General features: G+C 34.3%; 2 protein-coding genes across 3 annotated transcripts; one reads left to right on the forward strand and one right to left on the reverse strand.

The window, feature by feature from the left end:
* Positions 1 to 2,746: 2,746 nt before the first annotated feature.
* LOC128998384 (uncharacterized) lies at positions 2,747 to 30,725 on the forward strand. Of its 2 annotated transcripts, XM_054424497.1 has the most exons (24): positions 2,747 to 2,939; positions 4,348 to 4,569; positions 5,530 to 5,676; positions 6,365 to 6,502; positions 6,970 to 7,106; positions 8,084 to 8,330; positions 8,687 to 8,872; positions 10,659 to 10,827; positions 11,355 to 11,481; positions 14,063 to 14,239; positions 14,561 to 14,721; positions 15,924 to 16,021; positions 16,856 to 17,006; positions 17,529 to 17,635; positions 18,151 to 18,284; positions 20,384 to 20,510; positions 21,725 to 21,828; positions 22,747 to 22,971; positions 23,563 to 23,690; positions 24,882 to 25,052; positions 26,153 to 26,289; positions 28,113 to 28,203; positions 29,070 to 29,122; positions 30,581 to 30,725. In XM_054424497.1, exons 1-24 carry the CDS (start codon positions 2,748 to 2,750, stop codon positions 30,626 to 30,628), a joined length of 3,477 nt encoding a protein of 1,158 aa, XP_054280472.1. In that variant the 5' UTR covers position 2,747; the 3' UTR covers positions 30,629 to 30,725. The 2 variants fall into 2 exon arrangements, with proteins under 2 accessions (XP_054280472.1, XP_054280473.1); XM_054424498.1 differs by lacking the exon at positions 22,747 to 22,971.
* Positions 30,726 to 31,817: 1,092 nt separating this feature from the next.
* LOC128998790 (cytochrome c oxidase subunit NDUFA4) lies at positions 31,818 to 40,628 on the reverse strand. The gene is made up of 3 exons (XM_054425148.1): positions 40,460 to 40,628; positions 33,289 to 33,435; positions 31,818 to 32,006 (listed from the first exon to the last, which is right to left on the reverse strand). The coding sequence occupies exons 1-3, from the start codon at positions 40,505 to 40,507 to the stop codon at positions 31,950 to 31,952; spliced, it is 252 nt and encodes an 83-aa protein (XP_054281123.1). The 5' UTR covers positions 40,508 to 40,628; the 3' UTR covers positions 31,818 to 31,949.
* Positions 40,629 to 61,046: the final 20,418 nt, after the last annotated feature.

Raw genomic sequence — 61,046 nt, forward strand, 5'->3', positions numbered from 1 at the left:
GTCGCCGAACCCGTGGATGAAACTCTTCTAGCACACAACGCACAACATATCGGGGGTGAAGGTGAAAGGGCCTTAAACGAAGGCGAACCTTCCTCATGAGAAGGTTTCGCCGGAAGTAGAAAACTTTTAGAACCGAGAAACTTTGAGAATACGGGTGACACACAAGTTACCAGACGAAACATAGGGTAGTGGCGGCAGTCTGCCAACCGCGCAACAACTAAAGCTGTGCCCTTGAGCGTTGAGCACGTACACACGGCACAAACCTGAGCGCGCAAACCAGTAGAGTATTATACATCAATGAACATGACTGACAGGGTGTCCACATTCTGCAAAGTCAGGGAAAGTCATGGAAAAAATTCTGGTCATTGAAAGTCATGGAAATCCCCAATGATGGATGGATTTGACGGGACTTAATGCTCTAGTTGGCTGTAGCACCGATTAATGTAGCATTTTTCATAAATTTACAACAATTCAATTTATTACAGTTGTATTAGTTGTTTAGAGTTTTGAGTTTGTAATAGTTCAATACAATCTGTACCTACTTTATCTTATAATTTAATTTAATATTTGTAGGATATTGTTGCAATAGTAGTGTACAATAAATTTGGTTTACTACCAAATTTCATCAAAATCAGATCACAGGTGTATTGTGTAGCTTTCTTTCTACATATCCACACCCATACACAAACACACACACACACACACACACACACCTATACCTGTAGGACGTTGGAAACGGGGAGGCACACACCAAAACTACCAAAAGAGGAGAGTGGGTTTTAACGGTTGGATGGTCATGAAATGTCATAAAGATTATAAGTTATACCAAAATAACATATAAATGAAATACAAATTATATATTTGTAAACTTTTAGTACCAGTTAATATGTGACCAAACGGGGAGACCTATGAGTTTAACACCCACGTACTTAAATGAATAAAGTTTTATGAATTTTATTTAATTGACTTGATTTTTCTGTAGTACTGTATTTAATGTATTTATTTTCTTCTCTGACTTTTCTTTGCTAGTCTCTTCGAAAACCACTATTATGGGTTCAGGGGGACTTAAACAAACGTTTCCACCCAAAACTCAAATTTGAAAACTTTGACAAAAACATACTTTTTCCATATACTATGTATAGGGGAAGAAAATTATAAGTATGTAAAATGTATTAATTTTATGACCAAGAGAAATATATTAAGGTTTATTTGGTAAAATATGATGTACCAATCAACAAATTTATCAAAATATCTATTTTTTTATAACAGGTATTAAATGTGGATACAGAGGAAATACACTCGTAGTGAATTTGGGTGACGGAGCTACCTTCCGACCAGGTGATATTTTGCAACTCACTCTGGTTAATGGCTCCACAACGAGTTTGAAACTAGCTGGGTCCGGGTCTAATTCTCCTACTCCTCTATCACAAGAGTCTGTACATATCCGAATCACTCAGGTAAATTTAGGTTAAGTGTAAAACGAAGGCGTTGAAAATATTAACGGGAGGTTTAATTAACGGTTGAATATAAAGTCATGGTTTGACCTTGGTTTTTAAAATTCACAAATTACATTGTATGTGTTAGGCCCAGCGCACACGATGTGGCTGTTTTCAACAACTGTTGCAAACCAGTTGCGTCTGAAATCAGTTTGCAACTGAAACAAAAGCTTCTGTCCCCACACGGTTTGACTGTTTTACAACTACAGTTACGTGCAATCAGTGGAGTGTTAATTTAAAGTGCAGTTAAGTTGTTTTTAAGGCCTTAAGTGCGCTTACAATGTCAGACTCAGATGAAGAAGATGTTATTAGCTATTATCAATACCGAAGACAGCGAAGGGTACAGAGAGAGCATTGGGTTCACCCTTATTTGAGCAAGAATGTTAGTTCTAGGTTGTTTGTAGCAGCTAGAGAGCTGTCACAGTCGGATAGGAAATTTAAACCTTTTTACAGAATGACAAGACACGTTAAAGACCAAATACCACCAAAACACCACAAAAACGTGGTCTCGTGCAACTGAAGTCTGCAACGCAACTGCAACCGCGGGCCCACTGTTGTATGTGACAGGTTTTCTAGTGTTTTTTGACGTCGCCAACAACCAGTTGGGTCGTGTGCGCCTCCCCACTGCAATACATTGCCGAGGTCACAAAACAGTTGCGCGCGCAACTAGTTTGCAATGAAAGTTGTAAAACAGTCACACCGTGTGCGCTGGACTTACTGATGAATTGATCTGGTGCAGTTTGATACAGCTGTTTTGTGCAGCAACAATACAAAAAATCACTAGTAGCAGAGTTAATATTAAAGGTTAAGTAATAAATGATGATAAAAAAAATTAATAAAGTTTAATAGAAACACTAATTATATCAGCTATAACAAATCGTTGTTCCATTGGTGTGAAAGATTTTCCTGTTATCAAGAAATTTCTGTTATTTTGTATTAAATTAAGAAAAAATGACGTTTTCAAACTTTTCATTGCAATTTTTTGTTGAAAACATTGGAATGCACAGGGCATCAAGCCTGTGCTTGGGACATACCAATCGAGCGAAGCAAGGGGTGAGCCTGTACCAGGACCCAAGACATAACCCCTAAATATCACTTCTTTTTACAGCCTGTCGTAATGCAACTGATCCAGCGACTCACCACATTCTCTTTAATTATTTATTGACTATATCTTGTGTTTTGCAGAAGGCTATCCCAGAATATTTGGTAGTTGGCCCCAGGAAGGTGTGCCAACCTAGCCAAGTGTCTGTTATGGTGGTACCCCTGACTACAGAGGCGTTGTGGTACAACTGGTCTCTAGTAGTCACCGAGGTGGATACAGAAAAGTTGTCTCAGTCTTCTCAACGACAGAGGAAGAACCTTCTTGTTTGGCTAGGTGCTAGAGAGGTATTGCGACTGGCCAGACAAGCTAATCTCCACTTTCTTCCAATCAACACTAGTCTGGTAGGCAATGGCTTAGTTAAACTTTCACACTACTCCAAACATTAAATACCCCAGCCGCAGCAAACCTGCAGAAAGAATTTCCATTTGTCTGATTGTATTTTTACTAAAATATTACTATAAGTAAACACATCAAAATTATTCCATATTTTATTAACCCTTCCCGGACGACCTATAATATGTAAAAAGACAGCAAAATGAATAAAAAATAAAAAAAATAAAAATTATTTTTTTTTACATATGTAATTCATAGAATGTTGTAAATAGTTGATCTAAACAGCCCTTTTGTCCAAAATATTTTTTTTACTTTTTTTTAAATTGTTTGTTAATTTTTTTATTCTTCCAGAAAAAAAACATTCCTAGGTAGTACATCGTTTAAAGATATAATTGAATAAAAGACCGTTTTTACAAATATTAATGTTGTTATATATAATCAAATATGACAATAGATGTCGTAATAATCGGCGGATATATCCACCTACCGTCCGCTATGCACAAAATGATAGCGGATATATCAGCCTATAGTCCGGGAAAGGGTTAAGATAAGGTTTAATGAAGTTTGCTGCTACATGCAAAGTAACTTAAGTTTTTTTAAATGTTAATATAGCTTAGTAAAAAAATGCATAAGCTAGTAAATTACAAAATTTGACCTATGCATAGCCATAAGAATAACATAGAGAGGTGCCTGATCCTTAAGATTTGTATCTGGTAAACATTTTAGTTGTTCAGTACAACCTTGAGGTTTGAGCCATGTTAAGGATTGAACATTTCCTCAAATTTCAATAATGTTTGTAAATTTGGCTTCCAGCCCTACACCAATGTTATAGATCCCTCCCAATAAATTGCTTAACACGTTCGCTGCGGCCTACCGTAATAGCAGTAGCGCAGCACTGGCACTGCTTGCGGCCTACTGCTATATCAGTAGTGTGCTCGCCTGCCAAATATTGCATCTGTCTGAGCCCAGCACTCAGCTGGCTACAATGTGATTGTTGCCAGGCTGTAGCTTGGAATAGGAGCTTTATTTTGGTGTAGGCTGGTACTAAACATTCCCGTAAAATTCCTTCTGGCAATGCTTTTGTCCCGTTTTTGGGGATTTTCTCTATTCAAGCCATATTACAAAGACTCTGGTTATTTATCCAGGCAGTGCTGCTACCTTTGGGTGTTTCAGTGAACTACGTCCACATTCGGGGTAACGCAGAACAAGCACCACTGCTCTTTTGTGATTCGTCTTACTGAGATATTTCAATGCCAATAGCGACCGCTGATTCAGTAGCGCACCGGGGCTCTGCCCGGGCCTCGCCGCAGTTTAGGAGCGTCTGTGTAAAGGTTTTCAGCAGCGAACGTATTTATTTGCTTACAGCTTATTTATAAGTTTATTTAAAGATATTAATGTTAAATTTTAATTTTACAGCTAATGCCAAATATAAATTATCGTATAGAAGTAGCAGCTAGAAACTTGCTAGGAGTTGTTGGACCCTCAGTTGGACTAGACCTACAGTTGGTAGAAAACAGTAAAGATCCATACATTGGCTTGATCATATTAAGTCCAAAAAGCACCCCAGCCTCACAACCCCTTCCTCTGGAAGCAAGGGTAACCTCAGGATGTGGCGTTGTGTGCTTGGATAACTTCAAGGTAATTCACAAGTTTTACAGCACCATTTAAGAATTATGTAATTTCAAATTAAATGCATTCATTCAATTACATTCGCTTGTGTTTTGGTTTCTTTCAAGTTTATGAGGGTGCTATAGTGTTTAGGGAGTACAGCTATAGTGGTTAGAGAGCAGGATTTCTGCACTACTGGCTTGGAATTCAATTCCGCCAATTATCAATGGCAATCCGTAATATGATAATGTTGTGGACTAAATGATTTTGAGCATCCTAATGCTGTTGATCCTCCAATCAAGTAAAAAGGAATGTTTTCAGTTTTCATAGAGAACTGTCTTTGTATTTCATTGAAGCCCAGTGTGATAGCGTAGTCTCGGATCGGTGATACACTTGTCAATGTCTGACTGTTGAATTCATCGTATATTTGATGTCACACAAGTGGCAAAATGTAGATCAGGCTTCGTACCACACCATGGCAACCATAACGCGCAATCGTGAAATTTGCCATGATCTCAGAACATCATCATCGTCACTCGCCAGTTTTTATGCATGGGTTTTGTCCTGAAAACAGCTGTTGGAAAACATAACCTCTCAGAGAAGTTATGAGTAGTGATTGTACCACTATATGTTCCTATATGGGTGGAAACGGGAAAATATACTGGATTTTAAATTTTAACATTATTTTTTTTAGAATAGTTTACCTAAATTAGTATGTTTAGTATGCCAAACAGAAACAATATCATATGTCACTTGTCCAAAATGTGTTTACCGTACTCGTATGGTAATACCACACTTGACTTCATCTCGTGCAGGAACAACGACACTCATCTGGTAAACCCCTATTTTCCGAACTAGTAACATAATATACTATTACTGTTGCAACACCCGTATGCAAATTTAGAGTCTGTTGGGCTACCAACTAAACCACCAACTCAACATAATTGTTTAACCGTAAAATTCTTACAGATAATGTTTTGTATGTTTCAGTATCAATGGGAGGTTACTAAGAACAACAGAACTACGGCCTTGTATTCCAGTTGGTTCAAAGTGACGGTTCCTGGACATTTGCTCCAAGACACTGGTCTCTACAATATCACTTGCATAATGTCTAACAACTCTATCACCTTAGCTCAGGTCTGTACTTAATTATTTAGAAAATCTAAATCACTCTTTTAGTTATATGTATTTATGAACTTAAAACGTTATCATTATGATGAGCCATAAAACTGAGCAAAAGTGTAGTATTTACTGAACATCTCAGTGGTCGTACCTTGGGCTATGCCAGACATTGATTTTGGGACTAAGGTTGTAGCACTAGTCAAATCAACTGGAAAATGATCTAGACAACGGGAACTATCTGCTTGGCCAACGGAATGTAATGAAGCAGACAACGACATAGATATCATATAGTGGAATAGAAGAAGTTGAGTAAACACCTATCAATTATTTAAAAAAATTAATTTTGTGTATACAGTTGAAAATGAGATTAATTGAAATAGCATAAATAACGTTTGAAATATTTTTGAATAAACACAGACTTGAAATTTCTACCATTGACTAACCACAAAAAATTAGATTTCTAAAACGGCTTGACCTTCATCTTGGTTAGTCAGGGTTTTACAGTATTAATCACAGGAACCATATATTTTATAATATTTAAAAATAATATTTTGAGTTACATTTTACCTGGTTGGCACCGTTTCCTGTATTTTCAATTAAATAAGAATTCAATAACCCAACAAATTTGAAACCAAGCTTAGTAATAAATCCTAAACCTATGAATATACATTGTGCTTTTAAAATTTCAACACTCTGTTTCTAGGCAGACGTCCAAGTGTTGGTCGAGCCAGCCAAAATAGTCCTGACTGTAATACCAAAAAATCTCATATTGGGAACTGGACAAACTCTTAATTTGGATGTCTCTAATTCTCTGCAGAATACAAATATTTCTAGTTTTCAGGTATATACTATCTATATATATAAAATAATTAACACTCGAAGGTTGGGCTTGGTAGTTAAATAATGCAAATATATTAATGATGCAAATTTATGGAGCTAAAATGACTGAGCTCAAGTTCAGTGGATAGTTAGTTAGTTTTGGATTTTTTATTCCCTATGTTCCAAACCCTGATATAAATGAAAATCGCCCAATTAAGTTTTAACTTTGATTTTATCATGGTATTTGGTTATTGGCCGAGCTAGTGTTGAATATTACATTTTTTTTAGTATTAGTGTATGGTATAGTGATCATATAGGACTCAGATATAATCCTATGAAGACTCCTAGGATAGGTTAAAAAACAATAAAAGTATCTGTACTGTATAGATACTTTCATTGATATACAGAAATTACTAGATTTAAAAACTTTCTATATCATTCTGCAGTATCAATAAATGTTTTATTTACATTACACAATTTGTTTTTAAGATATTCTGGAGATGTATGACAGTGGATGGGCAGGAATGCGTTGCTCCAGGATCAAAACAATTAGTATCAACAATTTTCAGTTCTGCTCTCTCTAATCCAAAACTGAAGTTACCACCTGGTTCACTTTCTGTTGGAAGGTAAGTTTCTTCAAATCAATTTTTCCTTTAAGTTTGTTATATCAATCTGTAATCCATATTTTTATATAATTATTTTTACGGGTATGTGAAACATCAGGTTCTTAGAGAATAAGTTTATCAATACAGGATATATTTTGATACAACTCCTTAATAGTAATACACTTCAAAAAGTTTCTCATATTCCATTCATTCTGTTAATGTAGCACAAAACTGTCAGGCGAAATCTTGAAACAAATTAAAGTAACCTTTTAATAATTTATTTTATTTTCTATCCAAGTTTCAAGAACTTAAACTATATCATATTACCTTTGTTTTAGCCTGTAGTTCTTGAGTAGGCAAGATGTTTATGTCACCCTACGAACTTTGCCAGCTTGTGTGGCAACTTTAGGGCTCTTCCCAATTTATCTTCTTATCACTCACACCAGAAGAGGTCTTTAAGGTATTTACAAAATTCATAGGATGAAACAAACCTCTTACATACTCAAGAACTACATGCTAAAACAAAGGTAATCCAATAAACATTAACTGGATGATGTGGCAACGTAATTCCGAGTTTTTATTTCATTTGTATTTTATGTAATTCTGGTGGAATAAATCATTATTTCATTATTTCATATAAGGTAAACTATTAAGTCCCAAAGACTCCAAAGTAGAACTGAACAAAACAGCTGATAAACTATACCCTTAGAGATGCAGCCCAGGGTTGCCACCTTAGGTCAGGGACAAATTGGGATATTGCCCCCCTCCGTCTCGGATTAACATAGGCTTAAATACGGGCATAAGGAACCAAAATCGGGACTGTCCCGGCAGAATCAGGACAGGCAACCCTGGTGCAGCCTGCAAGCCGAGTTTTAAACTAACTTCTACGATTGAGCTTTTTCTGACTAGTTTTGTTTGTACAATAGACCAACAGTAGTATGTCTAATCAATGGTCGAGCAATGAGTCACTTTTAATTCTTCATTTCACCCATCCAAAGGTATAAGTGGACAGTGGCAGTTGTGAGTGTACAAGAGGAAGATGTTGTAGCAGTGTCATCTGCAGATGTTGAGGTTATGCCTGGGCATCCTCCCGTCCTGACAGTTGGGCCTCCGTCCATCACTTCCCGGACGTCTCTGTCCTACCTGACTGTCTCAGGCTCTGCCGCAGAAGTGAGACCTGGCTGTAAACTCCAGTGGACGTCTCTGCCTTCTCTCGGGTGTAATCTTCTTCCGTTTGGCAATGCGGTAAGATTTGAGACTATACATTTAAATATTGCAAAAACTTTGTTTAGGGATAATTTTTGGCAATAGAAAGACAATTTTGCCATTTGAGGATTTATGGTGACCATTTTCCAATAATGTAGTAAAATGGATCAAAGTAGGTAAGGTTTTAGTAAAGTTTTGCAACTTTGGCTGGGTGTCTGTACTATAGTGATTTTTTAGATTCTTTCTCAACTGAAGACAGTATCAGTGAATAAACAAAGATGAGTGATGACTACTTAAACCAAATAAACTGCTTGGTGTTGCACTGTCAAATTTTACATTGATTTAAATTAAAATATACCATTTACTTAAACTCAATGAAACTCTGTCTGTATTAGAGTGGGAGTAGCAAAGAGTTGACATCAGGAACCAGGGGAGACTTGACTCTGATGTTACCAGCCAGATTGTTGCAGCCTGGTGCTCAATATTGTCTACGGTTTTCAACATTTTGCAGTGCTGCTGAATACGCTCACGCAGACGTTTTGGTGCAATTGGATTCCATACCGAACATAGAAGTGCTAGAGGTCAGTTGCTGTAATATCTTTATAAAATATAGAAGATGATATTGTTGAGTGTGGCAGATTGCGTGGAAATATAATAATAATATCTATGGTTCTTACCGTCAACGCAATCAGGAGTAATATTCCACTACGGCCGTTTCGGAGATGACTCCATCGTCAGGTGCGTAGTGGTACACTAAACTATAGTCTTGTCACATTTAACACGAGTTTTCTTCATTTGCATTGCGTCAGGGGTTGAATAAATAATACATATACAGGACGGACACACGAAAACACGAATACACGAAAACATTTAGAGCACGTGCACGGCTTGAAAACTGACGACCGACTGTTCAATCCTGGTCACTGCAGGAGTTACGTGGATGACTGGAACAGCTGATAACACGGTGTGCCAACCTTATCTACTCAAATTATTACTTTCCTGTTTGATTTCTATTATTCTCTCAAAAATTGGATTGGCTGCTGAATTTGTTTGGGAGTTAATTACTAAGTTGGGTTCTCCACACTTAAGTTTGTAAACACCTGGCTTTTCCAACAATGGTGTATTCCTATGTTGAGGAGCAGACAGCTTACGTTGGAGGCTATTACTGGTTCTGTAAGCAGTACTTACTGCTCACAACCAGAGGAATGGAGGAGGGAGAATGTGACTCGTATTTTATTGGACAGACTGGTAGGTGCTTTAAAACCAGATATAAAGAGCACATAAGCGCCATTAAGAAACCCAACCCTACTTCAATTTATGCCGAACATATTCAACAGTATTGCCATGATTATTCCGACATAAACAGTTTAGAAATACTACATATTGGCAATAAAAGTCACAAACTTAATTGCATCGAAAATTTCCATATCTACAGCAGTACAGCCAAAGAACCCAACTTAGTAATTAACTCCCAAACAAATTCAGCAGCCAATCCAATTTTTGAGAGAATAATAGAAATCAAACAGGAAAGTAATAATTTGAGTAGATAAGGTTGGCACACCGTGTTATCAGCTGTTCCAGTCATCCACGTAACTCCTGCAGTGACCAGGATTGAACAGTTGGTCGTCAGTTTTCAAGCCGTTACAAGCCGTGCACGTGCTCTAAATGTTTTCTTGTATTCGTGTTTTCGTGTGTCCGTCCTGTATATGTATTATTTATTCAACCCCTGACGCAATGCAAATGAAGAAAACTCGTGTTAAATGTGACAAGACTATAGTTTAGTGTACCACTACGCACCTGACGATGGAGTCATCTCCGAAACGGCCGTAGTGGAATATTACTCCTGATTGCGTTGACGGTAAGAACCATAGATATTATTATTATAGAAGATGATTCTAATACTATATAATGTGAACATAAATAATATTATCCAACACAATCAAACCAACTGATTTGAAAATTATTGAATAGTGAGTGAGTAAGTATTGGTAATGTATGCTCAATTGAGTACTACATCTATATCTGTGTGTCTGAGATGGTAATCTGATATGTTTAAGCTCCTCTCAGCCAACTTGCATCTTGGTATGAATGAAGGCACCTCTTCACCACCTCTTCACACACATGTTCTGATATATTCTCTTTGATTTTGACGGAATATAACCAAACAGGCATTGTTTACAAAAATCAATATTTTTCTAATTAATTTTAAATTAGCAGGATATTTAATTAGTTATTTATAGGATATTTAAACTTTTAAGTTGTTCTATATCATCCAACCTAATATGAGTCATAGGGAAATTAATTTGCTAAATATTTTTTTATACATAATTTACAACTTTTTGTCTATTTGATCTTTATGCTGTCTAGGTATCTCCTGCTCAAGGAGAAGCGTTGATTACTCTTTTCAACTTCTCAACGAAAAGGACTACTAAGTTTGGCAGTGTTTACAGTTTTGGGTATTATCCACCGACAGGCTCGCCTGTTTATGTTTACTCTTCTGCATACTTCCTCTCCACTAAGACTATTCTACCTGTTTGTAAGTTTGTTTGATAAGTGTTAGGTATTATTTTATGATAGCAAACAGACCTTGAATGGATCTAATGTTGAATATTGTATTAATATAAAACAAAATCCTTAATCAGATAACGTAAATTGTGTTAACGAGGTAACTTTAAGTAAACTGTTGTAAATTGTCAGATCATAACATTTGAAAAATTTATTAAGTCGATTATACGCTTTTAAAGTATAATAAAATCAACAATCTTCAACAATCTTCCAGTATATTTGGAAGGAAACCTAAATACTCATTATTATATTATATTTATACTGGGAAATGGATCTAAAAGTGTAAAATTGCTATTACTAAGAACCTATTTGAATAAATGAATCAACAAAGTGGCTAAAACTTGATTAGTCTTCTGATAATTTGTTAAGAGTTTTTAGGTTCTTCAGATGGATTTGATAAGAGTTCCTTCTAGGTAACTTCAATGTTTTGTTTGAAATTCCCAGATTACACCATTCATAATCATTGACAAACCTTACTATTCAACTTATGTGTTACAGTCAGTAATGGAGGCAGCCAAGTTAAGACGTTGCTGAGAGTTTGTTCCGCTCAAAAAGTTTGCTCCTTTAGAGATGGCCCTTTGATCAACACTGCTCTTCCAACCTCGCTGACTCCACAACAAGTCAGGTATAGCTGTGGCGACAAGACACACACACAGCACCATCGATTTTGTTTTTCCCTCCTAACAGAGTTTTTTTAATCTATGGGTAGTCCATAACTCTTCATTTCTTCCAAATATACCGATTATTGAACATCACGAATAACTTTGCAAAACCTTCAAGTACAATAATTTTATCAGAGCTAATCTCAACTAAACAGCCAAAACTGAGATGTATGCTGCAACCTGGGAGCAAAATGTCTGTGTCAAGCTTATTGGGACAGGCTTACTTTAAAAATGGTGGATGGATAGTGTAGAAGTTGACAATTCTTGTAGTAGTGAGATGCACTTTGCTCATGCATTTTGCAATTTAAAAGAAAATTCTTACTATGACTTTGTATGTATCCATAAAAACATATGTTTGAATGGAACTGGTTGAATTTGAGTAAAAATGTATTTTTAAGCTTCAACGTCTTATAGAGAAATTATAAGAATATTGTAGGGAGAGTCAGAAATATATTTATAGAAAGCAATCCGGTAATAGAAAAATTTCGGTAACTTAAAATATAGACTTAACCCTCCTTAATTTGTCCCCGACTTAATTTGTCGCTGCAGCGACACATAACACACTTTGTGTAGTGTTTTGTGTCGCTGCAGCGACTCACAAACACTGTTTACGGCAAGGGCTCTATGACTGACAAAATCGGATTGAACTGGATCGAGTTAGGTATCGTTTTATTTTACAGATTCAGAGCTTTCTCCGGAGGTCTGTCTCTAAGCGCTATTCATTTTAGTTCCGAAAATATTGTAGCAGACAGCTGACGTGCGTATTTGTAAACAGCTTGGTTATCCTCGGACCGATGACTGATGTGTTTTATTACGTTTATCATTGTTTTAGTGTTAAAAATCAAAAGTAGTGATATACGTGGTGCATTATAAGAAGATTTAAGTGATTTTAAAGGGCTGGTTGATGATCCTGAAGAAGTAGGTACTGATATTGATGTAAAAAATCAGCCAGATTCCTAGCTATGGTTAGGCTATGCATTCTTAGCTAAACGCTATGTACTGAAATCTGTTTTTTGCCCATAACTTATTTATTTGCAAATCTACTTCCTTATATTATTATATATTTGTAATCCTCATAAAATTTAGAACAAAGTGGCTATTTTCAAATATTTATAAGCCTATTAGTCCAGTCAATGAATGATCCAAAAGTAGGTGTAGAGTGCGTGAGCAGGTAACTAAGCGATTCCTTCAGAAACTTGTTCAGGGGGCTTAGGGTGTTAACATACCAAAAGTCCTGACTCCTAGGTGGTGAGCCAGGGGATGGAGGGGGAAAAAAGGGGGGGGGAAAGGTACGCATTTTGGGTTTTTTGATTATATCTCGAAAACTATCAACTTTTTGTATACTATAGTAAATTATAAAATTGAAGAAAATTAAATTTTCTACAAGAAAAGTATATAATGTGTTTATTTTGGTTCAACAGATTACGAGTTATAACTTATTTAATTGATATCTTATTAAAATACTCCTTCCATAAGAAATACATGTAAATTAGTATGCGAAATGGGGCGAATCCTATCCGCCCAAAGGAAATATAACTGATATTCTGGAAATATTGACAAAATTTCCAGTAATTTGACACTTTAATCATGAAATTTTGTCAAAAATTAAAGTGTGGGTGAGCGTTTAAAAATGGGATGATTTAAGGGTTTTTTTTATATTTCCAATAAAAAAAACACCTAAACTCAAAATTTTGTTACCTCACCCTCGCCTTAATTTACGATCAATTTTAATGATTAAAGTGTCAAATTACTGGAAATTTTGTCAAGATTTCCAGAATATCAGTTATATTTCCTTTGGGCGGATAGGATTCGCCCCATTTCGCATACTAATTTACATGTATTTCTTATGGAAGAAGATTTTAATAAGATATCAATTAAATAAGTTATAACTCGTAATCCTGTTGAACCAAAATAAACACATTATATACTTTTCTTGTAGAAAATTTAATCTTCTTCAATTTTATAATTTACTATAGTATACAAAAAGTTGATAGTTTTCGAGATATAATCAAAAAACCCAAAATGCGTACCTTTCTCCCCCCCCTTTTCCCCTCTCCACCCCCTGGCTCACCACCTAGGAGTCAGGACTTTTGGTATGTTAACACCCTAAGCCCCCTGAACAAGTTTCTGAAGGAATCGCTTAGTTACCTGCTCACGCACTCTACACCTCATTCCTTGACTGGACTATATAATTTATACAATTTCATTGAGTGCGAACTTATTTTTTTTTGAAAATTTTCCAAAATATTTTTTTTTTACCTAAAAAATTTTTGAAACAAATGTTCCTTAGGTTCTATGTATAATATTGAAGCCCATGATTTTCCAAACAAAATGGTATATAGAACAGTATAATTAACGTTGTTTTCAAGCTTCTCAGATCCGTTTTAATAAAACCTTGCAAATGAGCAAAAAATAGGCAGACATTAAGACCAAAACAAGGGACACTCGGAGGGTTAAAATCTTTTTAAATTTTCTTCATGAAAATTTGAATGTTGTAACTAACCATACTAACACTAAAAAATCATTTCTCTTGTATTTTTTCAGATATTTATCTAGGCTGACATCATCATTAATAGCAAGTGGTGATCCGTTGGAGGCAATGACTTTAGCCACTTCTATCATCAGCACCACTAAAATGTTAAAGGACCAAAGCAGCAACCAACTCCTCACCAGTAGTATCACTGAAGCAATACTTGAGAGGATCAATCTTACCTCTCAAAGGTGAGTTTGATGCTTTGTTCAAGATATGTTGAAATTACAACACAAGGATATAATAGCAATTAAAGACTAATATCAGCTGGATCTTTAACCTAGAACATTTATTAAGAGCACAGCTTTGGAACAAGGACAGCCGGGTCCATTATCAAACCGGAAAAAAAACATTCAGTTTACTCAGGATCGAACTGGCAAACTTCTGGTTACTAGCCGAGCACTACTATAGCCACTTAGCTACCCAGCAATATAAGATAATTATTTTAATTTGTCATTTAAAGTTTTATGACTACCATACTGAATATTTCAGATCCATGTCGGTTTTTTCAGATTGGATAAAGACCCTTCTTCGAGACTGGACGCAATTTTGTTTCTCGACTCCGTGACCAGAGTTCTTCCTCAGCTACAACTTAACGACTCTTCCTTAACAATTGTGGTAGCCTTTCGGGATAAATTGGCCTCAACACCTGCATCCAAGCCTAACCCCTCAGGTCAGACATATATTTATTTTTTGGAGAGGGGAATTCTGAAAACGGATGCCTTAGGGGGTCCCACCCTAAGGGTATGTGGGATGCCTGTCCACCTCCCTCCTGGTGACCCACTAAAAACACCCCTTATTATACTTTCTCTTCCTCTGATTTTGTAAAATTAATTTAGTGTCTACACCAGTAGCCTATTTACTGAAAGTAAAAAATGCTTTTAAGTTTTTAAACATTTTAAACCCCAAAATTTGGAGAATGTACCGCAATTGAACTTGCCCCTTTTGCACTGAAGTAAATGCTAACCAATACTACGATAGTAACACCCACCTTTGGTTATAATAATAAAATGATATTAATATTATTCTTTCTATGTCCTTTGACCAATTTAGATAGGTTGATCTTGAAGCTGTTTATTTGTTGAAGCTTGCTATGTAAATAGTAGTAATACAACTTAATTTACTGTAGCATTAATGATTATGTTATTTTAAGCAATATACATTATTTTTATTCTTTGTAATAGAGCACATTTATTGATAAAGTAATTTTTGTTTTTCTAGCGTGAAATTAACTTCATATTGTTTTTAAATAATCATAGTAGGAGAAGAAATTACAAACATTTGGTTAAATTTTCCATGGCTTCCACGGTCACTTAATGTAGAATTGAAGTCTTCTGGCGACGACCGTGTCAAAAACGATGAAACACTAACACTTACCGACGTTTCGGCCTCGATACAGAGTATCATCTTCAGGGCGACTTGACTCCGCACAGAAGAAAAATCAAGTCACAGATGAAAAAAAGTTAGTTTTTCGTCGTTTTTGACATGGTCGTCGCCAGAAGACTTCAATTCTACATTTGGTTAAATTGTTCATGAAACTTTAAAATTTGTGTATATGCTCCTGGACCTGAAGAATATGATTTAGGAATAATGTTTGCCTGTGTGTGCATATGCACAGCATTTGTGATAAAAAATTAATAAGATAATTTAATATAGATTTCGGTTTTTGGGTATTTTAATAGCCCAGTGGTTGATGTTTTTGACGTTTCAGACTTATCAGCTTTGATTCCTATCCTAGCATACCAAAAACATTTAAAGCGTTAATACTGCTTTACACCTTTGCCATTATTTAATACAAAATGTTACTGTCATAGGCACTAACAATAAAAATGGTATATTTTGCTACACATTATAATTTTAACTGTGCTTAAGCAGGGAGGCTCCAATCTCAGCTAGTTATGGAACCAAGGGTCGTCAGAGAAAAACGGCAGCAGTCAATACCAACGGACATACCTCCGGAGACTCCAAATACAGTAAGTACAAAATGTCTTTTTTAAACCACTTGTTTACCACCAGATTTTCGGCATAGTTTGATTTCTGTATTTTGACAGCTTTGTTTAAAGTGTGCTCTTTATATCTCTTGTCAAAGGACCGCCCTTATTTAACCTTTAAAAAATTATTGCAGTCATTGGATGGTTTTTACTGGTTCTTTTTATCAAATCACCACGTCTGTTTCTTTTATACAAGCTAATCTAATTTTAAAGAGGTTCTAAATGTTACTATTTCGCGAAGTTCTTACATTTAGTTTTTTAGCGTTAGAGACAATTTTCACCATTTTCTGCTAAAATATATTCATGTTTTCTTTGTGAATTTTTAGCAGGATTTTTTGCTTTTTCAAATTATCAATGATAACAGGACTGAATCCAATGGATGCTGCAATATGCTTTAAGACGTTTCTTTCAGATAATTTTTATGTTATTCAATGTTGTGTTTATTTTTCAACAACTGTGACATGATCATCTTAACAATGGTTTAAACATTCAAGTTTTGTGTGATCTGATGATGATGTATCAACATCAAAACGCTTAGTCTATTCCTGGAGCAGAAGAGTGAAAACACAGTGGGAGAAATTTTTATCAAATTTAACATCATATGTCAATGTGATTTGAAAATCACATAATGAAGTTATTGTTTATCTTAAAATGTAATTATATAATATCAATTATACTTTGTACTTTAATTATACTGTATATTTTGTAATAAAAGTAGGATAAGAGTTGTTTAAAAAAACAGTTGTTACACTGAGAACTTGACAAATAAAGGCCTGTTTATTTATTTTTTAAGTATAAAACTATTTTATCTCGCAGGTGGAAATTTGGCTTAGAACTTCAGAAGCTGCCATTCTTAGCTTTAGCCCAAGTAAAAGTCTAGAAGAAAAACAAAAACTGTTGACTAACCTGGACGGTTACATAGCTGGACTGTGTCAGTGGCTTCCAGATTCTCGACCCATCTATCTTGGTAGGTCTATGAACATTAGTAAAATGGTAGCAATTGCCATGATTGGCAGTCAGAAGTAAAAATTTTAACCATACTGGAATTTGATCATTTACATAATCGAAATGTGTGTGTTGTATTGGCCTCAATTGTTACATTTTGCCCAGAAACTAAAATACCTTGTTACAACAATACCTCTATGTTATATCCTGGAGGTTAACAACCATGAAATACCACATACCATGGAGCAATGAAAAATGATATATTGTATCTTCTATTTTCCATGATTTTAGATAAGAAAGAGATGGAGAACTTTCATATACAATTTTTGAATGAGATATTAAATATTTCAGACAGCCTCTTCTTGATTAATCTATTTCCAGATTCTGCAAATTGCTGTAAATCTGAAACTTAGCTAAAAAAAATCAGGCCAAGTTTAATGTAGATTTACATTTAGCATGGGAAGAATAAAAAGATTAAAAATTTTACAGAGCAATATTATACGTTAATATTCATAAACTTAATTAAAAATATGACTTAATGTAGGTAGCCGTGTTGTGAACTTGAGTGTTCAAAAGCTAAGTACTGCAGACAATGGTCAGAAGGTGAACATTCCCAACTGTCCAGATAAGTGCGACATTTTACCTGCTAAGGTAAGTTGAACAACTGACACATACAAGTCAATTGTATACATAAGTTGAATACAGATTTAAGCCTTTTTTGATGTGTGTTTCATGTTTAGCTCGGTTTGACTGTAGCATCACAAAGGGAAAAATAAATATTATTCTCTTTATTCCCTCATTGAAAACATTCAATTTGTAAATAATAATAATCAATGTAAAGCATTTGTTTCATGTGTTTCTTTTCTTTCATATCATATGTACATATTTCAATTTTAAATTTGTTGATGAGTTCATTTGATTAGAAGTGACCTTGTCTTTTTATCTGAGTGTTCGATATAATTTGTAATTCAATATATTCTATACTTAAACTATAACTTTAAATTCGTTAAATTTGAATATGTTAAGTTCAATTAACTTTACTCAGAAACTAATTCATAAAACTATATAGATACTTATATTATTTTACTTACTTGATACTTGATGTCTTCATCTTTGAACGACATTATCGTATAGATTGCGTCAATTTATTTAACTTCTGTACACAGGTCCACCTAGGTAAAGAATTTATCAGCAAATTCATGAGAGTCAATCTGGATCCAATTTGCCTCACAGGATTTCATTTTCCATTCGGCTCATTAGATACGGTTTTCAAAACATCGCCAGGCTTCATTCAGTTGAGGTTTGTAACTTATATAACAAAAAGGCATAAAATAATATATTCCAGGCAAGCTAAGTAGCTACAGTATACGAGATACAAGTAATATAGTGCTGCAAATTTAATGTTTATAAATCCTTTTGATTGAAAAATTTTTCAAAGTTTTTGGGGATATTTTCATTTTGTTATTCTGTGTTGGTAAAGATGCTGCAATTAATTATCAAATGACAATGTGAATCATTTGGTAAATTTGATTACATGACACAAGACTTTGTTAGGTATGACCACAAAAAAGTCAAAAAGATCTTCAGTATTACCAATTTGAAAATTAGGCTAACAGTGTTGTAAGCCATGCAAGCCTACATAGGATGAGTATTTACATATTTCAATTAAGGGGGAGATTTTAGAAAAATAGATGATTAACTAATTATCAAAGTACTCTGACATTGATCTGTAAATTGAGGATCAAATTATTAAATTATTCCAAAACCTTAAGTTTAATGATGCTTTAAACATTGTCAAGAATCTGTCTCAAATACAAATCTAAGACATGTATTAGAGACTTAAAAATATAGATTCCAAGTTTTGGTTTGAGAGAGAATCATGAATCCTATGACCTGGCCTCTTGATCCACTTCTGCATGTAGTCCAGGATCTGAAGGGGGTTGAGTATGCATGGAAAGGCTGACGCAATTTTATTTCTGATTGTTGTTATAGGCACTATAGTGATAATGAAAACGTATGTTGTAACCCCCATCGTGGTCGACATCCCGGGGGGGGGGGGGGGATATGGTGGGGGTGCCGTTTACTTAAACACGTATAACTCGAGAACCATTTGACATAGAACAGTGCAACAAGTGCCAGTTTACTCATAAAAATACAAGCTTTAAAAATGGTTATTATGTTTAAATCCGTATCTTTATAAAATATTAAATTGATTAGGCAAAAAACCAGTTTTTATTTTTAATGATACAAAACATAAAATTTAATATAGAAAATTAAGCGGTTACATTATTTATATATTAGAGGTGTCATTAAGAAATACTGAAGATAGACTGTGGCATTGACCAGTGACAATATGCGTCGTTTAGACACATGGAATTTATAGTTCTCATTATTAATTTTTATCAGGATTTTTAATTACTTTGTACAATGCACTGTTCAACAACAGGTCGTCCGAGGGTGGTGGGGTTAGGCTCGTTGGATAGCCTACACAATGCCATTACCTGTAGTCATAGAGAAGTGGTCACCTGAGAAACGGGCGATTGTTATCGAGTCGTTTAAAAAAAGTAATGATTAAGTCATTGCAAAACTCAGCGGCATTTCCATGAATTCTTTAAATTAGGTCAACATGGAGAGGTTCCGTTGGATTATATGTATGGATAATCAACAAAATTACAGATTAATACAAATTAATCCGTAGGAATAAGAATTAAGATTGAATCTCAAAATTAGTGTAACTGAGCGGTCAGACATGTTTAAAGCAGATGCTAGTTTCGGGCGGGCCTACGAGGACTGTTTTCCACAGCAGGACGAACTCTATCGAATGTTATAGTTGTCTGACATCCGATCTGACTTTGGACGGCTTGTCAGCTTAATTTTGAACGCAGAAGCCGTTGTTCTTAAGTTGGTAACTCACCAAATGATTGTGCCACTTGACGGAATCGACGTCGCCCAAATTTTAAAAAAATGCACGAAACTGCCGCTGAGTTGCAATGACTGAATCATTACTTTGTAAATTCGACTCAATAACAAACGCTTGTTGCTCAGGTGACCACTGCTCTATGACCACAGATAATGGCATCGTATAGGCTTTCTAACGAGCCTAAACCCACCACTCTCAGCTCAGAAGACCTGTTGATGAACAGTGCACTGCATAAAATAGATAGTTTTTTTTTGCCGCACCCTGTATTTCCTGGATATTTTAAGGCAGCTATTGTTGTCAAGATCCATAAAACTTTGTTAACAGAGAGAAAATTGTGTATGCAGAATGTCTAATAATAGAAAATGCATTTTTATTTATCAACATACAGTACCAATACATTTTTTCAGAAGAAATCATGTTAACAGTTTTTTTTTTTTTTATTTAGACATAATTTTAAAGGCCATATGTTTATGTTTTAGCTCGGTGTATCGTCTAAAGATCCTTACTTATTCATTGAGCAATGTATTTAAAGAAGCTCCATCACCAACACTGAAACTGGGTTTTCCACTGGAGTCTCCTCTGCCATCTCCACAACATGTTATCAAGGTTTGTACACTTTTAGGAGGATTGTTGAAACAGGACTCAAATATACAAAAAAAGTAGTGAACATCGTAATAGTAGTTTACGCAACAATAGTATAAGGATAGTCTCTACGACAGGAGTAGAAATTTAAAGCACTAGCTTTGGCAAGTGCCTTAAAAACTTCTACCATTGTCTCAAAGGCTAATAATGAGAGTTGCTTACACTACTACAACCGTTTCTTAAATTACGTTTGTAAAACTTCAATACCTATACTATTTCTGTTACTTTTTTAGGGAATAGGCACTGCTAGCAGCATTCTTACCATAAGTACTATTTCATGTACAAATAATGTGAGGGAGGCATAAAATCAAATCATGATTTTGAAGTACTTCAATTGCGTTTACACAGAAATTTGACAGTTTGAAATAACAGTTTTAAGCAACAGCAAGAAGAAGAATGCAAGAAACTACCACAAAACAAGCACAAAAATAATAAATAACAATGTGCTTTTGGAAAACATTTTGGGAGCTGAACAAAATTTATTTGATATATGTAGAGATTGGTGTTACGATAAATGAAATGAAATGAAATGAAATGAAATCAACTTTATTCATAATTTGCAAACATGTGCACGAATGGCGTCATTACATTGGATCAAAATCATTATGCTTAATCCTAAAAAAGTACAAGATATAATCACTATTGAAAAAGTTCTTATTCTAATATATTATGTAGGAGGAAATATTCATTCTTTGAGTACAGGGGATTGGTTAAAATAAAAAGTACATTTTTAGATTATTTTTAAATTTTGTAGTCCTTGTGTAGTCCTTTTATTTTGTTGGAAGAGCATTGTAACATTTTATATCCATATACATTGGTTTTTTTTTCAAAAAATCTTAATCTATGGGAAGGTGTTGCATAGTTATTTCTGTTTCTGGTACAGTATTGATGAGAATCCCCTACCAGTGAGACATTATTTGAATTTTGGACAGTATATAATATACATTGATTGAGATAATAGCTATATACAGTCATTATGCCTAGTTCTTCAAATTTTTCCCTAACAGAATCTTGCCAATCCAAATTTAACATAATGCGTATTGCTCTTTTCTGGAGAATTAAAATTCTGTCTAAATTAGCTTGTGATGTTCCTCCATAAATACTTATACCAAAGGATAAATGTGAGTGAATATGAGCAAAATAATGCAATTCATTGTTATTGTTTTTTGTGATTACAGTGTTGTATCGTTGTGTCAAACACTTGGACAGCAGATAGATGTGAGATGGTCCAGGTGAACGAATCAGCAGTTACTTGCAGATGTCCTCCCTATGAGTATTATAGGTAAGTGCTTTAGAAGCATGCCCATCCTATTTTTTATAAGGAGTTTAGGGGGCCGGGAGGTACGGAATAACCCCACGGAAGAGGAAGGGCAAGAAATATTTAAAATTTAAGTACAAATTGGTTGATTTTTCACATTTTGTACATAAATTTGTTTTTCTAACTTATTTTTTTAATAGTTTTAACAATTTGAAAACTTACTACTGTGGCCACTGGTTCCCAGTAGTACTTGGGATACTTCCTTCTTCCGTCCTAGTCTCAGCTTTGGTCTTCTAAGTGGTCTTCTGCCTCTTGGTTTTCTCTCCAGAACCAACTTTGATAAGGAGCCTTCTTTTCTCATGTCCTTCCCATCTCATCCTTCTACTCCGTACCTGGGTATATCGACTTCAGTATCTGGGTCTTTAAATAACTCCATCTCTTCCCAATTGTGATTGAACTTCCATTGTCCATACTCATAGGTTGGTCCATTCACTTATCTTAATATTTTATTTTCAAACACAATATCTAATCGTCTTTACCGATTTTTTAAATTGTGTCCAATTTTCTGATCCATACAGGAGAGCTGGGATGATAATAATTTTCTATATTTAATTTTTATCTTTTTACTCACAATCTACAAAAATATGGTTAATGTCCCCCCCCCAGACCATATGAATGGACGCCTTTGTTTAGAGTGATTTCTTTACTTACACAAATCGTTAAACCATATGAAAATCCTTTTTATTTTTATTAAAACTCCATTTATTTATAATATTCGTCCATTACATTAATTAATACTTATAAGATAATTGAATATGAGTCCTTAGCTTAGCTGCAAAAGCAAATCTGCAATCATCTGTCAACTTAATCTGCATATTTGTTTTGCAAAATAGTGACTCATTGGTTGTTTTTTATCCATTAAAAATTAATTATTTTGTTTAGTGTGTTTGCCACATTGATACCAACAACAACAACAACAACAACCACAGCAGCAACAACAACAACTGTTACCACAACAGAAATGGCAACCAGTGTTGCAACAGCTTTGCCAACTGAGCCACCAACAACAACAATAGCCACAACAACCACTACTGTAACCATTCCTCCAACAACGTCAACTCCTCTTCCAACAGTGGATTCACAACCTCCCAAGAATGTTGCTTTCAGGTAACCGCTTAGTGAACCATAATAAATGACTATGTTTCGCAATAATACAAACTAAACAGGACACCTTCACAGTTGTTTTTGAAAACAAATATTGTCTATTTTACTTAACAATTTTACTACAAACATTATTGCAGGAAATCAATACAACAATAAACGCAATAACAAATAACCTTATTTAAATTGTTGTAAAGGTTTCTATTCCACTTGTTATGACATTAATTTTCAATATCACCTTTTTTGTACATTGGCCTTATTGGTTTGTTAGTAGTGTAGGTAGCACTAACACTTTCTTTCAACAAATAAGGCGTTGATTCAAGATTTTTATTTGGCTCTAGTGATGTACACACTCGTTTATTTTTTATACCAACTCCACTCTAATGTTTTTTAAGTAAATTTGAGCTTTTTCAATGGTCTATATTCAATATCAGTTTTAACATAGCACCTTCTTTTAAAATCTATTTCATCTGTGCTAATCTGACCTGACCATCACTAAGTTTAATTTTTTTAGAATTCTTACACCTTATATCATTATGTCATTAATTTATAAGTGAAATAAAATTCATATTCAAGGATAATCCATGTTTGTTTTAGGATTGCAGAAAGATTTAGTAAAGTAGTTGGAGAAAATTCTACAGAATTCAGTAATCTAATAAAAAATCAGCTGATAGAGCAGCTAAGTCTTCCCAAAGACAGTATTTTAGACATATATGTGACAGATGGTAAGTTGCTAAAATTGTACGATTAAATATTACTTAATCTACGCTGATACTAGACATGAAGGAATTCACATTCAACTTAATATTTTATCATTGACCCATTAAAGGTAACTTTATCTTGGATATTGTTGGGATCCTGAGTGTGGGCTACAGATGAGAGTTTATCAATGGGTAGCCTATTTCTAGTAGAGTTACAGTACCGGTAAGCACATTTCCATTCTTCTATGTTCTTTTCTTGTTTCAGATTACTATTGTATTTTGTACTCTCTTCTTACAACTTGCCCAGCCCATCTAATTCTTCTACATTTTAATGAATTCAGAAACCACATCTGGATCCTTGTAGATCTCTCTCAATTCGTTATTATGTCTTCTCCTACCCTCTCTTTCTTAAAAGAATTTTCATAAATATGTCTTAGAATCTTATTTTCAAAATTAATTATAATTTCCTCTCTTCCTTTTTATTCAATTTCCATGTGTCCGCTCCATATAATAATACTGGACTGATGATTGTTTTATATAGTATAATTTTGGTTGTTAGCATCATACATCCATCCAAATATATAAATAAATTAGTTTATTTTTCATACTAACCTCCAGAGGACGTTGAATATTCAAATTGGCTTTATACCTGCTTCGATGTAATCTAAATTGTTGCTAGTGCGGCAAGTAGTGAGACTTCTTATAAAGTTGTCATTAGTCATTAGATGTGAAAAAATGTCATAGTTAGTTCATCAAAAGGTTGTTGATTCATATAAAGTGCATTCAACACATACAAACAAGAATATTTAAACTTTGGACATCAGAACAGTACAGTTAACGGTATATTTTGAATATGCATGCTGAGTCATGTTCCTACACGAAAAAAAACACAACATATGTATCACTAGGACTTGTTTGAAAATGGTTTACTTGGCTAAAATTACTCAATACTTGCATCTATCAGTTATTTTAAGGTTGTAATTACAATATAAAGTTTAATATAGTTCAAGTTTCATAAAATAGTTTGAAATAGCAACAATCTTTCTCTAAAGGGAGAAAGAGAGTGTCAAGAATCCTGTTTAAAAGCAATGAGTACATTAATGGTTGTTTATGTACACGTTTTATATTTAAAGAGATGCTACATAATTGATGTCTGCCCGCAAAAGCAAAGCGACTTAGCCACGAAATATATCTAACAGGTGTTTCTGTGGACAGGTAGCATTCTGGTCACGATGGCGTTGCGCAACACTCAACAAATGTCTGCTGAAGAGTGTATGATGGAGTTGGCACAAGCGCTAGATGTTGGTCAGCTAAATCTGCGCACAGCTGACAATCAACCTTTGGATGTACCTCGACAACCTCTACAGGTCCTTAAAAAGACTACAGGTACCATCCTTAAGAATAAGAATAAGAATCCTTTATTGTCATTAGACACAGTTGTGCAATAGACATTGTCAAAGCTAAACTAAAAAAATTTAACAGAGTCATGAACATTATCACAGTGGACCTTATGTAACATAGATGTAAAACTTAGCCTATATCTCAGAAGAGATCACAGTTGTCAATTGAGAATAAATATCATAAAATAAAAAAATACAGACTAGAAAAAAACAAACTACTACACAAGGTTACTAGAAAGTAGGTGTTTACGGTCTAAGTAATCTGTCAAATATTGGTGTTCAGCAGATTACGGCGTTTTTGAACTGGAGAAAACCCAGGGAAACCTTTCGGATGCATTGTAGCAATCGATCTTTGGGGCAAGCTTCACTTCAACTTTTTATGTAGTCTATAATTAACTGTACCTGTGGGCCGAGATTTTATCAGGGGAAACTGATAATTAGATGTAAACTCTATTAGTAGTCTTCGTTCAATGGCATTCATTCAAATGCTAGTCAGGTGCTAAGTTGAGGTTTCCTAATTATATTAGACATTTTAAAATTAAACATATGTTTTCCTGGTTTTAGCAGTGTGTGCCCATTGCTGTACATCGCCCTCCTATTTCTAGGAAGTAGATACAACTTTCTTTTCACCCCCTCCTGCTCCCTTTGTCAGTGTGAGCCGTAGTTTACTGAAGTACTGGAAAACGCCTGCGTGTACATCTGGTAGTGTATTGTTTCCCCAGAGGAATAATCTGTGTGAGCCCAATCACATTGCGGTTCAGTGATGATTTTACTTTGACGAGTATTGTGATATTAAGTTAGTTTTTTGTTTGGAATGGAATATAAATGGAATCCAAAGACCAAAGAATTGCAAGATTAAGTCCATGAAGGAGGAATGATTTCAACTTAGGCTATCTGGTTCTAATGAATACTAGTTGAGTGAACGCAACCTCAACAGCTGATCCCAGACCATTTACAACGTTTCCTGCGATCACAACAGTGTAAGCTACTTAACACGGAAGTTGGACAGTAGAAGGTAGGATAATCGCTGCTCTACTGTACCAACAAACAGAGCTAAGTACAGTTGTTGGTTGTTGTTTTATCTAGGAGAGAAGAGTGGACTGTCAGCAGTATTTCTAGCTTCTGTATCTCTGGGTCTGTGTGGATTGGTTGCGGTTTACGTCACTTTGGTGACGATTGTTACCAAACATTCACGTAAAAAAGAGGCCTTAAGGGCTGTCCAGGTAAGTCAGAACCAAATTGACTAACTACATTGGTTTGCCATTAACCCAATACTAGCTTTGTTATTGACGCCAAGAAAAAAAATTAAATATTACAAAAAAAACATTTGCTGGAATGAAATAATCAATAATTATGAATTTAAAACAAAAATTGTTATATTTGAAAAATTGTTAACATTTGGTCGTACTATAATATTTCTGAAAATGGAGTTGAAGGCTTGCTTATACCAAATGAAGTTATTTAAATATACATTAAATTGATAAGAAAACAAAACTAGATATGGAAAAAGTGAGTTTAAAACTGATAATTGTAACTTTGTAAGCAAAATAGCTGTAAACAAAAAAAACTTAAATTGTGGATGATTAATGTCACCTTATAGTATACGCAACGATTGCGTAAAGATAGTTTAAACAACACAAGTCGCCTTAAAAACTTCTACGAAAGTCGTTAACACTATTTACGCGAGTTGCGTACACTACTTTACCTATGACAGTGTTTTAATTACTAAATATTACTACTCATAACTTCTATAAGAGAGGTTATGTTTTTGTTTATAACCTCTCATTGACATTGACAGTGATGCAACAAAACATTGTATCAACACTAATTGCACAACTCGACAATTAAATTGCCCTAAACAGCTGATTAGTTGAAGTTCGAATCATTACAATTTTACTTCTTCTCTGTCAATCCATGAACCTCATTGGTCTGTTATCCGTGTTGTTATAAATAAAACTATGCTGTTATGAAAGTAAACAATGCTGTTAAATGAGATACTTTTCAATTCTAAGAACTGAACTGAAACGGCTACTTTAAAAACCGGTCGTAGGTAAAATCTGTTAATTTCATACTAACATGTCTTTCGTAGCTGGTTAAAGCTTTATCAACATTAACTTTGTAAGATCCAATGGTAGGTATGTATTAGCTAGCATGCATCAAGCAAAAACTGTCACTTACAGATATTTAAAAACAGCCTGACAAATTCTGCACTAAACACGATTTTACGTTGAATCCATCAAGCTCACGCGTAAGTTAGCCCCTCATTTACACATTGCGTTATCAGGGGCATCGCAGAAGTTACCTCCCTGTCCTAACAAAAATTAAAAGTTCAATCCAACAACCGAAACTGCCTAAAACTGAACGTAGCACAGTTCACCTAAATAAATATGCAAGGTACTTTAAATTTCAGATTGCTGAAGGATTTTTAATTGTTTTCAATAAATCTTTGCAAGTGCAGAGGTAACCTCTGCTTTGCACCATGGAAGAAAAATGGACTTAGTAAGTCAACAAAAGATTCCTAGGAACCTATGGAATATATTCTACTGTATTTTATTAGTTTTACAAAAAGAGCCATGCGTTTTATGTTAAACTTAGATAACAAACAATCCGTAAAACAGCATTTTGCTGAGTTATATAATATCTTCACCGAGTAAGGATTATACATTTTAAAAATCACAATGACACTGAAATGAAAAGAATATTATTATAATATTAGGAACTTCACATAACTACAATACTCGACATCGTTACTACCTAGCCAACCAGAGACACACCGGTAATATAGAGTTTTATTATACAAAACCCATAAATGCAGGTGCTAGGTTCTTTTACTCTCTGCCAAAAGACCTTATGTCAATAATGTCTAGACCTTAAAAAGAAAATTGATGGGGTATATAATTTAAGAACTAATACCCTTTCAATGAATATTTTTGATAAACATTTCTATATGTTAAGTTATTGATACCATTCTGTGTTTATAAATAATGAATAACACATTTCTGATTCAGATATTTAATTACTTTATTCAATAATTATATGATTACAGAGAAAGGCAGCTGACAAAGTTTCAAGGTATTCATCTCTTCCACTTCCGCATTCTCTAGACGGATCCAGCATTCGATACGGAACTTGGAGTGGTAAAATATACCAAAACACTTTGTTATTAGTTTAACAAATGTTTTCTTTTTGGAACTAGAACTGTATGGAGTAAAAAAACTCATATAATTCAATTCAAATCCAAAAGCCTAGAACATAGTTAAATTTTGGTTGGCACACTAAATTTCAATAATTAGATAAGGAATTGTGGTATATTTTATCCAACAAAGAAAACGATTATAAAAGATTGACATGGTTCCTAAATCAACAAAATATATTACATTTATATTTGTAACCATTACATACAAGCATATTGACCTTTGAACTGGATAAGATATCTACTTAATAATAAATACTTAATCTGGAAGACAAGTATTATAAAAATGTTTGTGGGTTTCATCACAACCATGCTTAGAGCATTAATAAAAATTCTTTGTCTTATAAATTCACTATAAAACCCCCTCCAAACCCTACCAGTATTTATTAAGTGTTTAGTAAATTATCAATAAGTCTTATCACTAATACATAACAAAGATTGTTTTAAAACTTAAAATAAAATACTATTACATGAAATAAGCATTGTGCATGGACTTTTAGGATTCTCAAAAGCAACTTAATACTAATTTGATAGGTAGATATACATTATCAAATTAGTAAATTTTTAATCTTTGTATTTGGTATGGTCTTTAAAACTTACAGTTAATTCATTTACATTTGATCAAATTAGCAAATATTAGCAAAAGTTACTGCTAAAAGTTTAAGTAAGCCGTTGTTGTTTTTATTTTGTAAATTTTGCCACATAACTCCTACTTAAGAAGGTGCAAAAGGCTTAGAGTTTTAATTTAGTCTTCTACTTTGATTTGGCGCAAAATTGTTGTTATAAAAAAGTTACTTCTAAATGTTGCAGGAGATGATTTGGATTCTGGAATCTATGATTCTGATGCTGGAAAAAGAAGTGGTGTAAGTAAAATGAAATCTCTATTCTCTATTACTGTATGTACTTTATCTGCCTTGGATGAGGTCTGTCCAAGCATAGCATCCTAAAATGTTCAATTAGATAAACATAATTTTTATAGTAAAAGTCATAGGGAGGCCAGAAGGTCAAACTTTGCTCATCTGCTGAGCTTTGATTGAAAACATGTTAAAACCAAACTGCCAGATAATTTGTCACAGGAAGAAATGTAAACATCTTTAAATTTTTGATTGGAATATTAATATATAATTTTGAGTTATCATGTAATTTTGAAGTGACACTCTTTAACTACTTCCTAGACTAGCCAAACCGTATTGATTAATACAATAAAACTAAAATGTATTTATAAAGCCAAGACAACAAAACTGGACAGAATCATTTGCCAGGTCTCTAATTGTGCAACAATTACTTTTTTTTAAGTAATTTCTACCTAAAAATTATATTGCTGATATGTCAATGTATCACTGTTCAAAATTTGTTATTTTTTTAATAGATAACAATTAGAACAGTGTGTGTTGCTAGCCCAGTGTAGTATCCCGGGGTCTTTGGTGTGATAGTTATATTACCAGCATATGAAGAAACATTTTGAGTTCCTCTTCTAGCAGGGATACTCACAGAAACGGATGCATTGCACGACGTCCAATAATATTATTCAGTGTCACGACGTCCAAAATATAATTTTTGAGCTGTTTCACGACGTCCAATATAAAATATTTTACTGTTGTACGATGTTCAAGTGCCACGACAGGATACTAACTATCATAACCTAACCTAACCTAACAACCTAATCTAACCATGCAGGAGCTTTGGACATCATGCAACAGCGCTGAGTTATTGGACGTCGTGCAACTGCTTTTGCATAACGTGCAATCTCATGACGTCCAAAGCTTGTAGAAAGACTATTTTTTGAAGTTTCTGTACTTTTGGACATCGTGGCACTTGGAGTGCAACAGTCAAATATTTTATATTGGACGTTGTGCAACACTCCCACAGAAACCACTTTATGAAGATAAGAAAGGGAGTATTTTCAAGGTATGGTAAAATATTACCTACAAGCTAATTTTTATTAATATAACAATAATACTTGCCTTTTGTTTTAATATACCATAAAAGTTATCTTGTGGAAAGGACACCTTCTTATATGGGTAAAAGATTTTTTAACAATTTGCCTGGGTACTACAAATCTATAATAGGATTAGTATCTTTTAAAGAAAAAATTTTTGAATTTTTATTGGAAAAGAATTATTATAGTATTGTTCAGTTTCTTGAAGATAAATCAATGTGAATTGTTTGTTTTGTTACCTACTATGTATTTATTTTTACCAATATAAGCTAGTTTATTTTAGTATAGTTTGACAATGTCACCGGTTTTGTCTGGCTGTGCCAGAGCATAAAAAAAACGTTTTGTGACAATAAAGATGACTTTGACTTATGCTTTCTTTCAGGCTGGGATGGTTCCAAAGCATAAGGATTTTCAGAGCACCAACTTGTAATAAATACAATAAAACAGCAAATCTACTGATCATACTGATGGTTTTCTATGAAATGTAGGAATTAAGATTTTTACACTTAATTGTTTCAGTTTTTTTCACATGCAATAAACGAGATTGAACTAAAAATGTATCTTTATTATAAAACATGCCTCAAAATTGTCAAGGGCACCACATAGGCAAACATGTACCTTGTTAAAGGGGTCAGAGGGAAAGGCCTTTCCTCCCTATAAATTTGTGTATAAAATGCCTAATAGTTGTTTACGCAACGATTGCGTAAAGATAGTGTTAACGACACAAGTAGAAATTTAAGATACGAGCCTTCTACGAGTGTCATTAAGTAAGACTATTTACGCGAGATGCGTACACTACTTTACCTATGACAGTTTTTAATTACTAACAATCACTACTCATTACCTCTAAGAGAGGTTATGTTTTCGTTTATAACCTCTCAGTGCCACTGACCTAAATCATTGTACCAAACACTAATTGCACCACTCAGTAACAATAAAATTGTTCTATAGACATCCCAAGAACAAAACAACCTGCGCAGAAACGAAAAGATCACATGGTTCACGCCTGTAGGTGGGGCTTACCCTTCAAACCTGCGCGGCTCGAAATGGCCCAGGGTTCTTTTGTTTCTGGTATATTAAACAACTGATTAGTTGACGTTCGATGCATTACAGTTTTACTTCTCTCTCAATCCTTGAACCTCATTGGTCCGTTACTTGTGTCGTTAAGTAAGTAAACACTGCTGTTAAGTGAATCTTTTCAATTCTAAGAAACAAAGTGAAACGGCTACTTAAAAAAACGGTTGTTTTCCATCACAATTAGTAAGAACAAGGTTTGGCTGAAAGTAATGTTAGAAGTAAAAGGTTAATTTATTCTTTGTAAGTCTTCAGAGTTTTCACTTACCATCCATCATTTTCATTATGAATTCTTAGACCTTTTGAAAATAATGGGCAAAATTATAATATATTTTGTTTAAAAAAACTTAAATTTTACTGTCACAATATTCATATTTTTATTAATGTGATTATTCATATTGCAAATCCATGAAATTTTGCATTCATTAGACTCCCTGAACAATCGATTGACAATTGACATTCTTGCCAAAATTTATAGTAACTTAAGGAATTTTTGTTGTAATTTACGGACTTAAACCAGGAAATGAGGTAATAAAATACAACTGTACCAGTCGACTATTTTATTTAATATGTAAATATAATACAATATTCAGAAACAAGATTGGAAACTTTGACTCGTATCCTGGAATCATGTAATATGCAGGATTATTACGTTGACGACATAATTACTAAGCAGCCTAGTACTTGGGAGCTGGGCTTTCAAGTTTTGAGTAGTCAATGTTGGGAGAGTAGAACTGGAACAAACAAAATTGTTTTAGGATACCACAACTCAAAAAAATGTTTTTCTTTCTTAACGATTAAACAAAACAGATAAAATACAATAAAATGCAATTCATAATATGCGTTTCAGATTACTGTAACCAACCACAAATTATGAAAATACATTACATGAGATAGTTTAGTACTCCAAGTATCTCCTATGGTGTTTGTCTATTTTTGGAGCAACAGCTAAAATCAATTTAGATAAGATAGTAAAACATGAAAAAAAGAGCAGTGAGAGTAATACTCAAGACTAATTTTGATGACTCGGTGAAAGAGTACTTTGAACAGATAAACATTCTAACAAACTGTTTAGGGGCAATAGTCCTACATTCTTTATTCAATTTTAATTTTCAAATATAAAAAAAAACCTCATCTAATGTATCTAACCTACCGGAGCACAGATATGAAACAAAAGAAAAACATTCCAAAATAGGTAGGCTACAGATTAATCATTTGCTCGTACAATTTTGTTTAAATATTTCCCTAGAGAAATTAGAAACGAAAACGATCCAACAACATTTAAAACAAAACAAAGCCATTTCTTAATAGGCTAAACATGGCCATTTATTCTCTAGAAAGAAGAATTTTTCCCCCACCCTCAAGAATACTAGACATTAAGGAAACATATTTATAAAAAGAGTTGTACTTAAAATTGAAATTGATAAATGTTTGACACTATTCAAAGGCTGTATAATGTATGTAAAGAAATTAAAATAATTTCAAACGCAAACATAAATGGTTGCCATATGGGTAATATTTTTTTAGGTCATGATATTTTATGTCTTTCATAATATATTTGTTTTGACACACGGTATGTCCATAATTACAATTATAGAAAAAAAATAAAACTCCCTGACCTCCTTCTCTATAGTGAATGTAAAGCAAACAGGTGTTGTGTTCAAACCCTATTCAACTCCAGCCAGCTAAACCACACAAGACTAAGCTTAGTATGGATTGCTCATGTATAGGATTTGAACCTGTGCATGTAGAAAGACACTATTCTACACTCATCACTCATCAGTGTAACGTCTTATCCAGCTGAGCTACCATGCAGAACGCTGCTAATGCCGCTATAAGCACACTAGCGCTGGAAGGTTAGATTCAACTAACACCCCGAGCTATACTTGGGCTTATGATTAAAGTGTTAAAAAGAAAATGTGATCTTTCCAGTGACTTGCATGACCTCCTAGTAAAATCAGTGATTTCCGTAACCGGCAGACACCCTGTATCAAAGGATAAAGGAAGCCTAGATACCTTGTACTGAGAAGTCCTGTAGTCTTCCCATGGCTCAGGTTTGCTGGTCTTTGCCCATGAAACTTCAGGGTTCCTCAAAGCGAGGCGCAATAGGTAACCGATGGAGCCGACGGCACCAAGACCGACACAGGCAAACAGAGGGATTAGCTGAAACAACATATTAAATAGAGGGATAAGTGGTGAAACACACAAAGCACATCATTCAAAAATTGGAAAAAATTGGGCATTGTCATTCAAAAATGTCTTTGAAAAACAAAATCTTTAGGTACATAATTACAATGTTGTCACTGCCAATGTCTTGTTTTTAATAATACACAATTACAACAATACATAATCAAATGGAATATACAGGGCGATTCTAAATTATTGTTAAGACTTTTGAAACTCTTAAAATTAAAAACTATACAACCTATCATCACCGGGGGGAGAATAAATTGAAAGAGATTCTAAAATTTTGTTTGGCACCACTTTCGTAAACATAGTCGCTAAATTAGCCTCTGCAGACATTTTTAGATTTTAACTACGATTTTAAATTAATTCAACACCTTTACCTCTCTGAATATCAAAACTTCATACTTTAATTATAGTCAAAAGATTTAAGTAATACCACTAGGGGTCAATTTGTTCTATAATTTAACGCTAATTTATACGCCATTATTGTAAGCTGCGAGGGACATGGCTTCAAAAGAGCAGAAAGTGAATGTGAATTTGTGAAAACCCAGTCAGTAACATCAATTCAGCTGCTTTAAAAAAAATTTAACATTAGGCCCTATAGTTAACATTTAAAAATACCTTTAGAGGCTAATTTTGCAGCTATATAAACCAAGGGGGCGTCAAACTAAACTTCACAATCTCCTCTATCAATGGTTGGTTCTCGTCCCGTTATGATAGGTTGTATGGTTTTTCATTTAAAGAGTTTCAAAAGTGTAAAAACAATTTAGAATCACCTTGTGTAAGTGTTACATATATAGCCTATAATGTATTATATATAGTATATGTGATCATTGGTGATCTTGTGATCCAGTAGGCATAGTTAAATGTCTTCATACAAATAAATCAGCTGTGACGATGCCTCCCACCTCGCCTAGATCACATGACCCCGACCCGTTTCCGTTCTTCCCTCTCTCAACATCCACCCCTCTTGATTGCATCATCGTTGTCACAGTTTAGCAAAATGTAATCCGTTTATTTATTTACAATCCGACTACTTCCCTAGTTTAGATGGTGTCTCTGTTAAGGTACAATAGAGACACCACAGTAAGGTAAAATGACAGAGTGATTTTTTGTTTGAATAACAAGAACAAAGAAAACCATATACAACGATGAACAATAAAAATACTACAGGTCTAATGTTTTTAACAAGTATAGAGTGATTGCATTCCTATAATTTATAAACTAGGTAGTACTATTTAAAAGCTCAAAAATATTTTTTTTAAATTGATTGAAAATCTCAACTAATGGGATTATAGTTGTGGACAGGGTATCTCCGGACCAGGAAAAGGAGACCTACCTGCCTCGGCTATTGTGGAGTTGCCCGCCTGGCTGACCCTAATTAATGCTGCTTGGCTGCGCTCAACGAAAACAACAACTAGACACCCAATACCATAAACTTGAGTTAAGTTATTTACAAAAATCAATAATATTGATTATCATATAATGTTTTGTTTTAAATTGTCGATTATTTCGATACTAAATTTGATGTAAATCGGCCAAATTTGACCATTTGTGTCGCCAAACTAGTTTTTCTTTTAAAAACTATTTTTTAATAAAAAATGAAAATTGAATATAATTTCATCAAAGCGTGAGCATATGGAGGGATAACAAATATGCGTTTGTATGAATGTATTAACATTTTATTTCATCGTAAAATAAATAGATCGTTTGAATACAAATTTTAAAACATAATTTTTATCAATAACTTGATTGATACAAGTACTGTACAATATTTATACTGATTCTTAATTTATCAAAACGCAAAGGCACAAAGTACGACAAAAATCAACACGACATAAATTAAAACATAGATAGAGCAGAGTGTGAATTTTAATTTCAATAAAAATTGAATAAAACAGGTACTAAATTTAATATACAGTCCACTCTTGGTAATTCAAACACTTGATAATTCAAAACTTTCGATAATTCAAAATGAAGGCTCAGTCCCTAGAGAATCTCTCAATATTTCAAATTTTTACCATGCATTTTGATACACTCGGTATTTCAAAGTCCAAATAGAGGGCAGGTCAATTTGTAACACGCAGTAATTCAAAGTTTCGTCGAAAAAACACTCTATAATTCGAAGTAACTCAGTAATTCGAAGTTTCGTCGGTTAACACTCTTTAATTCGAAGTCATGCTGTAATTCGAAGTTTCGTCGAAAAAACACTCTATAAAACAAAGTCACGCAGTAATTCGAAGTTTAGTCGGCAAAACACTCTATAATTCGAAGTGATCTCTTCCTGTTATAACAGGAAACTATACAGTACAGTACATCCTGTTCCCATGGTAGGCTAGTGTTGGACGTTTTGATGTTTTTTTAGTTAGAGCAGTAGTCTGAGTTAGTTCGCTGACTTGTTTTTCTAAGTTGGCAATCCGATCTCTAGATTGCGCGACATCTCCTTGAGCACAAACGTAGTTGTCGACAGCTGATAGTTCAGCTATTGGTGAAATATAAAGCGCTAAATAACAGATTTCTTTGCAACTACAGTAACTGAAAAATAAGCCGTTGATTGTTTAAAAGTGTACTAAAATACGGTATGATGTTTTATTGTAACGTGCTGTACCTTTGTATGTATTAAACAAACAAACTCTCTGTAATTTGAATGGTTTATTTTTCTCCCGATAAATCGAACTCTTGATAATTCAAAACTCTTGATAATTCAAATTGATATGGTTGACCCACCAATTTCGAATTATCAAGAGTCTACTGTATAGGGTATTCTGTAACTTAGTTTAATGTAAAAGATTCACGGTTTAATGCATGCACTTCGAATTAAGAGTCCTTGGATGCTAGCGGTCATCTTTGATGATTTCAAACAGCGGTCGAAAGGTTATTTATAGTCAAAATTTTTTTTTTCAAATACCAAAGTGATTGTAATTTTAATATCCAATGCACTGTGAGGCCAGAAATTAAATTTTCTTTTTTAATTGTTGTCTGAGTTATAACCTAGGTATAACGTCTAGCCTCCAAGGACAATTAACTGGTGCCAGCAAATGGAAAGTACACGAGCTTTATTTTAACAAAAAACCCGCAATTTTTGATATTATTTGTAAACATTGTACGATAAATAAAGTTACATAGTATACTATTTATGATTTAAAAGCTTTCTTGGAACCAGCTATTCATTCAAACGAGCTATTTATTTTGGTTATGACGGAATAAAAAGTTAATACAATCATACATAGGCATTTTGTTATCCCTCCATATACTCACGCTTTATATTAAATTTCATTGTTTATTAAAAATTAGTTTTTAAAAGAAAAACTAGTTTGGCGGCACAAATGGTAAAAATTGGCCGATTTACATCAAATTTAGTATCAAAATAATCTACATTTTAAAACAAAACATTATATGATAATCAATATCAATAATTTTTGTAAATAACTTAACTTAAGTTTATGGTATTGGGTGTCTAGTTGTTGTTTTCGTTGAGCGCAGCCAAGCGACATTAATTAGGGTCGGTCGGGCGGGCAACTCCACAATAGCAGAGGCAGGTAGGTCTCCTTTTCCTGGTCCGGAGATACCCTGTCCACAACTATAGTAGCGCAACTAATTCCTTGACATGACACATTTAAAACATGGAACTACAAGTGTAAGCTATATATTTTGGGGCTCTAGTACATCTTTGGTAGTTCTTAGTACCATAGAAACTGTGGTTTATTATTACAAAACTAATAACAGAAAAAATTGAAAAAGTCAATAAGTTATATCATGAACAATGGTTGTTTGACCTTGACCTTCGTTTTACCATGATGCCAATTACAGCATCTTTCATACAAGACAAAATAATAACCAAACTTTTATAATTTAGCTGAAAACTGTGGCGGTCCCAGGATTTCATTTTGGGTGGGGGGTATGGAATATGCCCCAGAAAAAATGTGGAATTTTAAGCCTTAAAACACATTTTTATAAGTATTTGAGCTCTAAAATATGCTTAAGCAAATAGTATTTCAATGTTAGCTAATAAAATATAAAATATTTCGGGGAAGGGGGATATATCCCTTCCATCCCCCCTCCCCCGTGGAACCGCAACTGGCTGAAAATCATAAAGAAATCTTCCAGTAACATTTAGGCTACAAGGTACTGAACCACCATTAGGCTACTTAAACTGGCCAAGGCTAACTAACACCTTCCAGGTCGATGTTCTCAGCACCTTAGTAGGCCTACATCTAAAAAACTCGAAAATGGATACCGTTGTTCGAAACCTTCAGTGCTTTCAACCTGCAGTCTTAATTATGAGAATATTTTTTAGAGGGCCTACATGATAAAAAGGCATGGGTTGGATTCCCATCACACCTACAACACAAATGGGTTTGTACCACTTTCCCCAATAGCGTTTAAGTACTGGTACTTGCTCCTTTTTTAAAAATTAGGTACTCCTTAAAATGCAACTGGCATGATTAGAAAAAAAATATAAGTAGGTAAATTACAATTAGCATCTTCCCTGACACATGTTCTAAGATTATTTTTACATGTGCCATAAATATTGAAAAGTGTTACCCTTCAAAGTCATTGCCTGTAACATTAACAAATTAATTAGGCCTATTCATTGAAGCTAGATACAGCAACTGGATTGGAATTCTGACAAATCATTATCCATGTTCAGCTGAGTCCATGTTGTCTCAAAGTGGCATAGGTAGGCTATAAAAAATGACTGCAAGTTAAATCTAGAAGTGGCCAATATTAATAAAATATTTGAAAGGTGCAACAAAAGAGACAGGATGTAGGCCCAAGATACAGGGTGCAACTTAAATCCGAGATGACATCAGTAAATGCTAAACTCTTATGTTAGTTGTTGGGGTTAAATATAGGCCTAATTTACCAAATACCATTTTAGGGTAATTTGGAATGAATCATCAAAGGATAGCTTACATTTGATGGTGAAACATTCATTGGCGAAATTGTTTACATAAAAGAATGAGTTGGCAATGTCTACTTGAACTGGACCTAACATGTGTTTAAGACTCAGTTAAATGTTACCGTACTAGAAACATAATGCTAATCCTATTCATTCAAATATAGGTAGTAGACCATGTAGAACACCGAAGCCTATATAAAATAACGTAGAACCTAGATGACAAGACTCTCAAAGGATTATTAAATAAGATGACTTCTATCGAGGTATGCAGCACAGAGAAGTACAGTAGACTTCCTCTTATCCGGACTCCTCGGGACCTAGGCCAGTCCGGATAACAGGTTTTCCGGTTAAACCGACGTCCCCAAAAACTCATTAAAACGGACTGTTTACTGTGATATTCGACTTAAATTTAGGAGAGCATTGTATTTAGACACGTGATCACTGGTCTCAAATCTTTCCCACACGAGAACAGTCGTTTCAGTACTGCCAATCTAGTCCGGTTAAACCAATGTGCTGATAAAAATTGTCCGGTTAAACAGATGTCATTTCCGCCGAGTGTAGTCCGGTTAATCCGATGTCCGGTTAAAAGGTATCCGGATAAGAGAGAGTCTACTGTAAGATACATTCTGTCTAGCACAAGTCGCTGGTGACTAGAGTAAATTCTACTTATTGTTCCCTTCCGCTCTCCTTTTCCCCCTCGACGTCACATACTACAATGCTCGTGCTGTAGGAAGACCCTGTGCGCTACAGCTGCTGTGGAAAAATTGCATGTGGCCATCGCCGTTCGGGCTCTTCCTTGCTCGGTACGAATACATTTTCACCCCACCATACTAGAGCTAAAAGCACACGTTAGTCCCATAAGCTTGTGCTGTATCTTAGTTCTCCGTGTTTGCAGTAGGCCTAACATGTGATTCGGGCAAAAAATAAAAAAGGGATTTAAAAATGACACTTGTTATTGTTCAAGGTTGTTTGTTAACATAGTAGTAGTAGGCCTAGCCCTTATATTCTGGAATATGGATGACCACTAGGCCTACAAGCACATTGCTTGACAAAGCTTCATTCAGCTAACTTAGGCTACTATTTCAAATAGTACAAATACAGTCTGGAGGTAACATAAATCAACAATTCGGTACATTATATCCTAAACATTACCTCTTAAGTTAATCCAACCTAACTTCAAAAAACTTAATACAGTCACGAATCCACATAAGTTTAAGCCTGATCTATCTTCCTCACCTGCCTAAATAAGAACTGATTAGTTTACAATTATCAATGCTCAGTTGCATTTATAAATGCCTCTACCGCATTGTCGGCGTTTGTATTAAATAATTAACTTTTATTTAATGTTTACAGTGGTCTTAGATTCCTTCTCCTCTAGACTAACTTTTCCTTTCATTCCTTGATGTTTGTTTACACTTCGCAGTAATGAAAACAGAGACAAGCAGGCAAGAATTACAGTAACAAAATTAATAAAAACAAAAAGGGGTTAATTTAGTTTTTGTCTCTGCAGAAAGATTTTTACACCATTATTCTCAGGTGATATAGGCTATAGCCTAAATTAATATAGGTTCCCATCGTTAGGTACCTTACTATGAATAATTTTTTAGTTTTGATTTCATATAAAGAAAATCAGGCAGTTCACGCATAATTTGAAAAGTATCACATGATGAAAATTGCCTAGACCTTTAACTTAAGGCCTAAGTTACTAGGGTTTTCTGAAAATTTGATTGTGGCGGCATAGCATTTTCAGCACATGCTTATGTTATCGGTATTTGTTAGTTTATGAATTGAACATCAAATTTAGGATAACTTAAACAAGAAGTGACTTGTTATCTCACATGAGACTAGGCCAATTTTGACTTGATTATAACTTAAGTTATAGCACCTCTAAATCTTCATAGCCCAATCCTAACTTGACTTAAGGTATGGGGGAAAATTAAGGAGATAATCACTGATAATATTTGCATACAAAGATACAATAAAATGTTGAGGAAATATGTTAATGATTTCTAAAACATAGTTAGGCCATAGCCTGGTTCTAAAAATTCTTGCGTGTAGAATTTTTAGCATAAGGTAAAAAATAGTGATTACACTTACAGCTACGTGATGTTTCAAGCTCTTAAGAGTCAACCCTGTCATAACCATCTTGATTGATTATGGGACGATAAATTATTTGGAAACGAAACTCCAACCACTGTAGACTAATTTGTCCTTTTCTTAGTGAGCAGAAAACTCCAAGGAGACTGAATGACAGAGACAGTTACAGAGGAGAGAGAGAGGGCGCAGTTGGACATATGGTCGACTAAAATGGACGAATCGTCACGTACAACACCATCAGCTGTGGATAAAGACAGGTTTATTAAGAAGTCTATACTATATTGAATTATTAACAACAACAATTCTGTATCTGTGGAAGTTGAGTTGTTCGTGTGGATGGAAGTACCATTTGCTCATGCTTAATGGTAGATTAAACTAATGACTTGAGATGGTTCTAATATACATACTATATATACTATTTAAACTAATATACAGGATGAACAACTTAGCTGTGCCACCATTGGTATCTCAGAAACTATTAGATTTAGGGAGAACGTTAAATGGGGAACTTCAACTAGTTTTTAGTTACATTAAAAAAATATGAATTCCAATGTTTCAAAATGGCTGCCATTTTCAAATATGGCGGCTAACTTTAAAATTTCTTATGGAACACCTTAACAAAATCTAACGACGTAAAGCCCCCCACACACTACCAGACCAGACCTCCAGACCAGACCGTCTGGCTGCAACCAGACCGTTTTGGACGGCTCTACACACTCCCAGACCAGACGGTCCTAATTCGTAATTGAGAGACCGCGGTGAGAACTCCAACAAATGGATGAACATTGTCACGATGGTCGGCCGTCTGACAGACAGCGCTACACACTCACAGACCAGACAAAAATAGTGGTGGGGGAACCTCAGACCGTCTGTGGTCTGAGGGTTCAACCATCAGACACGCAGACAGTCTGGTCCGAGAAAATCGGTCTGCAGACAGCCCCACACACGATAAGACAAGTGCCAGACGCCAGACCAGACGGTCTGGTCTGGAGGTCTGGTCTGGTAGTGTGTGGGGGGCTTAATGGTTATAACCACACGGCAAGCTAATTTTTCAAAGTTTAACACGCTGTATCTCCTAAACGAGTAGGTTTAGAGAGAAAATACCAAGAGTAAAAAAGTCTTAAAATTGCATCTAGAATCTAAAACAATCATAAAATACAGGGTGCTCCATAGGAAACATTTGAATTCATATTTTTTAATATCATTAAAGACTAGTTGAAGTTCCCCATTTAATATTTTCCTAAATCTAATAGTTTCTGAGATACCAATAGTGGCACAGTTAAGTTGTTCACCCTGTATATATACCGCAGCCTAACTAGCTTATACTGGTATGAAGCCAAGGAGGAGGTAATAAGGTGTACTACTTAATATGTATACTATTTAAAATATGATGCCTTTTTATTTGGGTTTCAGTTAGTGCCTTTGGTGCACTAATGACTAATGTGTCTCTTATGAATCTTAAGGGTAAATTTTACGATTTTTGCTTTTTTTTCTTTGGTTATAATACCTCAGGACAAGCAATCGTTGAAAAAAAGTTTGTTATAAGCACTATAAGAGCTAAACTAATTTTCAAAATGATTGAATGACAACAATTTCATTACTTTCGAATTATCCAGATAATTTAAATTCCATGTTTTGAAACCAAGATATTTTTGCTCCAGGGGTTAAGGGCTTGGCACTAAAATTTAATGTTAAATGTACTAAAACTAGTTTTACAGTCTGCTCGCACTATTGGCTTGGATTGGACAGTTTCATCTAGTTGTGTACGAGTACGACCATTAAACATCTCAAGTCATTTTGCCGCTGACTATCTCCTTTCAGAACCCATGTGCCACTGTTGGCTGTTGTGGTTACTACAGAGTTTGTCTGTATGCAGAGGAGGCAAAGTATAAAATACCCCCGCCACTGCAAACCTGCAGACTAAGCGAATTTCCATTTGCCTGAATTGATTTTCAATTAAATAAATCTATTTAAATAACATTAGCTTTAACGAGTCCTAGGTTTGCGGCTACAGGGAGGTTATTAAAGTGGGGTTTTTGTAAAATATGAATTGCTTAGTACACATTTTGTGATAAAATTATCCGTTTTCGAGTTATTTAATTTATAAAAATTAAAATAATCCCGAAATGTATGCCACTTTGAAATTTATTTTTGGACCAACTTAATTTCTTTCCATAATAGGTCTTATGTGTACGTTAAACATGCTTACCAAGTTTCATAATAATCGGTTAAAAAACTTCAAGGATAAAAATAATTATCTATGTATAAAAATAAAATGGGGGATACCTAGGTAAATTTGCATTTTCGGACAGACCTTCACAAAAACTTTTTTCTTCCTTTTAGAATGAGGATTCATATCTCAAAGTCCTGAAACGTTTTTAATGGACACTCTGTATAACATTTTGAGCGGATGGTGTTTTTGGCCTCTGGGAACATCGAAATGAAAAGGTAAATCAGTCCCGGACCGGACTTAGGTCTTACCGTGCTACCTACTGTAATACCTACTTCCCTATTAGGGAAATTCGCTAAAAGAAAACAAAAAAACTGAATAAGCAGAAGGTTTTACTAGAAACATCCAGAGTAATATCATAGATAAAAGTATATAGTCAATGGTAACATCAACTTGATCAAAACAATTACCCAAATAAATTTTTGCTTTACTTACAGCTGGTTGTAGGATCACCTTTCTGTATCTGTATTCTTAAAATTAGAAGTAATTCCTTTTCATGAACAAAATGAATAAATATGCCTTTAATTATGTTTATAAACATCTTTATTTCTCTTGATTGTTTGATGTAATTAATTAAACATGTCACAACAGCTTCAAAATGAATAAATATGCCTTTAATTATGTTTATAAACATCTTTATTTCTCTTGATTGTTTGATGTAATTAATTAAACATGTCAGGTGAGGTGAGAAAATTAAGATTTTTTTGCTCTTTAAATTCAACACCAACTGGAAAAGCTTTACCATTACATTTTCATTTGATTCAGTGCGCCAATTATTAGCTTTCACGTGTAAGCAGGGACAAATAAACTTGATTTGGGAATAAAAAAAGGTAGGAATAAAGTAAAACACCTCATATTGTTCTGAGTTTACTTGATTTAAAGCGAAGACCAGAGTGGACCAAGCGCCCCATGACAGTCCTGCAAAGGTGCCACAAATTTCTAACAGAAAGAATTTAATGGAGAATAGAAAATTCTCACAGTCTGAATCTTGTTCTTCAAGACAAAGTTCCTTTGGAAGGACCCTCTTGGAAGTTCCGTCTTGTGTCACCATGATGTCCTTCTGATCCTCTGTTAGCCGCACAACGTAGGAAATATTGTTTTCTCCTCCTTTACTGAGACGTTGTAAAGTTAGTCTTGCCTCCATACTCAATGGCTTGCTAAGTGCTTCCTGTAGGGAAAAATGATTTGAGTCGTGTCCTATATGGGGAATGTAGTTAAAAGTAGTTTACGGACAAGGATGGGTCTCCTAAATAACCTTATAGAGTAGAAAATTAAGACTAATAATAGCCTGAAAAATTTTAACTAAATTAAATTCATCGTAATTAAAACTACGTTCAGGAATATAATAATATTTTATTTTTTTAATACTGAAGATGTTTCAAACTGCAAACTTTGAATCATTCTCCTTGTAAACTCTAGAAAACCTAACTTACACTTGATTGTCTGCCCCTGTTTATTGTCTTGTGTCACCAGCCAATATCAGTACAATACAGAATTTTTATTCTTACTTCAAAGAGGATTCTTAGTGGATTAACCACTCTTTAATTATAAGAAAATTTAAAATTGCATGCTATTTATATTTAAATTGCTAGTTATTTTCTTATATAATTTGAAGTTTTAAAATTAAATACCAACACAAATCTGTGGATGCACAGTTGGAAGATGAATTATGATACATTGCAAGTTTGTGGATGGGTAATTGGAGTTGAGTTAATACATCATACGCCTGGGGATGGGTACAGTGTTTTGGAAATTGAGTCGATACATCGTAAGTCTGTGGAGTTAGTTGGAAGTTGAGTTGATACATAGTAAGTCTGTGGATGGGCACTTGGAAGTTGAGTTGATACAACGTAAGTCTGTGGAGTTAGTTGGAAGTTGAGTTGATACATAGTAAGTCTGTGGATGGGCAGTTGGAAGTTGAGTTGATACATCGTAAGTCTGTGGATGGGTAGTTAGTTGGAAGTTGAGTTGATACATAGTAAGTCTGTGGATGGGCAGTTGGAAATTGAGTTGATACATCGTAAGTCTGTGTATGGGTAGTTAGTTGGAAGTTGAGTTGATACATAGTAAGTCTGTGGATGGGCAGTTGGAAGTTGAGTTGATACATCGTAAGTCTGTGGATGGGTAGTTAGTTGGAAGTTGAGTTGATACATAGTAAGTCTGTGGATGGGCAGTTGGAAGTTGAGTTGATACATCGTAAGTCTGTGGATGGGTAGTTAGTTGGAAGTTGAGTTGATACATAGTAAGTCTGTGGATGGGCAGTTGGAAGTTGAGTTGATACATCGTAAGTCTGTGGATGGGTAGTTAGTTGGAAGTTGAGTTGATACATAGTAAGTCTGTGGATGGGTAGTGTTTTGGAAATTGAGTTGATACATCGTAAGTCTGTGTATGGGTAGTTAGTTGGAAGTTGAGTTGATACATAGTAAGTCTGTGGATGGGCAGTTGGAAGTTGAGTTGATACATCGTAAGTCTGTGGATGGGTAGTTAGTTGGAAGTTGAGTTGATACATAGTAAGTCTGTGGATGGGCAGTTGGAAGTTGAGTTGATACATCGTAAGTCTGTGGATGGGTAGTTAGTTGGAAGTTGAGTTGATACATAGTAAGTCTGTGGATGGGTAGTGTTTTGGAAATTGAGTTGATACATAGTAAGTCTGTGGATGGGCAGTTGGAAGTTGAGTTGATACATCGTAAGTCTGTGGATGGGTAGTTAGTTGGAAGTTGAGTTGATACATAGTAAGTCTGTGGATGGGTAGTGTTTTGGAAATTGAGTTGATACATCGTAAGTCTGTGGATGGGTAGTTAGTTGGAAGTTGAGTTAATACATCATCAGTATGTGGATGCAGTGTTGTATCATCAGAAGGTTGTGGTTAGCATTTAAGATTTAGTTCAGATTGATTGAATGAAAAGATAATTTGCAAATGTAGGTACATATTTGCTAAAATAAAAATAAAAAGAATATATATAGATTGAGAGTTTAGAGTCAGTAGAATTACAATGGTTAAAAGGTCACATATAACATAGCACTGATATTTCGTTGTAATATATGGCTTTGGAGAGTAGTTTGAATTGATGATAGATAAGTCAGTTTGGTAAATATCTGAACCTTTGTCTTTAGCTAACTTTTCTCCTCCTACTCTCCTCTGAAGACATAATAGTATGAAATATCAGTGTATGTTTTGTGACATTTCACGAGTATCATTAATTTTTTTTAATTTTGATGTATACGTTTCAGGATATATTGAACTCTTGATTTTATAAAAGAAGCTGTGATGTACTCTAGGTCTACTTACATGGGCCAGGAGGATCAAAAGCACTATTGTGGCAAGCCTGATTGGCAGCATGTCTGTGACTTGTATCAGGTGATTGTTGTAACCTAGGTTTATACATACCTTATATCCCTGACCTGCCAACAATACCAGCATGACACTTATATCAGTATCAGGGTCAGAAATGCTCTCTAGTAGTTCATAGACATTAAACATCATTGATTAGGACCCTATGGAATTTTTATAATTTTTAAATTGGACTCTTCTAATACAAGATAAAAAATTACACATTTCCTGTGTCTCCATTCTACTCAAACTAAATGATAAATGTACAGGGTGAATTTCATAAGGTGTCCAGTATTCATGTGATCATTTCAGCCAAAGTGTTGGTCCTACGATGATGAAATGGAATTTCTCCCCACTAAACAAACCCCGAGGAATAACATAACAACTTTAACAATAATAATATATACGGGGTTGGGCAAATGTATGGATACCCCAAGTTAACTTTTTAATGGGTGACACCAGGAAAACTAAACTCCACATACCTTCATAAAAAATAAAACTGCACTTTTTGGACGGTATCCCAATTTTTCCTGGGACCCCAAAATGGGGTATTTTGGGGGTAGCTCCAAAATTTTAAAGGTCCAAAATTTTACCCATCGAGTGACACCTCATTTTAAAGGCCTTTATTAAAGAAGAATATCGGCGAAAACTAGAGGTCTCTATCTCAACCCAGTACAACATGGCGGTCATTTTGAATTTTCATCAGCCTGAGATAAACTTTTAATGAGGTTGAATTGTACGATGAATTTTCAAATGACCGCCATGTCGTACTGGGTTGAGATAGAGACCTCTAGTTTTCTCTGATATTCTTCTTTAATAAGGGCCTTTAAAATGAGGTGTCACTCGATGGGGCTTTAAATTTAAAATTTTGGAGCTACCCTCAAAATACCCCACTTTGGGGTCCCGGGAAAAATTGGGATACCGTCCAAAAAGAGCAGTTTTATTTTTTATGAAGGTATGTAGAGTTAAGTTTTCCTGGTGTCAGCCATTAAAAAGTTAACTAGGGGTATCCACACATTTGCCCAACCCTGTATAACAATATATGTTTTTAATTCAGGACGTTCTAAAGTTGAAGTTCAAAAGTTTGAATCTCAACTGTCAAAAAGAAAATATGTCATATTATGATTAGTTTTAAAGCTTTATTATATAAAAACATTTTGGGTGAAACGGAATTTGAATATTTTATTCTTTCCAAAATGGTGGCTATTTTTGTAGAAAACTGTACTTTTTCAGGACCTTGATTTTTTTAAATACAGATACATCTATCCTTATGAAAATTTCACCCTGGTTAACTACCCCAATAAAAAGCCCCTGGCCCTGGCCTGGGCCTGGCTAGGCCCTGGTTTTATAAGCCTATGGATTATTCTTAATATCATATGTTTGAAACTTTTGATTTATGACAATTTGTTTTTTCATAACAAAATAAAGCTTGTCTTAGGTCAATACAAAATCAATTTCAATAATATTTTATCGTAATTTATCAAAGATTTCTTCAATCATATATTTTTATGTTTATATTTTCACTCATGTTTTGTGTTTTTTACTTGTAATTATGATTTACTTGGTAAAATAATATAAAATTTGTATGGATTTAACTCATTTTAGCGAATTTCCCATATAGGGAATAAGCTATTACCCTATTATTAAGCTATTATTAGTACTCATGATAAGACCTGGACCCGGGACCGATTTACTTTTTTGTTTTGAGCACCCTAGAGGCCAAAAACACCATCCGTTCAAATTCATATATATATATATATATGTCCGTTAACTCGAGCAAAAATGATCCGATTTTGATAAAATTTGGTACAAACGTGTTTATCCGAACGAGTTCGCGAACCAGCATGATCGGACTATGGGAACGGGGGTTTATGGGGGGTTTAATAGGAAAAAAATAGGGTTTTCCCATTTTTGACCCTAAAAACACAAAATTTCACAATTTCTTTCCAAACCATTTTGTAGAGCGTAAAAAAAAACATTTAGTATATTGAAGCGTTATTGTGCGCCTAATGGTTACGGAGAAAATTCCAAAAAATTTTAAATTTTAAATTCCTATGTTATTCTTATGAAGAATATGTGGCTGTTGTAGTTTGCTTGTTTATGAACATATTTTGATCGAATTTGGAAAAAACATTCATTTCTTACTAAACTATTAACATTTTACAAAAAAAAATTTTACCCTCCCTGTTGCAGCAAACCGAAGTACTCGTTAAACTAATTATATTTAAATAGGAAATAAATGTGATATTTTTATGGAGGCATTTTAGTGTAAATCCAATCAGGTTAATGGAAATTCGCTTAGTCTGCAGGTTTGCTGCGGCGGGGGTATTTATCTTTACTATATTATTTGTAACTAAAGATGCAAACAAAGTATTTCTGTTACAAATTCAAATGTTAAACTTTATAACAAATTGTAATAATTTTTTCCAAAACTAATTAATGGAGATACTTCATCAAATTGGTCAGAGATCGTGTTTATGTGAATTAACTAAACAGAAAGGAAACACAATTTGTAAAGACCGCCTTTTCGTTGTAGCATCATGGATGGTAATCAATTTCGAATTAGCTTCGTTGTTAACGAAAGACTGGAAGTAATTAATTGGTCATTTAAATTATCATCATCATTGCCATTTTGTTGGTAAAAGCAGTAGTTCCATTCGAGTAAAACATTCAAAATTGTGCTTGAAACCTTTGCTGGTTAGTTTATAATCAAATAGTTAAAATTAAAGTTGTGGAACAGCTTAATTGTTTACTGCTCTGTGTTGTCTGCCTCGGTTGAACTGAAACAATTGAAAATAAATATGTAAAAGAATAATTTGTTAAGGTAAAAAATGAATTATTTATGTAAGATGCGTGTCTCTTTTACTTGTCCTTTTTTCTATTTATTATTATAATAAATAATGTCAATGTCGCTGGTGTCTTAAAAATAATAAATTATTCAACTTTACACCGTGGATAGGTAATTTAAGAATAGAAATGATATAGCTAAATCTAAAAATAATATTTGTTGCAATCTCTTCAATGAGTATTTTATAAACATTGTAGATCGTGATGTAAAGCCAAAATTAAATGAACCAAACAATTACAAAACCTTCCAGAGGTCGCATCACGGAAGTAACCTCCAGGGATGTTTTATTTTTCGCGATTATATTATTTTGAGTGGTGTCGGCAGTGTGAGTGTCACTGTACACCTCACGCACCTCATTCCTACATTCCTATAGAATCGAGTGAAGGTCAAAACTCACCCCTACTATTTTATATTTGTTAGATTTGTTCAGTTTTGTAAGAGGCTGGAAGTAACTTCCGTGTGCGCTCTGCCGATTCTCGTACAGCCTGGAGGCAACTTCCGTGATGCGACCTCTAGTTTAGTGTGTGCGTTGATTATTGCTTGTAAACTATTACTGTAAATAATTATTTGTTTACGATTCATGTCATTATTTAGTAAATATGTAGTTTTTACAAGATGACAGAAAAAGTTAAATTTCGAATTGCAACACTCTTAGCCATGCTGAAAGGGAGATTCACGAACGACGTATGTACAGAGCCATTTAGTATTAAGATACCCATTAGGTATCTTAAATTACTTAAAACATCGGGTATTGAGAGTGTTATCAATTAAAACCTCATTATAGGACATTGTGGTAAAATTTAAATTAACTTCTTGAATATATTCTTGTAAAAGATTTCTTCATATACTTGTATGTTAGAAAATTTGATAGAATAATAGTTTAATTTTATATTTATAAAATCTAAATTAAATTATTGTACAGTTAAGAGTTCACTAAACATATTTTTGATGTTTAAAATTAAAAATAAAACTTAATTTGTGTACTAAAATACAAATTTTACTTCATAAATGTTTGTTTTTATTGACCCGGAAGTAACCTCCGGGTGCGCCCTCTCCCGTTTTAGAAACCAATGCGCCCTCTGAAAGGTTAAAAATGCTGAAGCATTCTTTTTCCTAGGTCTACCTGTAGCCAATGGATACAAACTTTATTCCTTGGCCACAGTACACACACTTTATTTATTGGTAGGCCCCTTCCCCGTCCACCACCGTTTTATGAACAAACTATAAATTATTTATTATAAACAATCGTCCTGTATGAGGAATGTGTTAGCGGACGAGCCAGAGCGTGTGCACCTTGCGACTCTTTTACACAACTTAAAATTCTTTGCAAAATAATTTGGAAATCCAACGACTGATTAAGTTATGGAAAGTATTTGAATTGTTCCTTTATAATCTGATTACAAAATAGATTCATGTTGGTAATAATGTGTAACGTGGTCGTCAACATCAAGCCTAAGTTTGAACTAAAATATAGGGAATTTTATCCCCCTGGAATTTTACCCCCTGTGCAAAGCTGAAGACACTATGACCTCCTCAACCTGAGCGCTCAAAAGTTTGTTCGCGGGCGGAATTTTACCCCCGCGGATTTGGAAGTCTAATGAAAATGGACAGAGCGTGATTAATTAGATTAGCAATAAAAACCGGAATTTTACCCCCTGTCCATATAACTAGCGTTTAGACAACTGAAGATGTACGGGCCGGATTTTTACACCCGGAATTTCACCCCCGATTTTTTACGCTCTGTAATTTTACCCCCGGATTTTACACCCTGGAATTTTACCCCCTGATCGGATATAGAAATTATTAAGAATGATTGATTTTCTTATTTCTATTTTTATTTAATTGTAAACATTTTATTGTTAAGTAGCCTCTCTTTATTTATTTTTCATGTAATCTCAACTAAGTAAACCGAATTCGCTGTTTAATTTTGATCATATAAACCAACAGTTGGCTTCAATGATCGAATCATGGTTCTCGAATCTCAAAATTGAAATTAAAAACCTGTTCGATTAGTTGATGTTACAAATAAATTAAGATAGGCTACTTAACAATAAAATGTTTAACTAACTTATATATCTGGCCAGGGGGTAAAATTGCGGGGATAAAAATCCGGGGGGGTAAAATTCCGGGGGTAAAAATCCGGGCCGTACATTTTTAGCTGATCTCATGAAGGGGGTAAAAGTCCGGGGGTTAAATTCCGGCCCGTACACTCTAGCTTTTATAATTTGATGTGTTCTGATTAAATTCACAACCGTGAAAAAATACTTTTAATTCCGCGTTTAAACCATCAAACTGATGTTGTGCAACTCAAAAGTTCGCGGCTGGAATTTTACCACCTGGTTTGTGACGTCACGTTTGCCCAGGGGGTAAAATTCCAGGGGGATACAAATCCGCTACACCAAAATCTAATAAGATTTACCACCTTCAATTTCTCTAACGCAACATAACTACATAGATGGCACAAACTTTCCTGTTCGCAGGCGTTGATGTAATTTAGGTAAATACTAACTTCTGCATAGTTCATACACCTCACTAATTTATCGAACTGCCACATAAAGTAGTACCTATTGAAACGAAGTGGTGGTTTTTGTCCCTAGGTTCATTTGTTGCTTTATTTGTGTTAATAAATATGACGGTAATTCGATTTCATGTTAATTGTCGTTTGCTTGAGTATGCGTAAAAATTACATGTAAAAACCCTAAGTAACTTAGTTAAAATTCTACGACAAGACGCTAAGTATTTACCAATGTTGTTTGAATATATCATGATATTATAACTAGACTATTTTATATAATACAGTGGAACCTTGATAAGAAGACCCTCGATAGCAAGGCGCCCTTGATAACAAGTATCATTTTCAAATCCCATTAAAATTATTTTACCCCTAATCACATGTTATTACAAACCTCGATAAGAAGTCAACCTTGATAACAAGTTTTTTTTTTATAACAATTTATAACAAGTTATTTTACCATTCTCATGAGAGTCTTGTTATCAAGGTTCTACTGTACGTTTTATTGTCCTCGGTCAAATTATTTTAAATATTTTTTTCATCCTAAAATGACAACCTACATAACCATACTCGTAGTTCTTTAAAATACATAATTAATACATGTACTAAAACAGTTACATATACTAATACAGTAAACTATGTACGAAGTACATAACTGCATGTACAAGTACAGTAACATCAATACATGTACTAATACGGGGTTTCTATGTTTTAAAAAGTACTTCGTGTATACGTTTATTTAACATGAAATGTCGATAGTTTATGTTATCGTTGAGATTCCCCTTTTTAACTTAGAAAAACCTCTTAACTGTTAACAGCTCTACCTGCTTTACTTTAGATGCATATTAGTGAATTTTCATAGATCTTGATCCTGGACTACTGTTTGGTTTTGGAGTCCTCAAAAGCCAAAACTAATTCGAACACAATTTTATATTGTATTTAACGAGCGTCAGCATCCAAAGTAATTTAGAGGCAAAATGAGAAGTTGGAAATCACCTGATCATATTGGCTAGTTTACGGTTCCTTATTACAGGGTTAACTGATTGTTATTTAGCTGAACTAATCTTTGAATAGAAAAGTTTCTAGGCTTATTCAGTTCAGTTTGACTAATGCACCAGCGTGCCCTGGGCAAGTAAGAAGTTGGTTTTTGTACAATTACTTTTCCCGCCCAGTTTACCGAGAACAATTCGCTTCAGTAGACTTGAAACCCACCTCACTTTGGTACTTTACTTAAATTGATTTAGAAAACCTAAGTGTGTCTTCTAATTCGGGGTTTGTTTTGGTTTGTTGGTGCAATAGCTTCCGGGGTCTGTTGGGGGTATGTTGGTATTATCCTAATTGTCAAACTGTAAATCTAAAATGACAGTTATATGAAGCTGGGGTTTTCATCCGTTACATAAAATTGACAAACATTGTAACAACATTTACTTTTGTTTGTAAATTTAGGCTACTTATCATGTTACAAATTGTATGTTTTTTCAACCCACAAATTAATGTATTGTGAGTTTTATGAAAGATTGTCGTATTTATGTGTATTGTATGAAAACAAATGTTATTATTATTCAGGATAAGAATTAAATTAAGGTCGAAAATACCTACACCTCCGTGGAATCGGGTAAGAAGGAAGAAGGCGTGGTTTGACCTCGAGGTGCAGTTTGAATTATCCCGTTAAGGAAACATTTTGGTAAAAACCCAATCAGGAAAATGGGAATCCGTTTAGCCTACGATGGAAGGTTATTGCACATTTACATCGTATGCATATTTTAAACCGGAACAGGTGTCTGGGTCTACACTTAAACCAATATTTTGAATTGAAGCCAAGTTTTGGGTAGTAGCGCCAGGGTAACTCCGACGATGGTTATATTTGCTATGTTATTGTGTGCTGAAATGTCAGCGAGTGACAAGTTTATGTGACGCGGTCGGCCCCTGAAGACCAACACTGTAGTGCTATAGTCTGTAGGATGGAACCTGTTTCCTGAACCCCCGTCTACCTGGGACTGGTCACGGGTCATAAACCCGAACTGTAGGAGTCTAGGACGTCCACAGCGGGTTTCCTAATTAGTCCCCGTTCAGCCCCCACTAAATCAAGTAACTTTTTATCCGAATTTTAAATTCCTAAATTTAGTTTAAAATGTGACGAGTATATAAAACATAAGATCATTGTCACCAAAAGAAGGCAAATATGTTCAAAACCCCTAAGATTATAGAGGTAATAATAAATAATAGTCTGTTAGTAGGTTGTAATAAAATCTGGTTATCTGTATGAATGTGGCAGTAAAATTGCATTATACAATGGAACAAAGTTAGAGTTAAAATTGCTATGTGTTAAACTACTAAGTATTAGTGACAAAATGACACTAATTTAGGTTTTCATACCCTCACAGGTAGGAAATAACAAACTAAGATTTGTTCAAAATATTCGTATTTGCTTAGATAAAATTACCATAACTGCACTAAAACTTGTTTTTATTTCAAATGTATTGTCATTTTCAGAATCCTCATTAAGTTTACAATAATAAATACAGTGTGATAAGTCTCGGTACGGGGTAATATATTTTATACTGTTATAGATAGCTTGGTAAATCAATTACAGCTATAAATGTCTACAATTTTTAAGCTATTATTACTTTTTATCTCTTGTTATCGGCCCTTAATGAGTCAGACGAAATTCTTAAATAGCAGCATATGTCGAGTTTGATACCAAATTAAAGGTCTCCGTTAATAAAACACAATGCCACGAACCCTAAACTGAGGGGCTATTGCAGTCAGAAGAAAATCTCAAACGGAGGCATAGGTCGAAATGCACATCACATCAAATGTCTTTATTAGTAGAATACTATGCTGCAAATTTGTTCCCAAAATAACAGCTGGGTAAAAAATGGCAGCCGTTCAAAGATTCAAAATGGCAGATTAAAGAAATATTTGAACTGCTGCCATTTTTGACTTTATTGTCCGTTTGAGTTCGGGTTTGACACATTATGTTTTTCTAAATATTACATTTAATTTGATACTAAACTTGACCAAGGCTGCTATTTGAGAATTTCGTCGTACCCCTCGTGGGCCATCCCCCTTAAGCCCATGAAAAAATGTAACAATAGCTTAAAAAGAGTAGACATTAATGGTTATTGTTGATATACCAATACCAGGTGTTATTACTTTCCCTATAAAGGTAAAAAATATATTACACCGTTCCGGGACTTTTCAATCACACCGTATTTAAAGTCATTGAGATTAAACATCTGTATAAGCCCTATTCTGCAATGGAAGTTTGAATTTGTGAATTTTGAGAACAATTCATCAACTTTCAAGGTGGGTCTTTCTGTGCTACTCTTGACTGTATAAAATATTACTAAAAACTTCCTCAGTAAAACGTATAAACACCTACTGCTTCTTTGATTTTTAGTTCTTAAATCTAAGAAATTCTCTTGACAAACATGGAACGGCAAAATTTGCATTTCCTTTCAAATAACATGAATTTGCTTAAATAAAATGGCAATACCGGGCAATACATGGGCTTAATATGGGAGTAATCCCTCTTTTATGTAATTTTCAGATTTGTTAAAAATATTCGGTAGACCGAAGGTTAGGAGACAGGTTCTATCATGCAGACTATAGTGTTAGGGACAATGTTACGAACTGTGGATATTTATAGGCATGCACTGTGGATACGATGCTCCCTGGTGTGGATTAACGTCAGCACTAGATAGTACTACGACTATACGCAGTGCTATCCTAAAAATTAGACCAATTCGTTAATTACAAGGAAAAATGTGGTTGGGATTCCACTATAAACTGTAGTTCCCTTAGTTTTCATTGGCTGTATGGGCTATTAATTAACAGCTGTGTCTAAGGAACATGACGGCCTTAGTCACTAACAATACTACAAGATCGCGCCACTCATCGTAAACTCATCCTTCACTTATATTTGGGTTCAAATACGCACAAAGTGGCGTCCCCATCTTAAATAATTGATTTACTTGATTGATTTAATTGAATGGAAGCATTCATAGTTTAAAACACCTTCAAAACACCTTAATGTAACGTATGCAACTTCAACAACACCTTTTCAACAGCACGGTTATACACTAAAACTGTTTTCATATTGAAAGACATTCTAGGAATAAAAATTATTGCATTTAAATATGTTTTATAAGTTAGACAGTGAAATCCGCCAAATTTTATTAATTTTTGAAATGAAAGGAATTCAGTCATAATAAACTTTTCAACTTCTCTAGAAATGAAGTAAAAACTTTTGCAAATCAAGTCAGTATTATAATGTTATTAATGTCACCAAGACAAAAGGAAGGAGAACTTAATTAAATAAGGTGTTGAGATTTGAGCAGTTAGTAATTTCTTAGTAAAATCTCAATTCAATTTTGTATCAAATTGACCTGTCTTCGTAATTAGCATTTATTATTTGTTCTAGCCGAATCAAGGAAAACCGTGCAACACCTCATTGAAAATCACTGTCTTTATTTCTCTTATCGAATAAGAAGCCTGATAATGATCCCAAATGTTGATTCCATCAATCCGTTCACATACATAAATAAATATATAAAATACTCGAATGGCCTCCAATGCCCCCCAAAGATTAAGAAATACATTTTTTCACTTAATTGTTAGAAAGAACATGTTTTTAAATAGAAACAGAATCCAGCGTAAAAATATAAAATTCAATTTAACTATATCTTGCATTCTGGATAAGGTCAGCCACACACACACACACACACACACACACACACACACACACACACACACACACACACACACACAACAGTTAAGGCGAGGTAGATGGAGTAAAGGCGTCTTTAGCACGCTGGATTAAGTTGTTATGAAAAAAAAATGTTCTTTCTAAAGATGTGAAAAATTAATTTACTCGGGGTATGCTTTTATACGAGTATCTTATAGTCCATAAATAGTTTACAATATCCAAAAGGTTATACTGCACGCATTCAAATCTGGAGGCTGCTGTTCGGATTCTGAAAATAAATAAATAAATAAATAAAAATCCCTTTATTTGCGAGCGTCTTTCAGTAAAAGAACTGTTTTACAAAGTAACTCATGTCAATATAACTAACTTAAAAATATACACAAATTATTATACAAAACAATGTGTATGACAAAACAAAATTTTAAGCTATATACAATACTTTACACCTTCTTTACTTTTCTTTTGAAAGCCAGGACCCCCAGCTGTTTTAGGTCCAAGGGGAGATCATTGTATATCTTTAGGCCAAAGTAAGAAAACCCTTTTCTACCCACTTCTAGTCTTACTTTTGGAATTTGGAGCAAGGCGTTCTGCCGGGTCACACGTTGAGTCACCTCCCCACGTGCCACAAGCTTCTCCACCAAGTACTTAGGCTCTTGCTGAACCAAGACCCGGTGGATGAGGCTACAAGTCTGCGCCCTGCACACGGCACCCATTGACAGCAACCCCGCAGCATCCCGGAATGGGGATACGCGTTCACGCTTACGGATACCGTAAACGAAACGAATTGCGGAGTTCTGCACTTTTTGCAATCGGGACATCTCTTCCCTTGAGATGCTGTTGCCGTATGCAGGAAAACAGTAATGGGGCACTGACAACACTGTACCAGCTGCAGCTTGGCTGTCTCTGGCAGGATAGCCCATCCTCAGATTGTTCGTGCCAACATGGATATGAATAATTGATATTCTTCACAAAATTGACAAATGTCCTATACATGTTGGTTAATTAACTATACTCTCAAACAACAAATGAAAATTCCATAGCGTCAGATGAAAATACCATAGTTTTTGTAGGCCTGACGTAGGTCTACAAAAAGAAAAAAGGCCACAGGTGTAAGAATACAAAAAAATGAAGTAAAACCTTCAATACTAACTTATTCCGTATGTTTATAATAGACTAGAAAAGAATTGATTTTGATCGCCAGGTCTCAAAGGAATGCGTAGGTAACCGATACGACAGGGTATGCGGCGTGCTTGTGTGTGTGTGTGTGTGGCCCAGCCGTTATATTTAAACCGTTACCGTTGGGTTTCCATATTGCGTTTCACTACTACGGATACCACAGCTCCAGATACCAAACAAAACATACCGGCAGCGGCACTTGTGCGAATATTTACTCTTACTTATGTACGTTTGTAGTTTGTTATTCATACGAAAAATTATGAAAACAAGTCTTCCATTCCAAAATTTTAGATACTTCTAATGTACTTTGACACCTTAAGTTCATGTACATACACATACATATGGGGGTTTAAATGATTCCCCTCCTACTTTTTTCTACATTTCTTAGGATATCAACTCCAATCACGTCACATCATTGTAGAGTAGTAAGTACTTCATTTTGACAGGGTATACATTTTTGGCCGCCATCTTGGATCCGCCATATTGGATACAAAGTTTTTTTTCAAATGTAAAGTTAGGGTTGTGATCCATCGTTTCAAACTAGATTTTTACGCTGAATACGATGTTGCAATCCATAAAAAAAAATCTTGATCCATTCTAAAGTTATGAGAACATTTTAAAACTTTATTTTTAGCCCATTTTAACATTGTGCATTTAAAAAACTAAGACCATAACCTCAAAATAGTGCTAGATAAAGATAACACCCCCATTCATCGTCGACCTATTTTCACTTGGTTATTACGGATGTATTTTTTCGGCCGCCATCTTGGATTCGCTATTTTGAAATGTGATAAATTATTTTTAATATAAAGGTGGTGTTGTGACCCATAATTTTGAACTATTTTTTTATGCTGAAATTAATGCCGCAATACGTTTTTTGTTATCAAGCATTCTTGATGCAATATTACAATATTTATATTTAAAATGTCTATATTTCAAAAACCAAAGATGAAAATAAAAAAAACGGATTGTGGCATTGAGTTCAGCATTAAAAGGTAGTTCCAAATGATGGGTCACAACACCACCTTCATATTTAAAATAATTTATCACATTTCAAAATGGCGGATCCAAGATGGTGGCCGAAAAAATGCATCCGTCTTAACCAAGTGAAAATAAGTCGACAATGAATGGTGGTGTATACTCATCTTTACCTAAGACTATTTTGAGATTATGGTCTTAGTTTTTTAAATGCACAATGTTGAAATGGGCTAAAAATAAAGTTTTAAAAAGTTCTCATAACTTTAGAATGGATCGAGATGTTTTTAAACGGATTGCAGCATCGTATTCAGCGTAACAATCTAGTTCGAAACGATGGGTCACAACCCTACCTTTACATTTGAATAAAAAACTTTGTATCCAATATGGAGGATCCAAGTTGGCGGCCGAAAATTTATACCCAGTCAAAATGAAGTACTTACTACTCTACAATGAGCTGACGTGGTCCGGAGTTGATATCTTAAGAAATGTAGAAAAAAGTAGGGGGAGAACTCATTTAAAACTCACCCTGTATATGAATACAATGTTTGTAAACAAGAAATGGGAGGAAAATAACAACAATGCATCGTTCTCTATTAAACAGCTGATTTATGGAACAGTTGATTTTTTTCAGTTTTTTTGACAGTTTTTTAACAGTTCATATCACTCACAAATAAATGGATATTGAACGAGAATATGTTTTTGGGAATAGATAAAAATGAAATAAGACCAAAATAGAAAATAAAATTCATCTGAATTGAGTAGCTTTTTACTATAATAATTTTAAACCAGAGGGGGGCTTTATTTTTAGTACCAAATGGTGTATCAATGCCGAATTTCTTACAACCAGTTGGTTACATTGATTTTGATGTGGATCTACTATGTGAAGGGCCTCAAGGGTATAGCATAATTCAAAATGTTGGTTGTGGTGAGCGGTATGATTATAGATGGTTTTATATTGTCTTCATTTGCCACATAAAGGCGATGGCCTGTTATCGAACTCGCAACGAGACGGAAGTCTAGCAAATATACTCAATTGGACAATGTTTAGGCGACTGTTGATAAATCACATTGGGAGTTTCACATTAATATAGCCTACAGGGTGTCTTGCAACCGTCAAAAGAAACAAAAAATGTAACATAGAATGGGTCCTATCTCATTCCGTTTAGGTATATCTGTCTGTATATAATCTTTATTTACAAAAACATTCATAAATCCTGTTTGAGCTACAGCGTTCAAATTCTGTAAAAATGTTTATATTATTGACCACTATGTTTTGTCCAATATTTGAAGAAAAACTCTTGAACGTTAAAAATGGCGGCTATTAAAAATATTTGATGCAAAATTCCATGAAAACCTTTAATTTTACAAAATATTTGCAAGACATGTAAATTTTGTAAATTGTATGCAGATTACAACGATATCTATAAGCTTAGTTTAGACTAAGAATAGCTGATAAATTATTTTTTTCTTGTTGTACCTTCCGTTTACTCCATTTATACAATGTTGATTGAGAAAACTGATGTATAACAAGAACAAAATTGATTTGTCAGTTATTATTTGTCCAAACTAAGCTTATAAGATATAATTGTAATATGCATAAAATTAAAAAAATTACATATTGTGCAAATATTTTGTAAAATTACCGGTTTTCATGGAGTTTTGCATCAAATGTTGTTTAAATCCGCCTTTTTTAAACGGTTCAGAGTTTTTATTCATATTTTAGACACAAATAGCGGTCAACAAGATAAATTTCAACACTGTAATTTAAACAGTTTAAGGAGTTATGCATGTTTTTGTAAAAAACATACACAGACAGATAGACAGAAAACGGAATGAGATAGGACACATGTTATGTTACATTTTTTGTTTCTTTTGACATGCTGAATAACGGGACAAAGTTTGTTCTTAAGGTTGCAATACACCCTGTATATATACATATTAATATATCGGTATTTATAAAAACCACGTGAACGAGGGGAAGTTGATAATGTTAGTGGTGTGGTCAAAGTCGTTATTGACGTTGAAACCTTATCAATCGGTGAAATAGACACTTGCTCTAGCTCGTTAACTGCACAGCCTCCCTTCATCAAAGACAACTAAATAGTTATTTGTGCAACTAGTGAGAAAAGTGAGCAATTGACTCACTCGAGAGAAATCCTTACTCACGAGGAATGGTTTCTCGAGTGAGGCAATTGTACTTTGAACTCGAGTTGCACATTATACTTTTCCTACAGTTACCATAAAACAAATAAATTGGTGAAGAAACATAACCTATTTTTACACAGAAGTTAACTTTTAATATAACATTTAATGTGAAGTGACAAATACAACAGTACAACAGCTGACCAGCTGATTTACAGCCAGTGCTGCCAACGTATTTCACGCGCATACGACGTTGCCTGCATGTTACGCGCTCACTATTTCGTGCCTTCACGTTGAAAATCTGGAGTGAGACAAAGTAATTAGAGTGAGACAATGTTAACATTGTCTCACTGATGAGAGAATTGGCCACTTTGCTTTCTCAAATCAGTGAGAGAACATGTACATTGTTAGGTAACTGTAGGAAAAAGTAATTATTAACACACAGTAGGTGTGTGTTTTGATTTTGCCTTCTTGTGATACAGGGACCTAAAACAAATAACCTAATTTTATCATATAACTTAAAAATACGACACTTAGAACCTACCTGAAGGAAGAGGTTATATTCGAGATCCAGAGACGTCACGAAAATTTTGTTATATTGATCTATAATGAGCATTTCAACAACAATCCTTTAAAAATATAAAGTTACCCTCACCAAC

This window comes from Macrosteles quadrilineatus, unplaced genomic scaffold (genome assembly GCF_028750875.1).
Source record: "Macrosteles quadrilineatus isolate MER2022 unplaced genomic scaffold, UCM_ALF_1.0 Scaffold_7__1_contigs__length_78375512, whole genome shotgun sequence".
NCBI classification, from domain to species: Eukaryota; Metazoa; Arthropoda; class Insecta; order Hemiptera; family Cicadellidae; genus Macrosteles; species Macrosteles quadrilineatus.

Excerpts from the sequence above, each read along its gene's own strand:
- LOC128998384 (XM_054424497.1), top strand. The coding sequence starts at position 2,748 with ATGGTGGTACCCCTGACTACAGAGGCGTTGTGGTACAACTGGTCTCTA. Across the intron at positions 16,022-16,855 it reads CTCCGGAGACTCCAAATACA|GTGGAAATTTGGCTTAGAAC; the intron begins GTAAGTACAAAA and ends TTTATCTCGCAG. Across the intron at positions 18,285-20,383 it reads CCAGGCTTCATTCAGTTGAG|CTCGGTGTATCGTCTAAAGA; the intron begins GTTTGTAACTTA and ends TTTATGTTTTAG.
- LOC128998790 (XM_054425148.1), bottom strand. The coding sequence starts at position 40,507 with ATGGTTATGACAGGGTTGACTCTTAAGAGCTTGAAACATCACGTAGCT. Across the intron at positions 33,436-40,459 it reads GCTTGAAACATCACGTAGCT|CTAATCCCTCTGTTTGCCTG; the intron begins GTAAGTGTAATC and ends ATGTTGTTTCAG. Across the intron at positions 32,007-33,288 it reads ACAGGACTTCTCAGTACAAG|TTCTACTCTCCCAACATTGA; the intron begins GTATCTAGGCTT and ends TGTTTGTTCCAG.